The sequence below is a fragment of the Odontesthes bonariensis genome, chromosome 4 (genome assembly GCF_027942865.1).
Source record: "Odontesthes bonariensis isolate fOdoBon6 chromosome 4, fOdoBon6.hap1, whole genome shotgun sequence".
NCBI lineage: Eukaryota > Metazoa > Chordata > Actinopteri > Atheriniformes > Atherinopsidae > Odontesthes > Odontesthes bonariensis.
Window position 1 is genome coordinate 22,185,535 of NC_134509.1, and position 70,438 is coordinate 22,255,972.

The 70,438-nt window shown below is 41.4% G+C and overlaps 5 protein-coding genes across 6 annotated transcripts; 4 read left to right on the forward strand and 1 right to left on the reverse strand.

Moving 5' to 3' along the window:
* The first annotated feature begins 2,649 nt into the window (after positions 1 to 2,649).
* Positions 2,650 to 11,833, forward strand: LOC142379337 (uncharacterized). Its single transcript, XM_075464479.1, has 4 exons — positions 2,650 to 2,730; positions 6,989 to 7,430; positions 8,555 to 10,252; positions 11,105 to 11,833. The coding sequence occupies exons 1-4, from the start codon at positions 2,683 to 2,685 to the stop codon at positions 11,455 to 11,457; spliced, it is 2,541 nt and encodes an 846-aa protein (XP_075320594.1). The 5' UTR covers positions 2,650 to 2,682; the 3' UTR covers positions 11,458 to 11,833.
* A 120-nt stretch (positions 11,834 to 11,953) lies between these two features.
* timm10 (translocase of inner mitochondrial membrane 10 homolog (yeast)) lies at positions 11,954 to 15,543 on the forward strand. The gene is made up of 2 exons (XM_075463520.1): positions 11,954 to 12,174; positions 14,462 to 15,543. Exons 1-2 carry the CDS (start codon positions 12,104 to 12,106, stop codon positions 14,655 to 14,657), a joined length of 267 nt encoding a protein of 88 aa, XP_075319635.1. The 5' UTR covers positions 11,954 to 12,103; the 3' UTR covers positions 14,658 to 15,543.
* Positions 15,544 to 15,634: 91 nt separating this feature from the next.
* unc93b1 (unc-93 homolog B1, TLR signaling regulator) lies at positions 15,635 to 32,926 on the forward strand. 2 transcript variants are annotated; one of them, XR_012769624.1, is made up of 14 exons: positions 15,635 to 15,820; positions 18,371 to 18,487; positions 18,679 to 18,820; positions 18,904 to 19,057; positions 19,141 to 19,302; positions 19,730 to 19,859; positions 20,014 to 20,107; positions 21,747 to 21,871; positions 23,707 to 23,889; positions 24,016 to 24,289; positions 24,382 to 24,503; positions 25,508 to 25,630; positions 28,623 to 29,831; positions 30,009 to 32,926. XR_012769624.1 is itself a non-coding variant. In XM_075463521.1 (13 exons), exons 2-13 carry the CDS (start codon positions 18,371 to 18,373, stop codon positions 28,881 to 28,883), a joined length of 1,887 nt encoding a protein of 628 aa, XP_075319636.1. In that variant the 5' UTR covers positions 15,635 to 15,820; the 3' UTR covers positions 28,884 to 32,926. The 2 variants fall into 2 exon arrangements, 1 of the variants encoding a protein (XP_075319636.1); XM_075463521.1 differs by having other exon boundaries at positions 28,623 to 32,926.
* A 2,799-nt stretch (positions 32,927 to 35,725) lies between these two features.
* On the reverse strand, positions 35,726 to 41,104 carry cryba1l2 (crystallin, beta A1, like 2). Its single transcript, XM_075463522.1, has 6 exons — positions 40,988 to 41,104; positions 40,690 to 40,766; positions 40,473 to 40,591; positions 37,846 to 37,987; positions 37,421 to 37,563; positions 35,726 to 36,126 (listed from the first exon to the last, which is right to left on the reverse strand). The coding sequence occupies exons 2-6, from the start codon at positions 40,762 to 40,764 to the stop codon at positions 35,979 to 35,981; spliced, it is 627 nt and encodes a 208-aa protein (XP_075319637.1). The 5' UTR covers positions 40,765 to 40,766; positions 40,988 to 41,104; the 3' UTR covers positions 35,726 to 35,978.
* A 4,994-nt stretch (positions 41,105 to 46,098) lies between these two features.
* On the forward strand, positions 46,099 to 49,626 carry crybb1l2 (crystallin, beta B1, like 2). The gene is made up of 5 exons (XM_075463524.1): positions 46,099 to 46,194; positions 46,528 to 46,646; positions 47,184 to 47,316; positions 47,447 to 47,589; positions 48,922 to 49,626. Exons 1-5 carry the CDS (start codon positions 46,099 to 46,101, stop codon positions 49,091 to 49,093), a joined length of 663 nt encoding a protein of 220 aa, XP_075319639.1. The 3' UTR covers positions 49,094 to 49,626.
* Positions 49,627 to 70,438: the final 20,812 nt, after the last annotated feature.

A 70,438-nucleotide genomic window follows, 5' to 3' on the forward strand; every position in this document is an offset into this window, starting at 1 on the left:
CTTCAAGGGAAGCGCCATGCCTGAAACGTCATTTTGACGTCACGGTCCGCCACCGCCGTGACAGACGCGTCAACTATAACTCCGGCTTAAAAGAGGGATCGGTAGCCCACCAGCAAGAGTGGAGAATCGCAGGCGATCCACCAAATTAGAGAAACCGTATAGATCGCCTTTGCCAATCAGCGCAATGATTTATTTATTTTTTTTTTTTTTAATGCTGGTTCCCGCCGATGCAGCAGACGTAGGGCGTCCTTAACCTAACCGACCAATCATAGCGAACTGTGCGTCGTGACACTTTCTTACACGCCTCCATGTTGTGTTTGTAAAAACTTAGAAAACGCATGGACAGCCATGGCTGAAAGCCAAGCCGACAAGCTGGTGAAGAAGAGGAAATCCACCTCGGTAATTTGGAATTGGTTCGGGTTTTCTTCTACCCTAACCCACTGCTGCTGGTCCACATCAGGAAAGGGAACAGCAGCAGCGGCACCATCCACAGCACATCCATAGCGGCGCACGGGAGAAACTCACGGCCAGCAGCAGCACTCTCGGGTCGGATGAGGAAACCGCTAGCTCGTAAGCTAACTACGGTGCAAGAGAAAAGGGATGCACCGCGACCGTGACAAACATTACACAGTTGAAAAGTATTCCTTTAGGGCGCTCTGGTGATGGCAGTGCGTGACTGTGGCTGCAGTAAATGAACATGCAGCGTTGCTCATCTGTTGCTAAATGGCATCATGAGGTGGAGTCAAGTCGTCATCAGTGGTTCGTTTTTCTATTTCCGGTTGCTTCACTCTCACTGTGTCAGATGTCATCAATTAGATCATTATTTTTCATCTTGAATTGGGTTACAGTTGAATTACAATGTGTTGACCAAATTCTTTCTTTTACTCCTTAGCTCTTCTGTGGTTCAGCATGTCGACTTAACTCTACTGTAATTGGTCTTTTTTTTTTTTTTTTTTTTGGATGGAAGATCTGATCAAAAATCGAAATCGTGATTTTATGCAAAAAATCGTGATACAACATTTTTTCCATATCGCCCACCCCTAGCTTCAAGAGAGGTAGACCCTGAGGAAAAGAGGGGCTGAGTATTTCACTCCACCTCCTAGAAGTCTCTGCTTTACTGGAGGTGTAAATTCTTATGATAATATGTCTCCTTTAAGTGTTGGGCAGCAAATTGGAGCCAGTTTTTAAGGGCAAGAATGCGAAACGATTACTGCAGCTTTCACAGTTACATTTGACTCAGCACTTTAATTTCTTAGCTCAGATTTGTTAAAGCACTTTTTGGTCTGAAAATTACCCGCAGCAAGAAAGACAAAAGTCACACAGATATGAAAAAATAGTCGATTCACAGGGATGAAAATGTCACTTTTTATCAGCTGAGAATGAGGTGGTTGGGTGGAGGTGGAAATATGGAGCAAACAACAAGGGATGTGTAGCTTTCAGAGACCTTTTTAGTGTTTGTTTCTGTTAAAAAACAGCTGTTCTGTTCTATAGCTGACTGCACTGTAGCTCCATGCATCATCGGTATGAAACCGCGTCCTCCTTCTCTAGTCTCACAGTCGTCTTTTGTTCTGCCAACACGTTTAAGTTATGGGATGGAACCAGATCTTTTTAAAATGTGATCACAGCGGTCTCTGATTTCCTGTAACTGCAGCCCGAGTCACAACTGATCCCCAAAACAGGTTTGTTGCAGGAACAACCTTAGGTTCACACATCTGCTGTGGGGCTAACGTGCTCCGGTTGGCTGCATTAACGACCAGAGGTTGTTTTTATGTTATCATAAAAATGGTGATAAGATGGGTCTACGTCAGTGTAGTTCTCCTCTGTTTGATGATAGTAAAACAGCTTTCTGGACTTGGATGTTTTATGCCAGAATGTGCTCTGAGTCAAACATGGGTTTACATACTCTGTCAGTTATTTAGAACACACATATGTATGTGGTTAAATCAAACGTGTAATTCAACAACCTTTTCGTATGTATGTGGTGATTAAGAATTAAATGAACGTAAGATAAGAAGGTTGCATGAAATGCCGGGTCATCTCCACAGCAGACAGCTTGCTTTGTGATTGTGGAGGTTGCATCTCTACTGAAGTGTCACTGAGCCACAGCTGGTTAATATGCATTCATCTGTGTGTGAAATCGCTCCAGGGATGAGAAGAGGGCAGAGGAAGGCAGGCTGTAGACGGGGCCTGCTCTGACCTCCCTGCATTTCCAACTTTGATGAGTCGATTTCTGTCTTGCATAATCTTAAATTATGTACGTATCCTTCCAGAGTCAAAAACCTTTAGTCAGTTTAAAGGTCGGTAAAAAACACGTTTGTCAAACTCTCTGATTCAACCTTCCCTTTGCAGATGATCCTTCATACAGAAAGTGCTAATAGCTGTCTCAGAGTTTATTTTCTCCTGTCAGGGTGAGAACAGCGGCAGAGGAGTGTGATCATCGCCTTCTCTCTGTGTTTGAGAATAATTTAGCACAAACTTGCTTTGTTAAACTTTGTGGAGAGTTGGACCGTGAGCTGACGGAGGAACCGTGTCGGTGTTGGTGCAGATCAGGATCACTTTAGGGCAGGTTATAAGCAAAGAAGGCGTTTCTCAGCTTTTCCAATCTCACTGCTGTGTTTCCTCTCGTCTGTGCAGGTGAAGCTGAGGAGGAGGACTAAAGGAGAAGGGTGGGAGGTTGTGAGCATGCAGGACACAGATGAGGCGTTGTCGGTTCTTACCTCCGTAAAACAGGTGGAGAAGTCTGAGTGTGACCAGTTTGAAACATATTGCATCACTACATCATAAAACCACATCCTCCGACGAATACAGTAAAAAATGATTAGTTTTGGTGATGTATGGCAAATACGGACTCCATTAGGTTCCAGGATCATCAGCAGCACAATCTACAGTAAAGGCTGGGGTACCAACTGAAGCGTCTGCAGTTTGAACACAACAACTCCGTCTTTTAGGGCTCTGAAAGATCACGGCATGACAGATTTGTCTCGTGGCGATCGGAAAACACCGACTGTTACCTTGATGTGTTGAGGAGACGCTGCTGGTTCTGGGGAGAACAGAGTAGAACTGATTAGACGTGCTGATGGTCTGGTGTACTTTTAAAAGTGGCGCTCTTCTCTCGGAGGATGCAAATGTTTTGTCAATTCCTAACTTGGTTGGTGTAGACCGGCTGCTACGAGACTTTTACCAGAGAGCCTCGCCTGCTCCACCTGAGATGAAGAGCCCCACAGCTCTTAAAGGGATAGTTCACCTCTTTTGACATGAAGCTGTATGACATCCCATACTAGCAATATCATTTATGAACATTGACTTACCCCCTGCTGCATCCTGTGAGCCAACTTCCGGCCTCGTTTTGGCGTTGACGAAGGTAGTCCGGCTAGTTGGCTTCGTATCACTCTGGGCTGTGTAAACTGTGCAGACCGAAGTGCAGACCGAGTAGTCCCCTGCTTCCGAGCAGTAAACACAGTAACAGGTGCGGCTATCGGCAGGTGGCAATCACGGAGTGATATGAAGAGAGGCAAAAATAGCGCCAAGTGATTGTGAGGTCTGACTTTATCTGGCTGGATGATTTTGTGATGCAAATGTATTACTCTTTTGAACGCATATTGTTTTGAGAAGCAAAACGCTTTATTTTCGGGACCCTAGCAAACTAGCCGGACTACCTTCGTCAACGCCAAAACGAGGCTGGAACTCGGCTCACAGGACGCAGCAGGGGGTAAGTTAGTGTTCATAAATGATATTGCTAGTATGGGATGTCATACAGCTTCATGTCAAAAGAGGTGAACTATGACTATCCCTTTAAATTACTCTTTTAAAGTTTTATCTCATTTGAAAAACTGACATGAAATAAGAAGGTAATTAGAAAATGAGTTTAAAAATCGAATGCTCTGCTAAAAAGAACTGGTCATAGTCATCTGTGGATTGTGGCGCCCTCAAGGCGTCATGGAGGGTATTCCACAGATGTGGAGCAGCAGCACAGAAAGCCCGGCCCCCCGCGATGCTGAGACAGGTTCTGGGAATGCAGAGACCTGTTTCAGTGAGTCGAGCTGACGAGTTGCTACGATTGTCAGTCGAAAAAGATGCTTGTTCAGAGATTTCCAGTAAGGAAGATGAGCACGAGCAGGTGATTTTTAAAGGGATAATCCAGAGTAAAATGCACTTTAGATCAATTTACGGGATGATTGGGAGTACATACGTTGAGTTGACATTAAAATCATGTCATTGGGATGTGTTTTGAGAATTTCGATTTGACCGTTTTTAGCCAAAAGTCGTTAGCCTGGAGGTGACGGGGGCATATCATGTCACCGCTACAAAACGCTATTTTCATACCTCTTCTACAGCTCCAAACAACATAACACTTACGTGGTAGTGAGTAGAGGGTCCCTAAAGCCAATCCGAAGTGTCCCGAGGTCTTCATGTGGTCGGATATAGAGTCCAGAATGAATTTAATCAAGCCAGTACCTGCTCTTCTCTGCTGCTGAATCAGAGCCTCTTCCATCAACAGGAGGCTACCTCACGCGAGACATCACGTAAAAAACCCTTCCGTCCTCAATAGTACCGTTTCGCTGGTCTAATAATGGTTTTCGTTACTTGGGCATTCAAATTGCACTATCTCTTTCTGATCTGTACCGAGTAAACCTTACCCTTTTGATAGATAAGACAGAAGCTGACTTTGCCCGCTGGTCAATTTTGCCCATTTCACTCGCTGGGCAAATAAGCTTGGTGAAAATGGCGATTCTTCCTAAGTTTCTTTACATGTTTCAGCATCTTCTAATTCTTCTCAATAAATCGTTTTTTTGTTTAATTAGACAAATTGATTTCAAACTTTTTATGGGCTGGGAAGCCTGCCAGAATCAGTAGGTCGGTTTTACAGTCCCCCAAAGAGAAAGGAGGATTTGCCCTCCCAGTTTTTAGGTATTATTACTGGGCCGCAAATGTACAGAAACTGGTATTTTGGATGAATGATGAAGAAGACACTATGCCGGCTTGGGTTCAGTTAGAGAAAAAGTCCTCCCAGTTCTCACTTCGCTCAGTCTTGTGCTCACAACTTCCTTTCCCGCACTTAACTAACTGCCCTGTTGTATCCACTTCTTTCAAAAATATGGAACCAACTTAGGAAACAGCTCGGCCTTTTGCACTAATCTGCCTTGACATCAGTGTTTAAAAACTTTATGTTTGGACCATCATAGGATTCAGTATTCAAAGTTTGGCATGATAATGGAATTAAATCAATTGTAGATCTTTATACTGAAAATGTATTCTCGTCTTTTGAACAGCTATCTGTCAAATACCACCTTCCAAAACACAATTTTTTTCGTTTTTTTCAAATCCGTGACTATGTTAAGATGCTGTTTCCTTACTTTCCGAATCGCCCTCCAGAAACCCTATTAGACTCTCTCCTTTCAATTGATCCCAGTCTTAGAGGATGTATTTCGGTTCTATACAAGCTTATGCTATCAGAAACATCAACATCTGCAAATGCAGTCAAAACAGCTTGGGAAGAGAATCTTAACATTGTGTTGACAGAACAACAATGGACTTCTGCACTGGCTCTGGTGCACTCAACTTCCATCTGTGCCCGGCATAGACTAATTCAATGCAAAGTTGTTTACAGAGCTCACTATACCAATTCACGGCTAGCAAAAATGTATTCCTCTGTAAATGATGCCTGTGGCAGATGTCAACTTTCCCCTGCTAATCATTCACACATGTTCTGGTCATGTCCTAAGCTGAAACCATTCTGGACAGGAATTTTCAATTCCCTATCCGAAGCATATGGGTTTCTGGTTGCCCCTAATTCAGTATCTGCAATTTTTGGTATCCCCCCTGTTTCTAACCTGCCGAAAGCAATGAAACAAGCCATAGCTTTCACCACTCTACTCGCTCGAAGGCTGATCTTACTGAATTGGAAAGTCTCTCACTCCCCTTCACATGTCCGCTGGGTGCGAGAAGTGCTCTACAACCTCAAAACAGAAAAATTGAGGTTTACTTGTAGAGGTTCTACCAAGTTATTTCATGCTACATGGGATCCCTTTTTAAGGTATTTTGATTCCTTAGCTCTGTCTGACATTGAGGATATTTAAATATCTGACAAACCTGTAAGTTTGAATTTTCTATGTATTTGTACTTAGTTGTTTAAACTAATATTCTTAATCATTTACCCCCTCCTTATTTATTTTGTATTTATTTATTTTTTTGTTGGCCTGTGGGTGGGATGGGGGTTAACAGAATTTTTGCGGCTACTGATTGTATTTATTTTTATTCTGACCCAACAATGCCTGTCTTATTATTTTTAAAATGTTCGATAAACAAAGTTTAAAAAAAAACAAAAAAACGGTCAAATCGAAATTCTCAAAACACATCCGAATGACATGATTTTGACGTCAACTCAGCGTATGTACTCCCAATCATCCCGTAAATTGATCCAAAGTGCATTTTACTCCGGATTATCCCTTTAAGGTGGGAAAAGGCCATTCTTTCTAACTGGAATGGCATTCCAGGTGATGCTTATTAAACCAATTAACTTGAATCAACACGCAACACATTTACTTTTTTTCTTCTGATAAACACTTCGTAATTTACTGGTAATTTGTAGAAATGACAAACAAAAAAGCTCAGCTCGGTGACTTCCAAAGCAGCGCCGAGGTTTTCCTGTAAATGATTCTGTTGGCGCCAAAGCATCTGTTAGTAATGCAGTTAAGATGGAGCAATATTTTTTTTTTGTTTGATACCGATTTGAGCGGTGTTCCTGTGGCGGTAGCTTCAGAAACGTGAGCAGCGAAGGTGTATTTTAAAGCATTTCTGAGGAGTTGAGCCTCTAAACTGCATTCACTGAAAGGGCAGATAAGAAACGAAAGTCGAAAAAACTTAAGCAAAATGTGCTAATAATCCAATATCTGTTTCAGTTCACATCCAGTGATGACATGAAGTGTTTTGATTGGAATAAATCTGAAGGTAAACTTGTATATTTGACTTGTTACTCATCTTTCCACAGGGTTGCTCCAACCAGAAAGCTCCTCAGACAGTCTGCAGAGACGCCCCGTTTCCTCCCTCTTCTGTCCACTCAGTTCAGAAACCAGAGACCCAGAACCGTCAACCTGTTGTCTCTACTTCCCCCAAAACGCCAAGCTCGGACCCCGACCAGAGCGACGAGCCGGAGTCGGCGGCGCCCCCTCCGCCTCAGGGCTGTGTGGAGACTGACGAGCAGATCGAGAGGCTGTTGGAGGACATCATGATGGGCCTGAATATTCTGCCCAACATGGATGATAACTGCAAGAAGTCGCAGCTGAACCACGACGGAGCGCCGGCCTTCTGCCACGTCCCAGGCACAGAGGGCGGTGTGGAGCAGAACCACATGCACGCTGGGGTCGGAGCAGCTGGGTGTGTGTTCTACCAGGATCTGGGAACACGGAGCACACACTCGTCAGCAGAAACGGGTACAGGCGTGAGATGGTTTCTGCGACTATTTTTAGAGGGAAGGACCAATTGTTGGGAGTTATGTTTTCACGTTGTCTTTAGCATGCGAATAAGTAGATTAAGATAATTTCACACGAGTTTTCCAGATTTGTTCTTTGTTTTATTCTAAATTTCACACTAATGTGGCCCAGAAGAGTGAGACAACTTCTTGTTTCTCTGTGAGAATGAGCAGAGTTTTGTCTGATCTGCCTTGGGTCTAAACCCAAAGGAATTGACCCTCCTGCAGTCACTTCCTGAACGGTAACGCTCTGCTTTGAGACTCTTATCGGTTCGTATAGATCAGCTTTGTAAGTGATCAGACCTGTATATGTTGGCGGCACCTTGTCGACACGAGTTCATCTCATCTCCAGTCTCATTCTGCTGTTACCCTTATTCAGCTGATGGTTGGAAACTGATCTTTGCATTTCTGCAGCCTGAGGACCAGCTGTTAGCTATGGAAATAATTTCCAGAACTGGGCCGTGTCTTTGCTATTTCAGGTCTAAGAACCACATGGTTCAGGGGCTGGGGGGGGTGTAATGATGAAACTTTGTAATTGAGCCTGTGTAAAAATAAACTGGTTCTTAGAAGGCAGCACGGTTAGTTGATGAGGGGTCTGACTAAAGACTTCAGTGCAACCTGTTGTTTAAGTCGGCAGCTTTCACATCTATATACCAGCTGTGCTCTCCTCCTTTATTATGAACCTTTTTTCAGAGTAATCTGTCACACCTTTAGCTCTGATACCTCCGTGTCAGCCTGTGTCTGTAAAATGAGTGAGCTCCTCACCCCAGCCGAGGTGTCCCGTGTCCTCGAGGCCGGAAATGTACAAGTCCAAAATGAATTTTCTCCTGAATCACGCTCGTATGCTGAGTAAATCCACACCACCCCACCTTTGTAGCTCCCCTTGTTTTTCAGATCAGGTGATCACAGGAAAAATACTTTTCATAGTTCTCGTTTGACTTTATTCTTTAGTCCACTTTAATTACTGTATTTCTGCTCTGTTTGTTTCAGTTATTTATCTAACCCCCCCACACACGTGAACACAGATCACCTCAGCTATCATCATTCCAGATAAACTGATCCATCATTTTCCCACCTGTCATCCAGGTATCCTTTGTTGTTTTGGAGCTCAGAGCCAGCCGAGCTGCCCAGGCCTTCCAGCCGCACAGCCGGATCTTCTGATACCGCAGCACCGCTCTAAGTTTGAATCATCAGTCGGATCAACGGGGCAAAGTGAAGCCATGAGCTTCCAGGATGTGCTTTCATCCAAAAGTGAAAATTCCCTTGGTCTTGTACCCACCCCGAAAGAATCCGCCGTGCCTTTACCTTCTTTACAGCAGCCTTCCTCCCAGGAGGATCCGACCGTTCTGGATTTTTTACCTCTTTTGCGTGGAAGTGAAATGCACTCTGAGCAGACTCTTTCCTCATCTTGCATAGATGACTTGAGGCTTCCTGGGCGTCTCTCTCCATTAGAGCCACGTACCTCTGCAGCACCAGATGAGCCTCTCCCCAACAGCTCAGCCAACCCTGAAGGTGAGCCGCAGAGGCAGCCGCTGCTGCACAGGCGACCGTGGCTCACAGAAACCCCCGGGTCTCTGCAGTTTCCTCTCAGGGCTATCGCAGCGGACAAAAGTGCATCTCCACCACAGGATCCAAACGACAGCGTTCACTCGAGTCACGACTTCGAAAAGGAGAAAGAGACGGAGAAAGAGACGGAACTATCAGCAGAACTTAAATCTGAGCCCAACAAGATGAAGGAAAGTTTAAAGTGCACCCAGCATGACGCCACAGAGGATGCCGAAGCACCTAAACGGAGGAGGAGAAGGTGCAGAGGTCTGGCTTCCAAAAAGTCGGAAGTCAGTGATGGAACCAAGACCTTTAGTTTCGTGAGTTTGTCGAGTAAGAAAATGCTGGTGAAGGAAAGGGAGACGACGAGCACCCCTTCCAACAAGTTCTGCACCCGTTTAAGGAAACTAAAAGAAGCCCCAGCTGTGAGTGAGAAAACCAGAGGGCCCGAGGCTCTCAGTGCCGGGCAGACTCGGATCAGAACCAGGGGCTTTGTGAAGAAATCTCAAGAGAATGCAGGTAACACAATCCCAGAAATGTCTCGGGTTTTAATACCAGTCATTCACAGAGCTGTAGTAGTGGATGAACAAGGACGCTCGCTGCCGAGGCGTAAACGTGGAAGGCCGTGTAAGATGAAGCTGGAGGAGAGCCTTTCAGGTAACCTTCCCATCATCACTGAAAACAAGAGCCACGACGAGGCCGGTGAGCAGCAAGCAGACAAGGACGCTCCACAGGTGGAAAAGGACGAAAAAACCAAGAAAAGGGGCAGAAAACGGAGGATGAACCCAACAGAAGCAGCAGCAGTTCCCCAGAAGAAGAGCACAAGTGACGAATGCTCTGTGAAGGCTGAGGGAGACGATAAGGTGAAAAAGGTCGACGCACCTGAACGCTCGTGGATGGTCACTCTGAAGGAGTTTCAAAAGCTTATAAAGCGGCAGCACTCAAAAACAAAGAAATCAAAAGAAAGCCAGGACGTCTGTCAACCTGTAAGAGAGGAAAAGGCAAAGGGAGGGGACACGCTGGATGGATCAGCCAATGAGGCGGACATGGACATTAAAGATCAGGTGCCTCTGAACGTCTCCGTCGATGAAAATCACAACCAGCTTTCCAACGCCGCAGCTGCTCAGCGTAGCAGAACCCATCACGATGACACAAACGGCTCTACTGGTTTGTTTGGTCACCCGGTGTCGTCCTCTGGTGTCCTGGAGGAAGAGCAACCACTGAAGAACCCCGATGAAGGTACTGCAAATGTTCTCTTTTTCTACCGTAAGGATAGATTTATGGTTCTGACTCGCAGTGAACGCAACAGAAACGGCGCCATGTGCCAATGCTGCCACCTGAAGTCTGCACAAAAGCAGGCAGCTGCGTGTCAGGCTGAAATCTGACTGTGTTGGGCACATCATCACATGTGTTGTGTATGTGTGAACAGCTGCAAACAGACAGCAGCTGTGATCAGCTGTTCACCCAGTGCAGTCATTTAGTTTTTTATTTAGAGAAATGCTTCTGCTCTGTCTGACCGTGGATTCATGTTTTCAGCTGCTCCCACCATCACTGTTCTGATCTGTGTCTGTTGGCTTAAAGGTTGGGTAGGGGATCTTTTTCTTGAACATTTTTTTACATATTGCTTGAAATACTCTTCACACCCCCATTGCAACCAATTAATTAAAAGTTTTGACATTAATATGAAAAGTTTTAGTGGCCTCTAGAACGTACAATCTAGGAAAAACAGTGACAGTGAAAAACAGCTGATCTTTAAATACTTCCAACCTGTAAAGATTTGTCAAGTTTGAACCTTGCCGAATTTTGCAGAAACTGCGCTGACGTTGTCATGCAATTACCAAGTAAGTTATGCCTGGATGCTGTTAATTAGAGATGGATGTAGACGCATCACTTTCTGCTTTGCAAACCTATGTTTTCAAGCCTGGAGTCACTTTTTAGGTCTGTTTGGAGCCAGAAGTGGGAAGAGATTTGGAGAAGGTGAAGCTGGGGAATGATACCGTCTTTAAAGGCCTAAATTGGAGCGTAAACTGAAAAAAAATGTTTTTGTGTCTCTGTTACCCTAAAGTGTTGTTTTTATCATCATTTTTGCAGGAACGTTCTGCAGCTCAGGAGGATCGGATGCAACGCAGTTTGCCAGCAGCGACGAAGACGCACCTCACAGCGACTCCCGCGTGCCTCCACAAAACAAGACGGCAAACTCTTCCCCCGACATCCCGAAGAAACTGGGTCCACCGGCTTCACTGGCTGATGAGATCAGCGTGAGCTCAGACGGCAGTCAAGAAGAAGAAGAGGAAGAGGAGGTGGATGTGCTGCTTTACTCCCCAGAGAAAGGACCCCTGAACACAGGGTGTGAAGATGGACCCAGCAACATGGTCCTAATATCAGATGAAGAAGAAGAGGAGGATGTGAATGAGATTGATGTGACTGGAGATGAAGGAGAGTAATATTTACCTACATGCATATTTTTTACTGTGAGTTCAGCACTTCTGTTGTGCCAAGTCACTGTTTGGCAGTTATTACCTTTGTATGTGCAGAAATCAGCCTAGTTTTTCACGCCAGTTTAGTTCAGTATGTGCGGTTAAAATGGGTGTTTAATTCCCATTAATAACACGAAAGTGGAAAAAGTTCTTGTTTGCATTTTCCACGTTTGTCAATTTTCCACTTTTTACATTTTCTGTGCAGTTGATAATTTCAGACTGATTAGGTTAAAAGCACTTCATGTACGCAATTATTGTGTAAACGTTTTTGTTTATTTACAAAGCACATCGTGTTTTATGTGAAGTACATAAATATGATCGATTAAAACCAGTTTTCATGAAAGTGTCGTTTCTTTTTCTTCTCCAAACGACTGGTTTATAATTACAGAAACTGACCGCTAGAGGGCGCGCTGTCTGTTACACTTGTCTTACTCGTTTGAATTAAACTTTATTGAAGCGGAAGTGTGGGAGGAAATGCTACACACGTGTTTTCTTGCAGATTTTTGAAGGTTACAGGAGAAGCAGCGGTTAGGCTTTTTGTTGACTGTCCGTAGAAGTGGGTCACCGGGACGGTGTGGTTGCAGAGGCCGGGTTTAAGCACGGAAACGCGGACATGGATCCCATGAAGGCGCAGCAGCTGGCGGCGGAGCTGGAGGTGGAGATGATGGCTGACATGTACAACCGGTAAAGCCTCAACAAGCTAAACACGCTAGCGGTCTGATCTGTACATCATAAATTATGTGTCTGTTACCTATCGCTGCCTTTATTTATAATCGTTAACTAAGCCAAAGTGTTTAAAACGCAATTCTACTGTTTTAATATAGCAATCAAAGTAATTTAATTTGGATGTTTAGTGTTAAAGATTTAAATCTGCTCATCTAATGATTAGATCATGGCTTGATTTACTCAGACGATGTCTTTAATATTAACAAAGGGAAAACAGCCTCTATCAGTTGTTAGGTTTCCCTTATTAAATATTTAAATATTTAGTTCTTACCAGGACTTAAAATGACTCGAATAAAACCTCAGATATACAACAACATGACATTTTAGATTGTCATAATGGATGGATGGATGGATAATATATCCATCCATCCATCCATCATCTTCCGCTGGTCCGGGGATCGGGTCGCGGGGGCAGCAGCTTGAGCACAGAGACCCAAACGTCCCTGTCCCCGGTCACTTCCTCCAGCTCTTCTGGGGGGACCCCGAGGCGTTCCCAGGCCAGCCGAGAAACATAGTCTCTCCAACGTGTCCTGGGTCTCCCCCGGGGCCTCCTCCCAGTGGGACGGGCCCTGAACACCTCACCAGGGAGGCGTCCAGGAGGCATCCTAACCAGATGCCCGAGCCACCTCATCTGACTCCTCTCGATGCGGAGGAGCAGCGGTTCTACTCCGAGCCCCTCCCGGATGACCGAACTTCTCACCCTATCTCCAAGGGAGAGCCCAGACACCCTGTGGCGGAAACTCATTTCGGCCGCTTGTATTCGCGATCTCATTCTTTCGGTCACTACCCACAGCTCGTTACCATAGGTGAGGGTAGGAACATAGATTGATCGCCTTCTGGCTCAGCTCCTTCTTCACCACGACGGGCCGGTGCAGAGCCCGCATCACTGCAGACGCCGCACCGATCCGACTGTCAACCTCCTGTTCCATTCGTCCCTCACTCGTGAACAAGACCCCGAGATACTTGAACTCCTCCACTTGGGGAAGGATCTCATTCCCGACCCGGAGAGAGCATTCCACCCTTTTCCGGCATAAGACCATGGTCTCAGATTTGGAGGTGCTGATTCTCATCCCAGCCGCTTCACACTCGGCTGCGAACCGCTCCAGTGAGAGCTGAAGGTCACGGCCCGACGACGCCAACAGAACCACATTGTCCGCAAAAAGCAGAGACCCGATTCTGAGGTCGCCAAAACGGACCCCCTCAACGCCCTGGCTACGCCTAGAAATTCTGTCCATAAAAATTATGAACAGAATCGGTGACAAAGGGCAGCCCTGACGGAGTCCAACCCTCACAGGAAACATGTCCGACTTACTGCCGGCAATGCGGACCAAACTCTGACACCGGTCATACAGAGACCGGACAGCCCATATCAAGGAGTCCGGCACTCCATACTCCCATATAACTAAGCTGAAACCGTGTGGAAAACTGAACAACAGTACTTACAGCAGTGGTTTACCGTGTGATGATCTCAGTGTCTCACATCAGCTTCAGTTCATTGAGCTTTGCAGCATTTATTTTATGGGCAGCTCTTTTAGGGTCCCTTCGCAGCATTTCAGCAACGTTGACATGGACCAACGTTTGAGTGCTTTTTTTTTTTTTTTAGGGAAATATTCAATATTTTAAGATTAGTATGTTGACGCTGTCTTTAGCTGCTTCAGACGTTTTGAAATGGAGATTTTATTGAAAAAAAACTGCAGGTTTCTATGAGGTTTTAAATCGGTGTTTAGGTTGTGTAATGATTATTTTTCTTTTAAATGGCACATTAGTTGTATATGGGATAACTGGAAACCTCTCTACGGGATGGCTGCAGTCCTGGACCAGCTGACATCAAGTCAGATGAGCACAAATGTAATTACCAGCAATCTGAAATTTTTTTAACATGAACTGAACACAACAGTCACACAACAACTGCACTGCTTTCCTTTCATTCCTGTAGGTGTACTGGAATCATCCATCATCCAAAACGTATCGTCCATATTATTTTCTCTTTCTTCTTAATGTGTATTTGTATTGATTTTGAATAATCTTGTATAACAAAACTGCCAAACACCACCTGATAAAAGAATCTGCATTGTGTTAAGAGTACGTTGAGTATAACGGAAAAAGCTCCTTAAAGGTTGTTTGTGTTTATGTCAACACCACGTGCATTTGAACATAACGCACATGTCTGCAGACCTGAGAGCACTGATGGGGCACGATGAAACGACTTGTTTGATGTTTGTCTCCTGGCTTCCTCTCCTCCCAGAATGACCAACGCCTGCCACAGGAAGTGCGTCCCACCACATTACCACGAGGCAGAGCTGACGAAGGGCGAGTCGGTGTGCTTGGACCGCTGCGTGGCCAAATACCTGGACCTTCACGAGAGGCTGGGACGCAAGCTCACAGAGCTCTCCGTCCAGGATGAGGAAGTGATGAGGAATGCAGCTGTTGGGAGCGGATAGAGACGCTGATGAAGGAAGCGGAGCAGCACTGTGGGGAATTCTAAGTTTAAGGGAGGGGGATTAGCTGTCGGGATGAGAGACTTGTGTCTTAATTAGAATAATAAATGAAAAAAAAAAAAAAAAGTTCATGGTGATGAGGGTCCATTGGGATGAACTACCTCCTCTTCTGCATCAGAGGATGAAACAAACGCAGCAAAGGAAGCGGCAGAGCGCTCGGTGGATCTGGAAACTGCAGCCTCTCTGGATCTTTTACTAATTTCACATCCAGCTCGAGGTGTCACCTGCTGGGAACTGACCGCAACCGAGGAAGGCCTAATATCATCTCTGATTTACACTTTGTGCTTGTTTTCCTTTTGTCCAGAACTGTTGTTACTGTTGGTCCCGTGTTGGACTGCATATGTGGTTATAACAAAAAAACCACAAAGAGTGACTTAAACGTAGGCTTTGAGCTTTTATCATCATTTAAACTTAGGTGACTTTATTCAGTGTAAAGGCATGGGGAAGTAAAACTGGCTCTTATCATGAGGTCGTAACACAAGACGACATTCAGGTAGAGACGGTTTATTAATGTCTAACCTGCGGACATCGTAGCATCTACCTTCTGAAACTCATTAGATGGATGGATCGGAGCATGGATTATGTGTGGCAGTGTTGGTTGAGCCAAAATGTTTTTTTTTTTTTTTTTTATTTGAGACGCATGCATAGTTTACCCTTTTTTTTGACAGGTTGGTGCTGTTATCTCACAGACGGATGTCCTGGACTTGTTGCTGTGCTGTGTGTCGGTGGACCATGTTTGTGGTGTTTCTTTTTCATATGCGAGCCACGGCAGTGCTGTACATTGTGTTACTTCCTCTAATAAAACGGCATCATCCTTTATCGTCACGTGCGAGTGTTGTCTTGTCACATTACGCCTGCTTGTTGTGGAAGAGGCGGGGCTTCAGAAAAGCGCGCCTGCGCCTTTAACGCGCTCAGAGAGCCAGAAGTGGGAAGTGAAGAAAAGCCAACTTTCGTTTCCCCCGTGAAACTTTTCTTCATAGCCGCTGCTTGTGTCGGAAAGGGGAACCAGCAACAACAGCCCAGCTGCGACACGGGGGCGGTATGTGTCCGCGTGTCTCTCAGCCGGACAGACCTTTCCTTCTTCATCATCGCGTGCGACTAACACGGTAAGTGGTTTCTCTCGGTGTCGGTAGATAATACAATACGGGCAAGTTGTTGTGTTTGAAGTAACGACTCCACGTCGCTGTTAGACTTAAACAATTAGGGGCGGACATGGGTCATATCTTCTTTTACAGCTGCGTTAAAATGGAGGAAATGTTTGACCCTAACAAATGTAGAGTTGGGGACCACATGAGAGTTTATAGACGTGGAGGAGGTGTAGCTTCTTTCCTTTTGTATTCCTTTTTTATTACATTTTTCTTGTGTATTATCTCAATAAGCACATTTCTGTCACGATGTTGGGGAAAAATGGTCCGAATTCTTAAATACTCATTGTGGAGTTAAAATGGTCCGACACCAAATCCTGCCTGGCCCCTACCTCAAAGTTTAGCATTTTATCAGGTAGGGTTAATCCGCCTTTTTTTTAGGGGTTATGTACCCCTCTAATTGGGGCTAAAAGCCTTACCTTCAAGGAACAGCTGCTGTTTCCTGGGTGTCATGTCATTAGATGTCAAGGATCCTTCAAAGTCCTCCGTTCTGTGTCATTTCAAGGATGCCCTTTCCCGTCCTTAAAGCAATCAGTCAGGGTTCGTGAACGAACTGAAATGGTTCAGTTCATTAAATGAACTGGCTGGAAAGGTCAAGCATAAGCCATCCCTAAGTCCTGGAGAGAAGAAAAGCAGGTCATGGTGGGCTGAAGAGAAGCAGCCATGGACTGTGGATGGTTGAATGAAAGTGAGATTCAGAGATGAATCAATCTGCTTTGGACAAGGAGACAATGCTGGAACTTTAGTTTGGTGCAATGGAACATAGAAAGATGACTGGCTGAAGAAAACAAGTTAATTTCCGCCATCAGTGATGATATGGGGCTGATGACCAGAGGAAATGTACAGGTGGACTCTGACATTTTGGACACTTTCTTCTCGCTCCATCGGTCTGAAGGAGGTTCGGTGATGCTGAGGACATTTTTGATTTAAGCCAGGTTCACGCGACTTTAAGCCAGAGTTTTACGTCACTGACAAACGGCTCAGATCTAAGGCACCGTGGCAGGTTACCACCAATCGTTGTGCGTAGACGCTTCAAAGATGAGATTTGTAAGGTTCACAGTGTATTGGAGAAATCAGCAGTGGTGGAGTTAAAGAGGAACCGCAGCCAATAATGGTGCAAGAGATGAGGTCAGGGGACATGACTGATACAACCCACACGACAGAAAGCAGAAACCATGGTCTGCTTGGAATCGGGGAAACCATTTCCAGCTGATAATATAGTATAGATAGAGTTGAGAAAGAAAAACTGGAGAGAAATTGTCAGTCCTCTACGGAGCAGCTGAGTGAAACAGACTGAACACACCAGGAGCCTCCGGTGTCATAGTGAAACATTAGTGACCAGAAACAGACTGAGCTGCAGAACAGCTGGAACTGCTCGATAAAGATTGGTTAGATGAGTCTGGGTTTAGGGCAAAAAAAATATGTCTGTCGCCCCACCACCAATCAGTCATGTTGTGGGAATCCACCAGAACTTCAGAAGTCCTGAAAGACAAATTTGTGATGTATTAAGGACAGTACGAAGTTTCACTGACACTGAAATTCGTGCCGTCTGATCTTTAAAGCATCGATGCTTTGAGCACTTATTTGTAGGAGTGTTCTTCCATACTTACAAGTCATTTTTTTGACAGTTTTTTGTTAAGATAGTGAGTATTTTTACCATTATATTGTTTCTTCTGTAAATATTCTTATGATAAAGATGAAAGTAATTGGTCCAAAACACAAATAGTTTTACTTTGATGTAATGAAAATCTGAGAAAAACAGCAAATTACATTTTAAAGTTGTGAATATTGAAGAAATCCCCAATGCTATCCACTCTGGATTTGTTATATTTGAGGAGGAAGAAGGTGAAGTTTAAAATAAAACCATCTGTCGCTTGGACCTGTTCTCCACATAATTTAATTCAGCAAACAGGTATTTGAACACAGTCCAAGTTTATCCTTAATGATATAGTCCATCCATATGGACTCAGACGGGGCTTTATAAAGAAAAAAAAAGAAAGTATAACCTTTTTCACGACTTAGGTTTTATATATTGGGACATAAAAGTCTTAAAATGAGGTAAATACACCGTCAAATGTGACTTTATTCAACACATTCGGTTTATTTTCATAGCCTTGTCTGACTCCTGTGCTTGTAATTTATTTCAAACAACTCATCTTTCCTTATCTTTGCTGTTTACATTTAGATTTATTTCCCAGACTATGAATATTTTATTATACCCATAAAAATACAGATGGTTCCCTGTACAAGAAGTGGTAAAATATTTTTGAAAATGCTCTGAGATCATTTAAGAGATTAGCAGCAAGTGGAAAAATTACTTTTAAGAAGTAGATATACCAGTGCAGATTCATTTAGCGCTAAGATTTGGTCCTAACTTCATCATCATGCCTTGTTTTATAGAAGCAAAAGAGTTTTCAGTTGTGTTTCACAGTTTGAGAACAACCACATTTAAAGGATACAGGCAGCTGCAGTTAGTGGTTAATCTCATGTACTGATCCTTCTCGTCACCAGATGGAGGCAATGCAGAGAGAAGAAGGGATCGGTGAGGCCGATGCGCTTCTACCACCTCCTAATGGCGGCTTGAACGAACTGCTAAATGTGGACCAAGAGGACAACATGCAGGGCCAGGTGAGCGCCGCTGCCCACAGAGAAGCTTCACACTTCAGTCTCTGATTCTCTGTTTTGGGTTCAAGGATCCTGCGTTTCCTCTCTGGGGATCAGCAGAGGAACTTCTTATCCTGATGTACAACATACAAAATCTTTGCCTCTATCATGCAGTTGCTTAACTTTTTTTTTTTTCTTTTTTTCTTTCCTCTCAGATGGATGAGTTTTTGGGCCCGCAGACGCAGTACAATGAGGAGGAGGAGGAGAGGAAGTACTACAGAAGAAAGAGGCTGGGAGTCATCAAGAATGTTCTTGCAGCCAGTTTTGGAGCCATGATCGTGTACAGTGTTTACATGGGTGGGTTTGATTGTTAAAAACACTGTTTCGGACTCTTGAATGAGCTATTTTTAGATCTTATTTTGTATGTTTGCGTGCTACAGGCCTCTTGCAGATGCAGCTGATCCTCCATTATGATATGACCTACCGTGAGGTGAAGTACAGCAACCTTGGCCTGGAAGACATTGACCGGAAGATGTTGATGGGCATCAACGTCACACCGATCATCGGGCTCCTGTACACGCCCATACTGATCAGGTAAGTGGCACACATGAATGCAAACATCTTTCTTTTCCTTGAACGCCTGTGCAGCCTCTGTACACATTGTCTGTCACGCTCAGGTTTCTTGGTACGAAGTGGATGATGTTCCTGGCCTCGGGAATCTACGCACTCTTTGTCTCCACCAATTACTGGGAGCGTTACTACACATTGGTTCCATCAGCTGTAGCCATCGGCGTCGCCATCGTGCCGCTCTGGGCCTCCTTGGGAAATTATATCACAAGGTGAGAAGCTGGATGTGGAAGGGAGGGTGTCGCAGCACATGCAGCATACTGAAAATCAGTCATCTGCTCAGTCTCACTTTAGTGTTTCGAACCTGAGCACATTCTTATACTTTAATCCTCATGTAGCCAAAAACTGCTAACACGATCAACCACTATCTGCAGCAGATGCCTCCTCTGACTGGGCACAAAGTTTATTTTCCCTTTTTCTTCCTCTAAATATCTGTTCATAAAGCAGTGCAACGACACTTCGTAGTGTTTCGAGGTATTCTCTGGTTAAAAAAAACTTCAGTTTCTCATTTATAATACAAGGAGAAATGGGTTATTGAAATCCAAAGCTCATTCTTAGGCTCCCTTTACCTCCTATGTTCTATTTTCTTATTGTATCTTCCAACTATGCCTTACTCTCATGTTGAATTCACCAATGCAGGATGGCGCAGCAGTATTATGAGTACGTCCACTACAGGGAAGAGCACGTTCAGGAGCAGAAGAAGCTCCCAAAGGGGGCTTGCCACAGTTACATCATTGTTTTCCAGGCAATCTTCAACGTCATCTTCAATGTAAGTCTAAAATAGTCTTTTCCTCTAAGTATTTTCAGCCATTAATTTCCCCATAACTGCTTGTCTGGTGGATGAAATGTGTTGAACTTGAGCCAAATACAGCTTAAGGAGCACATGAGCATGATTTTTTTGTTTTGTTCTTCTTCCTCATCAGCTGAGTTTTGTCTTTGCTGAGTTCCCCATGCGTCTCGTCCTCAACAAGCACCTGCATGACAACGAGCACATCCTCCACAATGTGAAAAACTGCGGTAAAGACGCCTTATTTTTCTGGACAAATACATATGAGAAACAGAAATGGAAAATATATTCACCTTTCCATCTATAAGGTAGATCTATAAGATTAGTTTAGTATAAAAACTGAAACGGGACAATCTCATTAATCCTTCTACCGTCACCTCTAAAGATCACCGTTAAACATCACATCTCATTTGTCTAATAATCCATACAAAAAAAATCCTCAAAACTCAACGTGACCTAGAATTCATACTTTTGGGTAAAGTTTCTCTACTCATATCAAAGCATATTTAAGGGCTTTTTTATTTCTTTACTAATAGATTTGCCAATAAAGGGTGGATTTTGTGGGAGGGTCTGATTTTGGCACATTTACCAGCTTGTTGATTAGCAGATCTTGCATTAAGCAGTGCAGTTCAGTTTCTTCTGGAAAGGTCCATCTTCTCGTACACGAAACAAAACATAAACTAACCAAGCAGCATCAGTGGTGGGCGGAGGTAACGGTAGAGCAATCCTTACAAAGTGGGATGGTGAGCTGGACCCTGCCTCTGGTGCTCAGACAGCTGAACAAGCGAGTATTTAAAGTTTATGGATGGGGGCGGTCGGTGGCGTAGTGGGTTAAGCAGCCGCCCCATGTACAGAGGCTATAGTCCTCGCTGCAGCGGGCCCCGGTTCAAGTCCCGCATCAAGCAGCCCCCTGCTGCATGTCTCCCCCCTCTCTCTGCACCCTGCCCCCTGTCTCTCTCTAACTGTTCTAACATTAAAGGCATAAAATATTTTAAAAAAAAAAGTTATAAAGTTTATGGATGGATTGGGATCTGTGGACTCCTAGTTAGTTTCTAATTTGAGTTTTAAATTCTGCTTCTCTAATACAGCACCCAGTATTTTATGGTTGAACCTTGGAGAGTTTATTTAGCTTATAATTGCAGATGTTTCACACACTCTGCTGCTGCTCTGAGCCTTGCTGGCCAAACAAACATCTGATTTTAGGGTAAAAGCTTATAAACCCACATCAGTCCAGCTGGAGACAGTTCAAACTAATACTAACAGTTGAACAAATACTAAACTAATATCAACCTGGTGACCAGAAGAATGGCTCTAAATGAAGTCTTACCTCGGTCTATTTCAGCTTGATGTGAAAGATTTTAACTTTGAAAAGCGTCAGTTTGCATTTTGATGTTATCCTGATGCTCCTTAGCTGCCAAAAATCAGCGAATACAACGCTGTAACTTAAACCTTTAACAGCAAACCAGTTTCATAGGAAGTAAATGTGCTGCTGTTCCTTTTTCTGAGCACTGAATCTTTGCAGGAGCAAGGTCGCATATTGAATGTGAACAAAAAGAGGAAGCAGAACTATGGCCAGGCTGCACCACCACATGACTGCAGTCGACCTCAAAACCACAAACGCACACCTTCATTTAAATCGCTGCTCTGTGACAGCCACTCACAGACACTTTGAATACATATCTGTTTATCCCACAGACACTTTGAATACATATCTGTTTATCCCACAGACACTTTGAATACATATCTGTTTATCCCACTTACAGATGATTCAGGTCTGACTTAAAGAACACTGAGTAGGACTGAAACAGGCTGATGGCTTCCCAGCTACTCATTTGGACCAACTGGCCCTTCCTTTTCTGTGACACACAGGTGCAGCAATCACTGGAGTGATCCCCGGCTTCAACACCACTGTGCTGATCAACCTGCCCCGCTCCATGATGCTCATCCAGGTGGAGAGCGTCCTCATGGGCTTCGCTTTTCTCTCCATGATCATCGTAAGATCTCTGCAACATATGCACAGAAATCTCTTGAAGTTAACATGTTTAGATATTTTTTTGTTTGTTTTTTTTCACATGACCTGGATCAATCTGGTTTATTTTTGTTATTCTATTCTTTTATGACAAAAGTTTATGTTTAAGATTTCAAGATTCATACGGTTCTAAGTCCGGAAACTTCTATTCAATTTTCAATTCAGTTTTATTTATATAGCGCCAAATACAACAAATGTCATCTCAAGGCACTTAAATAATAAAGTCCAATTCAAGCCAATTGGAATTCAATTCATTGTAATCATAATTATTTTCAAAATAATCCAATTCATTCATATAGAGCTAAATCAAAAACAATTTCCTAGCTAAGGAAACCAACAGAGTGCACCGAAACTTGTCTTCAGTCCAACCTCCCGTCCTGAGCGTGCCTGAGGCGACTGTGGAAAGGAACGACTCCCTTTTAACAGGAAGAAACCTCTGGCAGAACCAGACTCAGGAAGGGTGGCCATCCGCCTCGACCGGCTGGGGTTTGAGAGGACAGAAAAGAGGGGGAAAAACCACTGTAACACCATTCAAAGGATATCTGTTGGAACGAGTTAATGACCACAATAATGTCACATGCACATAATATCATTTGTGAAATTAAACAGGGGAAAAAGAGAGTAAATTGACGAAAGGTGTGAGAGATGAGGCCCTCCAGCAGTCTAAGCCTATAGCTCAACTATGGGATGTTTCAGGATCACCTGAGCGTGGAAAGGGTGGGGTGGTCGGTGGCGTAGTGGGTTAAGCAGGCGCCCCATGTACAGAGGCTACAGTCCTCGCTGCAACTTTCCCCCCGGTTCGAATCGCGCATCGGACGGCACTTTGCTGCATGTCTTTCCCCCTCTCTCTGCCCCCTGCTTCCTGTCTCTCTTCACTGTCCTGTCCATGAAAGGCATAAAAGCCCCCCAAAAAAATAAAAAATAAAAAAAGTGGAAAGGGTGTCTGCTTTCCAATCAGTACCAATCAAACCTCATAAAAAGCATAATCTTTCTTCTAATCAGTCTTAGATTAGCACAACATGCTGCATGGCTAATGTATTTGCAAACAGCTGTCTAAGTAATGCTTTCCTAACATTAACAGTCTGTTCTTTGCTTTTTAATGCTTGTATGACCAACCGGATATCTGTTTAAAAAATATGGAATCCCCCATCATCCACTTGTTTTATCTTCTTAGGAAAAGACAAAAAATCTCTCAAGTAGATTAAAAAATGATGGAATCACCTTGTAATTTGTATTTCTAAAAAAATCCTGCACAAACTTTAATATGCAAAGGAGTCAGCAGCTAAAAGGGGGATACTAAATGGGGGATAAGTAAAGTATTTTTCTATTCTAAAAGAAAGCGCTTGCAGAGCTTAGGTAGCTTTCCCTCCCACCTGACTGACAGGAAACGTGGCCTCAACAAGACACCTGTCAGGTGAAGCAATGTGTAAAGGATTAGAAAACTCAATTTCAGCTCCGAGTGCGTCTGAAATGTGTGCAAACAAAAATGGAAGGTGGTAAAAGGAAAGCATACAGGTGGACCAATGAGATGATGAGACTTAATGAAAATATCAAAGCTGTGAGCTTTATAACTAGAACAATAAACACATTCATGCTAAAAACCCTCCATACTACAGCTTTTTCACTCCATCTTGGACACATCTCAAGTGATTCTAAGATAAAGACACTTTTGTTATATGTTGCTATTGTTTTCCAAATGTTGGTTATTTTGTCGGCCTCATTATTTGCGTTACAGACGCGTATCTGCAGCGCTTAGGATTCAGTCAGGATAAACTATTTTCTGTGTGCTGTTAATCCCAGTTCCTTGTGCTGTGTGGCCCCGCCTACCGCCCAACAGAGGAGATTGACCTTCGCAGCATCGGCTGGGGAAACATCTTCCAGCTGCCTTTCAAACACCTGAGGGACTACCGCCTACGGCTGCTCTGCCCCTTTTTCGTCTACAGTGGACTGGAAGTGCTGTTTGTCATCAGTGGATTTTCCCTGGTACTGCACTGTTACACCTACCTTTAACAGATCACAATGTGCGGATCATGGTTTTTGGCCAGTTTGAAATGAGAAAGGAAAGCACAGAAAACTGATTATTTTAATCCATCTCTCTGTTTTCCACAGTCTTATGGTGTCTGCATTCTGGGCCTGAAAAAACTGTGGCTCCTGATCGCCGTCTACGGCCTCTCCTGCTCCATATTTTCCTCCCTCTCTCTTTGCCTCTTGCGCTTCCCTCGCTGGGTGTGTCTGATGGGTGGTGCTGCGGTGCATTTTGTGCTGCTGATCACTCTCATGGTGCTGTCTGTAGAACCTAATAAGCCTCAGTACCTGGGCCCCCTGCTGGTGATCTCTGCGCTGTGGGGACTTGGCACTGCCCTGAACAAGACGGGCTGCAGCAGTAAGTATCATCTGTGGTTGTTGTGTCTGGGTTATAACATGTTCACACATCCCTTGTGGTAGCTTGAACTTGTCTTTGTGTGTGTGTGCCAGTTCTTGTTGGTTTGCTGTACGCCGAGGAAAAAGAACGCCTGGACTTTGTATACGCCATCTATCACTGGTGGCAGGCCATCGCCATCTTTATAGTTTACCTCTGGTCCCACCTGCCAATGAGGGTAAGAGTCATCATTTAGTTTGCTTGAGCCACCCCTCAGTTATAAATATATATGTGCCAGGAAAACAGGAAGAGGGTGCAGAGATCTGCAGAAATGTGTGAACATAGATATAAATACAGTAAATAAGAAAAAAAACAGTTTGTTGAACCAGTTTGAAAATGAATATCTGCTCTGAGCTCCTTTATTCTCCAACACAGCCTGAACCCTCTCAGACGAGCTTTCTGTCCTTTCTTTAAGGAGTCTTCAGGAATAGTTCTCCAGGCTTCTTGAAGGACATCCCAAAGCTCTTCTTTGGATGTCGGCTGCCTTTTGTTCCGTTCTCTGTCAGGATGATCCCACACTGCTTCAGTAATGTTGAGCCCCGGGCTCTGGGGAGGATTCATCCCTCCATCAGACCTGCTGCCACTGATTTTCAGTCCACTTCTTGTGTCATTTGGCACAGCTCAGCCTTTTCTCCCTGTTTCCCTTCCTTAAGAACGGCTTCCTGACAGCCACCCTTCCACGTTGACCATTTCTGATGAGGCTTGGGCCATCAACCATGTTATTTTTGGTATTTTTCATAGCTGTAACCTCAGAAATGGGAACTGGGCCTATTTGTGACGGACTGTTAGTTAGAAAGTGCCTGAAAATACTATTTAAAATTGGTTCTTTGCTTTGTCTGTCTTATTTGTAGATACAACACTGGTTTTCCTTTAAATTAGATTCCTTTTTATACTTTAATTATTCACAGGTCAGTGTTAAGCGGCTCATCACATTCCTCTGAAAAGGGTGAGGTACAAGGACGGGACTGAAAATGAGTGAAAAAGCAGCAAATACACAAAGAAAAAACTATGAAAGACCTTCGGTAAACCTGGAGAACTATTGCTCAAAACCACTTTAAAAGATTTTAAGAAGGTTTAGCTCTTAAAAAGTAAATGTAAAGACGTGAAGGATGGCTCAAGGCTTTTCCAAAGTCCTGTAAATCTGGAGATGTCCCTGGATTATTTTTTGTCCTTCACATTTAGGCCAAACTCTCCATCCTGCTCGCCACCTTGTTGCTTGCCTGCTACTGTTATTGGATGATGGAGCGTCGCATTGCCGGGAAAGTGCCGCACAGACTGCCTCGCATACCGCGCCCACGGCACAAGGTAACCAATCACAAGTTTCTAAACACAAGCCATCCATCAGAATTATAAATAAATAGACGTGCTTCTGGGGCATTTTAAACAAACCAGACTGACACATCTGTGGGAAACCTTTTAAATCACGTGGTTATATTTACAGTTAGTTGTGAAGGGACAAAATTCTCTTTTTTTTTTTTTTTTTTTTCCATGAAGAGAAACAGAAAGAGTTTGTGATTTCCATCTATGTAGCAGCAGGTAATGGACTTTGTTTGCTGGAGCATTTTGAGGCTTACTGACATGCAAACTCATATTTCAGTCATGTGGGACACGGAGTAAGACCCTTGGTGCAGCTAATGATGAATTTCATTGGACAGACACAGATCATTGTAACTTAGAAACAGAAATATGTAAAAAAAAAAAAAAAAAAAGTCACATGCATTCAGTTTGTGCTGAATTGTGGTCAGGTATACTAACTATAAGAGATATAAGATGCTTCTTATTCATCTATGAAATGAAGAAGTAGTACAGCAGCTAAAAGGGAACACTTACAAATGAAAAACACAACAAACAAGCGTTACTGCTATGTAACCTGGCAGAGCTCAGCACAGAGTTCATGTTCTCACTGCTGCGTGGAAGTTTCTTTTCCTCAATACTCGCATATCTGAGAGAGAAAGTGCTCCGTTGCATCTTGAAAACGTGTAACAATGGACTGAATGTTTCTCATAGTACCAAAAATATATATTTCGTCCTGTACAGGAGGCGTTGAATGTGTCTTTTATTGGGATTTCTGGCAATGAACAGATGAGTAACAGAGGGAACGCAATTGAAGAGCTGTGACGGTTATGGAGAGGTGCCAGGTCTTATCTTAGCTGCATTACTTAAGCCTGGTTTATAGTCGGTAACGCAAGACGCAACGCAAGACGCAAGCCGCAACGCAAGCCCTTGCGCGGTTGCAAGCCCCCCCTTGCGTGTTTGCGTGTCACCTCAATTTTCTAAACTTGACGCAAGCACAAGCCACTGGCTGTGTTCGAAACCGCCTACTACTTGAAAACGGCATACTCATCGATCTGACAGTATGCAGAGCGTTTACACACAGTGCACTTCACTCCTGCCCGAGCCCAAATCAGCCAGCCTGAAAAGCTGATTTCCCTTAAGCTATAAACTCTGTAAATATATAACTATAGCAACATTTGAAACATTTTCAGGCGAGAAAGTAGTCGTTTAGACCCCCAAGGTGTTGAAAATCTGACAAAATACCGGCTATTTACAAGAAGAAGAAGCATGAATCCACTCGAAGAGGTCCTGGCGGTGAATTTGCTTTCATCATAGTAGGCTTGTCATTGAAAAAACCCGCTACTCCACCTACTGTCCTGGCGGTGAATCGCCACGCAGCACACGCAAGCGCCGACAAAGCAAAATGAAGTATAAACGTCTCGAGCCATTAACATACGCGCAAGGGCAGTTAAAAGAAGTATAACTCAGCCTTTAGGTTAAAGGGTATCTTTTACATCACAAGTTGGATCTGTATTGAGATTAAGTTCTTAAATTAAACAAATCCCATCAGAAACCAGATATCTATGACTCAAATGGTCCAAGATGCTCTGTGCATGCTCCAAAGTTCTATCTTTCTGCATTTATTTCATAAAAACAATAAAGTTTAAGTCTGTTTTAATTAGGGGTGGGTATTGGCAAAGAAGTCACGATTCGATTCGAATCACGATTCACATGCCACGATGCGATACTATCACGATGCATCACGATACTTGAATTATTGCGATGCATTGCAATATTTTCACTGAACGTACTTAAAAAAAAAAATACAGCCATTACCAGTGGCTGACTGGCTGTGTATGATCTGGATAGTGTCTTCAATTGATACATAACTCAAAGCAAATCAATTCATAACTGTATTTATTGAAACAACTGTTGGAGGTATTGCCATTAAAACAAATATTACTGGACACAAATATTACTATTTCTGGACACACTCATCACAAAAAGTGCATAGGATTTATAAAACTTAAAATAACAAAATAGGGACGATCAGTACAGACAAAAAAAAAGTGCATAGGCTTTATAAAACTATAAAAAAAAATATATATATATATATATTGCAAACATCCCTTGCAGCGAAATGCATCAATTGCATGTGTCCTATCATTAAAGGCATAAATAATCGATACTTGGCGTCAAGAATCGATGCAGTAGATCGCGAAAATTAGAATCGCGATGCATCGTCATGACGATTATTTTGCACACCCCTAATTTTAATACAATTAATTTCCCAATAAAGCTGTTCTCATTCACACTTCTTTTGTCAGACAGTATTTGTTTGATAATTTGATTCCCCTCCAGTGTTTATATACCGGGACAAGGAAAGTGGGTCCGGTTGGATGTCCAAGTCGAGCTGAAACTGAACCTCAACTGAAATGTTCATGTTACCTCGCTGCGTGTCTTTACTGACCGACTTTATTGGTTATTAACTAACCGGGATGTATGGAAAACGCTATTAACGCTACAGTGGAAGATCCTACAATCAGCAGATTAGTTGATGGCAGGTAAGAGTGTCAGGATGGGTATAAAATACACCTCCACCAAATTCTTATTCTTTCCAAGCAAAAGCAGGTCGAGGCTCATCACTTTTTGCCAAATTCCCTCAGAGGAAAAAAGAAATCTCTTTCAACACCTGTGGAGCATAATGTTGGGAAAAGCTTTAGGGAGTGTGGGGAAACCTCAGCGTGTACCTCAGCTGATTTCTAGCTTTTCAGAGAACGTCTTCTTATTCTTATTCGAAGCTTCACAGAAAAATCAAGCTATTTTCAAATAAAAGAGCACTTTATTCCCGACTCTCTTATATCATGTTGTAAAGATTAACCTTTATAAATATGGTGCTGAATGAAATTTGAACTCCTGCAAACAGAGCATGCATCAGTTGCTCCCTCAGTTGATCTGAACTGATTGAAAGTCTGAACATCTCAGTGGTGATTTAAAAGCCAGAACAATTTTCTTTTCTTAGGTTAAAGGCTACCGCTACCTGGAAGAGGACAACTCGGATGAGTCTGATTCAGAACGGAGCGAGGAGGATGATAAAGACGCCGAGAGGAATGAGGAGGACGATGAGCATGTTGTGGAGGAGATGGGAGCAGAGGACGGGGAGGAAAGGGGCCAAGACGCTGGGGCCGCGGAAGCCGACTCACCCAGAGTCTGGAGGAGAGGAGCCAAGGGTCAGCAGCACGGATGGGAGGACGCTGATGTGAAGCAGGGGGAGGAATATTAAGAAGAGTAAGGGTGGAGGAAACTAAAGGGAAATCGAGTGAGACAGACAGTACAGTAGAGGAGAGGTGAACATGTACTTGATGCTGTTTTAGTGATGACTCCGTCCTTAAATACCTCACTATACAAAACAAACAGGGCCTGGACTGGGATTAGGATGCTAAAATTGGCAGTTTGATTATTATTAGTCCCAAAGCACGAGTTCAGCTACGGCAAACACATCGACATGCAAAAGATCAGAATAATTAAACAAATTACTTATATCTTTTACGGATTAAAGGTGACAAGAAAAACGAAAAGGTCCCGAGCAAAAGTTAAATTTAAAGTTAAAAAAGGTTTGATTCTATCACAGCTTTTAGATACTTTTTACAGGACTTGTTCGGGTCTTGTTTGGTGGGTTTTTACTCCCAAACATGCTTAAAACTCTGAAATTATTGAGCCACCTTGTTTGGGCTGCCCCTTTCCAGCCCGACCACAGATTTTTGGTGGATCTTCATGCCTGAGGACCTTCGTCCATCGTGGATTACGAGGTGTGTTTAGGATTATTGTTCTGTTGTTAAAGCCATTCTCTTTTCATCTGCAGCTTGTTTGAACGATTCTGGGACGTTTTGCCGGTATTCTCGTAAGGAAGCAGGAACATTTATTTTAAAGATTACTTGAAGATCAGCAGAGCACCACCCGACTCTGCTGAATCCTCCTGAGAGTCTTTTTGTTGTAAATACAGAGGCTGTGATTTTCTTTACTAGCAACCCAACAAGCGCTTATGTTGGAGAGTTTTCCTTTCCTTTGCTATTTCAATGTACATTTATTAGGAATACAACGATAAAAGATTGAAGAACAAACGATTAGAATAAAGTTTGAAGTATGATAGGAAAGCCTGGAGTTTAGATGCTGGTGGTGGTCATCAGATGAGGCTATACCTTGGGCTGATCTAGGACCGAGATGTCCACATGTGGTCCTCGAGGGCCGCTGTCCTGCAGGTTTTAGACGTTTCCCTGCTCCAACACACCTGATTCAGATCAATGCATCATCAGCAGGCTTTTGCAGAACTTCACAATCTTTTGAAGAGATCCATTTCATCTGAATCGGGTGTGTTGAAGCAGGGAAACGTCTAAAACCTGCAGGACAGCGGCCCTCGAGGACCGGATTTGGACATGCCTGATCTCAGAGGTCATGACAGCAGAAATGATATTTAAAATGGAAAGCTGAGAGAAGAAGGAAGCAGGTCGACTATTGATCTAAAGTGGTGACAGCGTGGGAAAAAGGGGGAGTGGCAAGGGAGTAGAGGAAACCAGAGGTAAAAAAGTGACTGAAATGCATTGAACTCTGAGGAAAAGTATCAGAGAGTTTGTTGTGTTGGTCAGCCTTTAATTTGTAACTTTAACAAAAAAAAGAATCTTTTAACTTTATGGCTTTCAAAGATGTTCTACTCTGATCAATGCTCAGTGTAATCAAAGCTCAGAAAACGGTGTAAAGCTTTTTTTCTTTTTATGTGTCCCGAATCTGCTGATAATTGGTTATTTTAGTTGCTTTTGTGCTTCATCAGGCACAGCACTTATCTGCAAAGAAAGAACTGAAAAGGACAGAAGAAAAAATGGATTTTCTGTTTTTTAATCAAAATGTGAAGTTTGCTTTCACAGACTAATTATCAGAGAGAACGTCACAATCCTGCGGGACGTGAACAGTGTTTTTATTATGTCTTTATTTACCTTCGGTCCTTGGACTCACATTTATCGGAGAAAAGAAAAGTGAAGTCTTATTATTACAGAGGTTATATGTGAACATTAAAATAAGTTCCACATGTGACAGGTACAACGGTAAACAGTAGCTTCAGCGGTATCATGGTTAACTGGTGCATTGTTATGAATTACACAGCCGGTCTGGTTAAGTTTAACAGGGAAGTGGGTGCACATGACCCATGCACATGAAACACGAGATACAGATGTAGTCTTGTATCTTCTTTGTGGTAATGGTGTTAAAGCACACCAGAAAAGTTTGTGAACCTTAAAACTAAATGCTTCTTACTCATTTTGAGGAACACTGACATTTTTAATTCACTTTATCGGGCCCTAAAAGCTTTGTTCGAGCAACTGGGGGATGAGACGCCACCGTTTCCAGCCCTGCACCACACCACACCACACACTTCACTTTTAATGTTTCTTATTTGGCTATTGATGGTGTCCTTTTTGGCCTCTTCGGCATTACAACATTATTTGTACGTCTCACAAATTTGTTTCATGTCAGTGGTGTTGCATCCGGGGGAGCCAAAGAGCAAAAAATTAGCCAAAAGGGGAAGCCATCGTCCATAACCGAAGGAGTTGTGGTAAAACTATGCTAAAATGTTCTTCTATTACAAGTTGATAGTAAGAGTAGGTACGTAACCTGTTACAGCAGAAGTAGAAGATGTAACATTATTTGCTTATTTAGATACTGGAGGCTGGACAAGGAACAAAGAAATAAAATTAGAAATTGATTCTCACAGGAACAGCTCTTAACATAATTTTTTTTCCATCATCCACAAAGTTAAACAACCTCATGTTTGTACATCAAACAAAAGCATCGATTCTTTTAATGATCCCAAAAATAAATGTGGCAAACAAGAACCAACCAGAGGAGAGGAGAGAAGGGATCAGACAGTCTCAGAAGCCAACATGACCAGGGAGCATACTGAGCAGTTGCTCATTTTCTTCTGTGTGCTCATGCCAGAGAAGCTCCATCACAAAAATAGTTTTCTACACGCAGAACATTTTCTCTACGCTTGTATGTGCTGATGAAGTACTGCATGCCAGACTGATTAAACAGAATCATTATGGGGTCATGAATGTGTGAACAGACTTTTATGGTAAAGTCGGCTTCACGGTGAAGTTTGGCTCACAAATTAGCAGTTAGTGTGGCTGAAAGCTCACCTCTGAGTGCAAAGCAAAAGCTAAATGCTCAACTTAGGCTTGAAAGGCCTTAAAAGTATTTAAAGGTGTGACAACCGTACAGTTATTGTTCCGAATAGACTACCAGTAGACCGTTTCACGTGTTGAAGGTGGTAAATTACAGGTGTGAATAATAGCATTAATTAGCTGTTTCGGTTTCAGGGTCCAATTATTTTACATGTGGGTTGTGCCATGCTGGACAATGAAATGAATCAGAGTCATTGTTAATTTGATTCATAAAGCCTGCACCTTTCCTACTGTGACAGGTTGAAATATCTGCTGTGAAACGGAGATTGTTAGACCCTCTATTTGCATATTTAGTGACGCTCGTTCCCAGCAGGTTTTTTGGCATGTCAGCAGGGAGGCACAGGTGCCCTAATGATGGCTGCATCCCACTCCAGGTGAGCTGATGCTTCTGTGGGTGCTGCTGCATTGTCATGGTTTACCGGGACCGCTAATAAAGCTTTTCTGTCTGTAGTTACATTGAGTGTAATTGAAAATAACTTCCATTTTCTGGGGGTTTTTCAGACCCACAAGCTGTCATGCTTTCTTTGTAATGGTTCCATTTTGGAAAATGTTTGTAGGTTTCTGTACATTAAAGTTTAAGGAAGTTATCCTTTAGTTCACAAGTTATCACAGCATTGATTTCTATTTAAATCAGCCGAAAGAAGTAAGGCTACAATCCTGTACTGGATATTTAAAGGGACACTATGTAATTTCTTCCCCCATCTAGTGGTGCAATTTTATTTTGCAAAGTTGAATGAATTTGCTCTCTAGCGCCTCACGTTTTCAAATGTGCGCTGCAAGTTCTTGAACTACGGCAAGCGGAATGTGTCAAGATTCAAGAAGCTATAGCTTCAGACTCAAGGTCCATACAAACAAAAAGAAATCAAGACACACAGTACAAAGGATTATATAACACACATACAACAACACTATGAATACAGATGACAGATAACATGTCAGATAACATAACATCTCCTTTGGTGTGCAAGCAATGTAATTAGTCATATTCCGGGAGTTACCGGAAGTGACGTCGACGCAGCCTTAGCATTAGCCTGCGTTAGCAATAGGAGCATTAGCAGCGGTAAATAAACTCCCGGTAAACTTACAAACTTTCTAATGCCTCGTTTTGTGAGTTAAGAGCCTATGTGTACTACGACAGAAGTTTGATAACAATCAATGCATTATTAGTGGGATCATTTACGAGATAAAATCTATTTAGCATTTTTTTATTTTTATACTTTATTAGTAAATCAACAAAATAACAGTTTACAAATGTGAGCATAACGCCAAAAAGAAGATATCCAGGGGGAGCATAGGAATAATAATAAAAAGAAGAAGATGATGCACTTACAAAAAGAAAGCTAATGAACACAAAGACATATGTGCCAAGGAATAAAATCTATTTAGCATTAGCGGCTGTAATAAGCCATTTGGCGGAAATGACGGCACAATGACGTCATTTCTGCTTGTAGGCCTGGTGGGGAAATCGCGATTCGAAGTGCTTTATGTCCCTCTCGGCACTTCGTCATTTTTCATAGACCGGAAGGACATGGCAGCCTCCATAGAGCTTACCTGCTCTATGTAGATACAGACTAGTTATTCTTCACTCAGGAGGATAAGTGAGATTTTTGACAGAGATCATTTTACACCAATATGGACTAACTTATGAATGAATATGTTGATTTGAGCTAATAAATGACTTAATTTATTACATAGTGTCCCTTTAACATGTAATTAAACGTTTTGTGGGTTTTATGGTACTGGGCTACTAGGTGTTGCAATAAAACTCAGTTTTTTCTCAATGTAATATCAGCAACTGCTTCTCTTTTAGATACAGCTGTAATTAAAGATTGTGTTGACATTAGCTGCTTTTTACTGTTTTTTATTGTTTAGTCGTATCACATATTGAGTTAGTGGTGAAAGCCAGACACCTATCACCATGGAAACGTCCTAGTACGATCAATGCAAAGAATAGCAAGACAAAAATAGTAGTTCTTTGGAGTCATTGTGATGGAACTTTAATACACCTACACATAATTAAACCTCATCGAAAACAGATATGAACTACTCTGAAGGTAAAAGTTCGAGCTGCTAAAGAACAAAAGTTTATTGAAGAAACAATCTTAAAATGATCCTTTTAGTGAGAACGGGGGTCCATATATTGAATGTAAACTGGCACCTTCACAACAACATGACGCTTTGTTTTAGATTCCTCCAAATAAGAAATATTATCAGTACCTCACCTGAGACGACCCCCCTCTAACGGTTCTCAACAGTCTTGTTCATCACAACCTGAACAAACAACAACTGGGAAATTTCCTTTCTGTGTTTCTTTATGTTCGGTAAACCCATTTTACGCCATTTGGTGCCAAAATCAGGAATTCCGGGGCAGATGAGCTAGATGCTGAAATCCATCTTTTAGCATCATTCCTTCTGGTCCATATTTGACCATAAATCAAAGGTTTACAGAAAAATCGTAAAGCCAGACACGTTTCATGGATTCATTTGGGACATCTGAACTCTTGCTCAAGTAATCTCGCTCAGCTCATTGGTAGCAGAACGCTTCATATTTGAACACTACTGCGTCTTCATCCCAAAACATTCGTCTGCTTGTAGGATCAGTGAGCTCCGACCTTCTGCTCTCCTTTGTCACATCACAGATGCTTGACAGATATGAAAGGATGTGGTCTTATCTCAGTGATTCTGTTTTGTTACATCTGGCCTGATTTTTTTATTTTTTATTTTTTATTTTTTTACTGTGAAACTTCATTAAAAGTTGCTTTAATCTGTTTTAAAGATGGCAGAAAAATGGCTAAAAAAAATTGTGACGGGGCTAATAAAAGGCTGGAAGAGTGAGTGTACAAAAAAGAGACAGCTGGGGGAACATGTTGCAGCTAATCAGGCTAATTAGCAACAGATCAGCTGATCGGGTTTTAAAAGAGCAACTTGTGAAGCAGTTTCAGACTTTAATGTCCTATGTTCTGTTGTGAATCGGATGGTTGGTTTATGGGATTTAAAGATTCAAATTCTGCTTTTATTTAACATATTGTACACACTGTACCAACTTTTATTAAAAAAAAAAAAAAAGCCTTCTGAATGGCAGACTTGGGGACTCTTTTGGTTAATTGGACGCGATTTGGACTAAACCAACAGATGTTTTGTGTTATTAAGTAATATAAAATAAAAAGGTATTAGAACGGAAAAAATTCAGATCCTGCAACTGACCACAACCTGGGAACAGATGCCACACAGCCAGGCGAAGGTTGAAATGTGTTATATGGATTAGTTTCACAGCATTATAGTTTCTTAATAATTGTTACTGAGTTTCTTTTGAGTAAAACTTTTGCCTCCTTAGTCAAAGTGCAGCTGTTACAAACACTAATCTGTCAGAGTGAAATGCATTTATTGTATGAAACCGCAGCTTTAAATATAAAAAGACTGCTTGTTCTGTTCGTCATGAGAAAATAAGATGGATAAGTTGTGTTTAAAAATGGGAATAATAGCGTTTGCTGTCTGCTTTGAGATGCTTCTACCCTGTCAGGATCGTCATGTGATGTCATAACTGTCAAGAAGGGAAGGGACTGAAATAATCCAGGTTTTCATTCATTCATATTACAGGTCCGGGCTGAACAACTAAAAAAAAAACATTTAATTTAATTTTCTAATGGTTTAAGCGGTCCTGTTTTATCAGTTTAGTCTGTTTCTGAGTGAAGATGTGTTTATCCTTCCATAGTAGCACTAAGATTGTACCTTTTGACTCACCTGGTGCTAAACGTATACAAACCTTTTCTAATGGTTTCACACACAGATTGGAATGAGATCATCCGTATTTTTTTGCTACCGAGGTTAAAAATGAACTCTTCTGCAAACATCAAACACTGTCCTGCACATTCCCACAGGAACCACAGAAATGACATTTCAAATTCTCAGTCTGAACTTTATTTCACTTGTACCAAAAAAAAAAAAATACTCTTCATTACAAAGAGGAGCGTTGATATGTGCTGGGATTTAGAGGTAGCTGCTACATCACTGATGGTTGGTGCTGTAGTTACAGTCTGAAGCCCTGAGCTCAGAAACAAACTGCCGTTTGTGCCCTTTCAGTCTTCAACACCAAGGTGTTGGTCTGAGTCCGGGCTGCGCCGCTGCCAACAGTCCTGATCGGTGTCCGCTCAGTGCCTGATGCGTCTGATGGACTGGATCTTTGGAGTCTGGCAGTGGGAGCCCCAGTTCCTCCAGTGCTGGTAGTCTCCACTGTGTTTTTCACACTCCATGATGTACTGCTGGCCTCTGTAGCCTGGGTACTCGTAGCACACAAAGCTGGTGAAAGACAGGCACAAAGAGAGATTAAGAACAGTTACTATTAGAAAGATCATGATCATGGCTAAAATACAAACAGATGTACAATTGGGGGCATTTTTTTTCAGTAAAAACTTGTCAACAGGCTCTGAAACAGCTAAACTTTTCTGCATTTCAGTACAGCTATACTCTGCTGTATCCTAAATGACCCTTAATTAGGGCTTGCTGTGCAGCAAGGTTTTCAAATTCAGTGGAAACGTGTGAAACAACAAACAGCCGTGCTGCTCATTATGACAAAAAATGAAAGCAGTTAAACATCTGCAGTGAAAAAAAGGCAAAAACCTTTCTAGGTTGATGCACTGACATCTGCACAGTGTTTGTGTGCTCCTGGGTTAGCACATCGGAGAGCATATGTTTGCTAGTTAAGAGCAGAGCTGACTGAAATCTCATTAGTTAGATGCTATCAAAAATATCTAATTAATCCTGTGGGGAACACAAACTTCTGAGCCAAATTTAAAGTCAATATTTACATCATTGTTGGGATATTTGGCACTAAAATAGAAGACTGCTCCACACTGTTGGGCGCGTAAAATCATCTCTATAAGAACCAAATATGCTCACATGGGTTTAAAGGGTCAGACTACCTTTCTTTACCCTCCTTTTACTTGATCTTTTTAACTACAATTTTGTTTTAATATTTTATATCTTTAATTAAATTTACTGGTACTTCATTTTCAGAAGTGAGCCTTTATCAAAATAGGACATTTCTAGGTTGTTTTGTTCCAGCTGCAGTTTCAGTTCATTTCAGAAATGATCAGAAATGTCATTTAAAGACACTTGCTGCCTCTCCCCATTCAGGCTTTTAGCAGTTTTTGCTCACTGCTTTTCTGGCTTGAGCACTGATCAGTTTTTTTTTTTTTTTTTTATCTATTTCCCATTAAAACTAAGATTTCTTTAGTGTTTTCTTCATGGGTTTAAAGATTTTAAGACTAATTTCCTGTTATGGTTACAAGATGTTCTGTTTCTGTGTCACTCTCTGGAGAATTTCTTCTCAGATGTATCTGTTTGGGACAATCTGAGTGCAAATTGTCTCATCTTGGAGCGTGCTCATAATGGATTATAGCTCCGTTAATCTGAATGGTCTCATTAGAAGTTGCTGATGTTAATAAAAGGATCTTTTCAGGGTCATTAACTTTGCTGATTTGATTCTTCAGTGCTCTTTTCACACTGCCTCTTTTTGAATCTGTTTAAAACTCTGTGAAAACTTATCTGTGATAAAGAGCTACCACCCAGCGCAGGTGAAGCACTGACTTACGCTCCGCTCTGCACGTGCATGGAGCCCACCTCAGGCCTGAACCAGCCCATGGCCTGCAGGGAGGGGTAGTCGTCGCACACCTCAGAGAAGCGGCCCATAAAGTTCTCCCTCTCGAAAATCATCATGCGGCTGCTTTGGTGAGACTGCGGAGAGGGTGGAGCAAGAAACTGGTGTTATATTTAGTGCTGGGGCTGTCAGCCAGGAGCATGGAGCAAGCAGACACTCACCACTGAGTTGTCTCGCTTCTATTTTTGAGCTGTCTCAGTCACTCACTGCGTGACTCAGTCTTCTGCTCACCCCCATGTTCTGTCACTTTATCACTCACCATCATCTCATTTCCACTTGCCCTTTTTTCGCTCCTTCACCTCCTCTTCCTTTGCTTAATCTTACCCTCCCCATCCCTGTTTTTCTCTGCAGCTACTCACAGCACAGTAGATGGGGCGAAATGACATGAAGCGCTCAGTGTGGTAGGACAGCGAGCCGCTGTAGGCTTCCCAGTTGGGATACTCTCCCTTCTCCAGGATGAACTGCTGGCCCTGGAAACTGTGGTGCTCAAAACCCACCCAGCTGGAGATGTGGACAGTAAAAATGGTGAGAAAAGTAGTCAGATTGATTATAAAAAAATACAAATGCCATTGGACAGACACATAAACGATGGCTTGATTTAGATTTCCCATCCCCGCAACTCAAAGATCGTACATTCATAATTCTACCACTTCCCATTTCCCTCCTCTCTGTTCGGAAAAAGGTGAGACAGGTAGAAACAAAGAGGTTAAGTTCAGTGTCCAACTCTGAAAATCTGCCCTTGAGGCTTTAAATCTTGATCCCCACGACAATCTGGTTTCCATTATATGAATAACTAGAACTCAGAACAAATATTTTCTTCTTTATTCTAAATCAAGTTTCACTGAAAACTGCTTAGCTGGGATGAAGGAGACAAATCTGTTTTCACACCCTGATTAAGTCCTGGGCTGTGTATTTATAAGCCATTCATAGTTAAAGGTCTGACTTTAAGCGCATCAAGATAGAGGGGGACACAAATTTGATCTTTAAAGGTTTTCCGATCCTGTGAGGAATCGCCAGCACTTGGTCACATTACGTATCCTAAAGAAGAGACGATACACTTTCCTTTTCCTGGTTTTTGCCTTAAGTCAAAGTTCAGCTTTTTCTTTCCAAATAATTCACTTTTGCAGAATGCTCAGACGCTGCAACTTCACGGAAACTGACTACTCTAAAATCACTTGATTTTCCATCATTTTCTTTAAAGACAAAGCTAAAGTGCAGAGTTCATGATCACCGGTGATGGACCTCTTCTTCCTGCACTGTATCATTTTACCATTTCAATACTTTTTAAACCTATAGATCATGTCAAAATAAACAAAGAAAGTTGGAATTAATTTGCCACTGTAAGTCAAAATGGAACCAACAACATCCATACAGTTCAACGGGTTCAACTTTTTACAAGTTCAAGCCCAGAGCTGGAAGAACTATTATATTGACTATGATTATTGTTTCTAAAAAAAAATACTGTGGGCATCTAATTGGTTAACGTGCTTTCAGATATATCAGCTGATAACTAAATATTTCCATAGAGAGTTGAGAGAGACCAAAAAAAGATTAAAAGTTAGAGTAACTAAGTGGTTTCATAGTAGAACCTGAAACAGGTAAATGATGCACACCTACATGGCGCCTCTTAACCTTATTTAGGTTATTTGAACACTTTACAATGTGGTTCTTAGTCACACATTCAAATGATCATGTGTCTGCTTTCTACATGTGCAGTGCTTTATCTCTACAATCGCACACTGATGAGCATAATGGGGGCCATGGTGGGGGGTTCAGTGTCCTTCAAACAAACACAGGAGCTGAGGATCAAACCTTCCACCTGAGGCGGCTGTGGCTCAGCTGGTAGAGCCCCAGAAAATAACAAAATATATTTTTATTCATGCAGAAGAACATGGTTGATCATTTTTAAGCACTTCAGCTGAAGGTGTTTTTTTTTTTTATCTCTAATCCTTTCTTTTGACTTTGACTCATGGAACAAGACCTGATAATAAGTTCGAAGAAGCAGATTTTCAACACGATTAGATTAGATTCAGTGCTAATCAAATCCACCATGAACCAATTAGTTTTGATACATAAACCCACAACGAGTGAAAGCAAATTTAAGTATACTGGGTCTTCCCAAAATGTTACACAAGACTTTGTTGGACAGTCACCAGGTGACCAGACACACGAACTCTGAATCTGTTATAATTCTTTGAAAACTTTGAAAACGTCGGCTCTAAATTCACATTTATATTCTACAAGTAAACCCCCCCCCCCCACAAAAAAAAAAGATAAATACAATAGAATAATCATAAAGGACTCCAACAAATCTAAATGTTTTGTAAGAAAAACCTTAATAACTATCAAACAAATAAAAAACATGCGTATTTCCACCTGGATTGTGGTGGATTATATCGAAGTAAATAAACAGAAACAGAAATACTCCAATAAAATACTTCCAAATTCTTCTTAACTACAAAGGACTTTTCAGCACTGATAACATCCCAGGATACATCTTCAAATGACAGAATATTTGATGTTTAAGTAAAGACCTAATATCAAAGTTATAGCAGCAGCACAGGAGTGTGGTGTGATAGTATGAACAGGTTTATTATTAGAGCCGCCATAAAGAGTTTCTAAATGTTCTGTGTGCTTTTTACCAGAAGGATCTTATGACCCCACCCCCACATAATGAGAAAAGCAAAGGGAACACCACTTTATCAAAAGAATAGAAAGCATGCGGCTCACCACAGTCGGCTTTGAGTAAAGTCCAGAGAGTAAAAAAATATATATATCATGAAATCTCATTATATTTACTGAGGATAAAAAGTCTGTGTTAAGAAAAGACTTTCCCTCATCCCTGCTCACTGCTGCTTAAGTTCGGTGGACCCGACATGCAGGCTGTGGCGGCCTCGCGCTTACATAAACAGAAACACACACTCAAACACACAGCGTCAGTCAGCTGTCCACAGAGACTCGCAGGCGTACAGGTTGCGTGACTCACACTCCACTCTCCACTCGGATGGAACGGATGTTGTCCATGCCACAGTCGTGGATGTTGCAGCACTCGGAGGTGAACTCCATATACCTGCCCTGGAAATACTCGTGCTCGAACACAGTCACCTGCACACAGGGGAACACAGCGGGGAGGAGGAGTGAGGCTGCGCATGTCTGCAGGCTCAATCTGTGGGTGCGTTAGGCGCGAAAGAGTGGGAACTCACCTTAAAGAAACGGGCTGTGCCCATGTTCGGGAAGAACATGGGTGAGGTCATGTTGGTTTTTGTGACTCTGTTCATCTCTTTAAGACAGAGAACAAGGGTCAGAATGAGAGCAGGTAACAGGTGTGGGGAAATCTCAACATGATGACATTTATTCCACAGCAAGAGTAGAACAATCAGAACAGCTCCGTTACTCAATCAAAGCCAGCAAGAATGAAATATGAAACAGCAAAAGGCAAATTATTTACTTAACCCCGCACGTGAGAAAGTTATGAACCAGCTGTTTTCCGGGTCGTCTTACCTGGATGCTCTCCTCGCGCTCCTCACGCACCAAATCCTCTCCACGTAAACTTTTGTCTGAACCTGGAGCTTCTGTTTTATACCGACGTCCACGCGGCACGCTCGTGCATGTGCGTGTACGCGCGTTGCCCCTAATGATGTGAAAGAGGCGAGTTTTTCTACTATGTAAAGACAGCCAGAATACTGACCAGTACTTCCGGTGAAACCCTTCAAAATAAGAGTCGTACACAGGTTAACTTTGCAAAAGGCAGTCCAATAATACAAAGAGAAAGCTCGAAGCTGATCAAAACCTTTTATCAACAGCTTCATGTGGGTAGCTTTAGAAATATGAATTTGGAATACAAAATATTTCCCTACCTTTCTACTTTGATTTAGACTATCTTCAACACTTCTTTAACAAATAAGTTTTTTTTTGTGACACCTATGACTAATGAGCTCTGGTTTCTGGATTTTAAATATGAACATTTGCATCTTTTCACTTATTCACAGCACTGTGCAAGTAATTTATTAATAATTTGCTCAGATGGGGACAGATTTAAAAATACATATTTTATATTGGTCTAGAGCAACAGTTCTCAAGGCTTTCTGAGGGTCTTCTTTTGGGGCTCTTCAGTCTATTTCTTTTATGTGAAATGAAGATGCGTCAGACCTAAATAACTATCTTCTGCAGATTGACAGTATCTGAAAGTGGTGTCCTTAAGAAAGAGGAGAAAATCCAGCAAAGACCTGACACAGGACCGTTCTTAAGGAAGGCAAACGGGGAGAAAAGGCTGAGCTGTGCCAAATGACACAAGAAGTGGGCTGAAAATCAGTGGCAACAGGTCTGATGGAGGGATGAATCCTCCCCAGAGCCCGGACCTCAACATTATTGAAGCAGTGTGGGATCATGTTGGCAGAGAACGGAACAAAAGGCAGCCAACATCCAAAGAAGAGCTTTGGGATGTCCTTCAAGAAGCCTGGAGAACTATTCCTAAAGACTCCTTAAAGAAATGACAGAAAGCTCGTCTGAGAGGGTTCAGGCTGTGTTGGAGAATAAAGGAGAAATCTTCAAACTCTGTATTTGCCTCATTTACTGTATTTATGTTTATGTTTGCACATATTTGATAATTTGCTGCATCTGTTTCCCATTATTGTGGCAGTTAATGAAGAAATAAAGGTTGGTTCATGTACTCTTTGTGATCATGTTATATGCGAACTTTAAGTTGGAACATATTAGACCCGTTTTCACCAAACAAATGAGCTGACACGGACTTATTTCAGTTCTTCCAAGGTCGCACATTTTTATGATTTTATTTTGTGGATGATGAAATGAATGCTCCGGAGCTCCACCGGGGAACTGCGGGCACCTTGATGCAGGTGTGACCCCGAACGCTCCGCCGTTCCTGTTCATGCGTAATATTGGTTCGTGCGCGCGCACCTTAGAGCCTGTCACTCAGCGCTCCCGCGCTCTCCACCTCTCTGTCTCTCTGTCTTTGTTTCCCTATTCGGCCTGTCGACTCAGCAGATCATATAGAGCTCAGGCACAGAGGTGCGGTGATGAATGTGGGGGCTGTTTTTGGTCTATTCGTATAGGTCAGCAGTGCCATCGTATAGGGCAACAATGGCCAGGGCTATAGGCAGAGAATGAGGAGGATTTGGAGAGCAATCCGGGGAGATTGTTTTAATGTTGGATTCCAGAAGTGGAGGAAATTAAGGCAGACAAATTAAATTAATAATGATAGCTATTGATGAACATACTTTTTCAAATGCTCTTGTGTTTTGAAGAAAAAAAAACAAGAAATGTCTGTAAAACTGAACCAAAAGTCCCTTCTTTTAGAAAATAGATCACAGTGTTTGATGCTTCTGCTTTACATGAACATGTACACTCCAACAGACAAAAAGGTCATGGCTAGTGGTGTTTTTTTTTGATCGCACCTGACAAAAGATGTCATTGTGTACGCTGCACAGATTGAAGCATATGCGTAGTTTCCCATTTTGAGCTATTGAAATAAGACTGAAAAGACATGATTAAGTTCTGAAAGGACCAATTTACACTGTTGTGTTTAATCGTTCAGTCTTCAGTTTGATGAAATGGTGGACAAACAGACAGATGGATGAACTGATGGAATGAACACTGGGTGGAAAATTAAGCCTTGGAAAATGCAGGTGTTAAAACTTCAAATGAAAGGAAGAGAGTATAGCATTAATCAAACCATTTTTCTATCCAAAGGTCTGTATCACATGTGGAGATGTACTCTAGATACTCATCCTTTTTGAAAAGTGCACCGTATCAACTCAAAGAAAATGTGAAAATTGGCTTTTGTTGGCTCCATGTCTTTATTTGCAACCAGTACAGCTGCAGTTTTATTATTCTAGCCATACATGTGTGGTCTAACTTAACATTTTCTATAAGAGGCTGCCTGTGCAAAAGTCAGCAGGACTACAGTTAAACCTGCTTGTGATCTGGTTTCAAGTCATGCCTGGTGTGGACAGGATAATTGTGGGGTTATCTATGAAAATAAGAGTTTTATTGCTAACATTTAGTCATTCAGCAGAGGCTTTTATCCAAGCCTCAGTACAGCAAGAAACCCTGGCATAAGCATTAAGAGCTTAATGTTTTTCAATCTATCTAAATGACAAAGTATAAGTTGAAAATGTATAAAAGTCCCAACTAAGTGCAGGTGAGGTGTTAGATTTAACTGTTGATTGCTGATTTATGAATGTAAAACTCACTCCATGGGGCTGAACAGCATCTAGAAAGGCTTATTGCGTCACATCGTCTCTAGAAATGTAAGCGTTTTAAATCTTTAAGACAGATATATCTGTCAAGCTCTACTGAATTGTGTTCAGTGTTTTAGTTTACATAATAGATATCTTGCCATTTTCTTGTCATTCATGTGTCTCTCTGCAGTGATTGAGGGTGTCCATCGGCCACTCAAAGTACGCTTTGTAGGTCATTCTTTTCCTCCATCACTACAGAAATCCCACTGATGCTCACTCGAGCCTTTGAGAAGATTCAATTTGCAGAATGAACAAGGCCGACTGTTGAATCTGTTGTACGTCAGCGGGGTGTCATCTGGTGCACAGCTGCGTTCTCTGTTTCCATCCCGACTTCCTCTGAAGTCTTGATGTCACAGGTCACATGACCCCACCAATGCAGCCACGTTTGGAGCTCCATACGACCAGTTTGTTCCCTTGTGTACACTTTGAAATAAGCAGCTCGCACACTTTCCTTGTGCTGCAAACCCCCACTGCAATATTGTACTCACCCACGCAAGGAAAAAGGCAGAGGGCTTTAATTTAATAGCTTTCTCCTGTTGGGATGATGTGAAAGATTCAGATAATTGTCCTTGAGCACTCTTGACCCATTTGCCCAAAGGTGCCATAAAGTTATTGCACCTCACAGGTTATTGCTTTTTCTGTTATTGTTTGTCCCAGCACCTCTTTATTACATCAGTGAAGGGAACACGAGTGAATAATTTTGTGATATGCTCTTAAAGAGGAAGCCTGGCTGCCATTATTATTATACTATTATGTGGGTTAAGGATGAGTATGTAACTCTATTCAGCTCTCTATGAGTCTTACTTTACCAAGCTATATGAATTTTTTATGAATTTATTCAGTCTTTCTTTAACTCTTCTAAGGCCAAAGACTAATTAATTTTCAATTTTGTCGTATTACTTGGTTATTCTTCTCTTCTTTCAACCATATAGTGTCTCTCTCTGCCCGTCTCCCTCTCTTTGATGATGGGGTATTTCTATTCTGTGGGGGCTGTGAGCTCAGCGAGTTTGTTTCTGTGTCCATAATCCCCTCTCTCTGGGCGCCAGCATATAAAAGCTATGAGGGGCCCAGTGTACTCACACACAGACCACCAGTCCCAGCCCTGAATCTACTCCTTTACGCACACACTGCCACAGGTAAGGGAGGGGATAAACATACAGAAAAGAGAGGAATCTGATACTAATCTGATACCAGACAATGAGGTTAATCTATGAAGTCAATTATATTTAAAGTCAAACATTGCTGGTCAAAACGAACAGTTCATTCTGAGTGTTGAATATGTTAAAACTGTTTACATTATGACTTTTTCTGAGGGATCACAAAATTAGGAAGGGGGAAAAGATGAGATTCAGGCTTTCAAAGTTTCAACTTTATGTGCATTCACATATTCAAAAGGTGCTTTAACCTTTTTTATTATGCACTTTATTTGGTCTTTTTTATGTTTTTTGATCGACTATGCATGGAAATAATGAAGTGTGGAAAAGTTTGTTATTTTCAATTCATGTTATTTTTCAGTACTGAATTACTGAATTACTGTTTTTCTTTTTCTTTTTGGTGGTTAATGTCCAGTGATTGAAACCTTTGTCACCATTTGCCTGAAAGTGGAACTAAGGGGAAGACAAATGTTTTAAAATTGTGCTATAAAAAGCTAAAGGGACAGTTCTTGTCTGAAAAACAAACAAACAAAAAAGAAACCCATCTTAAATAATCTGGCGTGAAAACGTTTGCCCTCATTTCAGCTACTGTTAATCTGAATTTTTAGTAACTCTAAACTCAGATTCTGGCATTAACCCAACTTTTCTTTGTCAAAGTAGCATTTCAGTTTCCTGAACTGACATAGTCATGCCCTGATGATGTCATTCTCTTACCTCTTGCTCCTACATTCCCAACCAACACAAAACTGGATGGCAGGTTAACCATTGGGCTGGATTGAGATAGCATCCCTCCTTACACTAACAAACACCATAAACATTCTGGTCAAGCTAATGAAGTTTAATGATTTGCATGTAAATTTTAAGCACAGCAAACTGTGGAAGACAAAATATCTGGTACTATAGGAATTAGTGGAACAGTGGCTGCCAGAGGGAGAAATGTAAGTATCAGTTGAAAAGGTCAACAGTTATTTGCATGTAAGCTCTTTTCAGAGCAGATGCAATTATTTCTGTTTGTCTTCCTTTCGTGTTTTGAATCCATCATCGTTTTCAGGACAGGCTGAGACCTGCATGGCTTAATGGGATTTTTTTTTCAAAAGGTTTTTCAAAGGAAGAGAAACAAAACATTTAACCTCCTGCTCACCGTAGTTAAACTTGTAGAAAGTCTTAATGTGCTGCATTTCTTCTTTTCATTCCAGTCATGTCTGCTGGAGGAGAGAAACCAAAGTCTGCTTCCCAGACCGATGGGAAGGCTGCTCAGGGCAAGATGTCTGAGATGGGCATGATGTCCTACAAGGTACAGCACAACAAACACACCCTACGTATGTAGCATGGTGTCAAACACTTACAAATATATCACGCAGTTGGTGTCACAAACAGTTTACCTTCTGAGCTCATGGCGAGTGCCACAGCATGTTGGTCTTTTAAGCTCTGCGAGGGGGTGGTCGATAACCACAACTGACAAAAAAATACAGTGTGACGCTTCTCGTATGTGTTGAAATGTGTGGAAGTACCTGTCATAACAACACAGGCTCATTGTTACAACCCCACCTCTCTATGAGACCAGCCTTTTTTTCATCTCCTTGCTCACTTCTCATCTCATTGTCTTTTCTTTACCCCGACCCTTTAGATGTGTGTGTTCGATCAGGAGAACTTCCAGGGCCGCTGTATGGAGATCACCGGCGAGTGCATGAACGTGTGTGATATAGGAATGGACAGGGTGCGCTCTCTGCGTGTCGACTGTGGGCCGTAAGTAGCCATATCACGTACTGCCACACGCACACACCCACATGATTAAGTACTGTAACCAGCACCCACACCACTCTGAGCGAAGAGCAGGTGATTACACAGATGTGCCTCGCCATTATGTGGCATTTCGCACTTGGCATTTTAGGCAGTTAGGTGACGCTTTTATCCCGAGCGATCTGCAGAGAGCAGAGCAACCGAGTGAACTTTAGTTTCTCAATTATCAACAAGGAAGCACATAGCAGCGACGAGTATCTCTGTGGTTCAAGAATAAGTCAAACAAACCAAGCAAGGAAATCCGGAGGAAGTTTTTCCAGAGGCAACAGCAAATAACAAAAGGAGAAAGAATAATTAAAAATCCCTCCTGAGGCCAAAGTTTTTGTCCATCAAACTGAAGACTTTTAGCCTTCAAAATGGGCCAACAAGCCAAATCATTAGATCTTGTGCTGGTTTGAAAAAACGAGTGTTCCTTGTAGTGAGCTCCTCATTCAGTGCTCATCTTTCTTCCTTCTCTTCCTTGTGACCTTTTCCATTCATCAGCTTTGTGGGCTTCGAGCAGATGAACTTCTGTGGTGAAATGTTCATCCTGGAGAAGGGTGAGTACCCCCGCTGGGACTCTTGGAGCAACTGCCAGAAGAACGACTACCTGCTGTCTTTCAGGCCCATCCGCATGGTAAGTCCACTGACTTATCCTCAGAGGATTTACATTACATTTAGCTCAGTCCCGGTCATTTTGTTCTCCTTTTCTCATTTTCTCTCTTCCCTCGTTTTCTTTCCTGATTTGTGTGTCCACCATCTTGCAGGACCCTGAGAAGCACAAGATCTGCCTGCATGAAATTGGAGAGTTCAAAGGTCGCAAGATGGAGATCATGGACGATGATGTTCCCAGCCTGTATTCCTACGGTTTCACTGATAGGGTGGGCAGCATCATGGTCAGCTGTGGAACGTGAGTATTGTGGCACTGTCTTATCTTTTTGAAATTCTTGAGATTTGGTGGTAAAAGTGAGGCTGTAGGCAGAGACCGGTTATCTTAGCCTGGCATAGAGACTGGAAACACAGGGTAAAACTAGCTGACGCGGTCAAAAGTTTGCTAATCAACACGTTTATACCGGCTTTTAATAGTTTGGGATCCCAGATGGGAGTATTAACTTACCAAGACACTTCCTAAAAACACACTTCTAGACACTTTTTTCTACTTTGTAAGTTTAACAAATAAGGTTTTGTGTTAGTGACATTTTTAAGGTGCAAAATGGTGAAATTTGGTTGAGTAACAGACCAAGTTTCTGGACTCTGTGTTTGGCAAAGCTAAATGATTTCCTACTGGAGCATCATTTTCAAGAATCAAGAATCTTTACTGTCACTATGCAGGCAAAGTGAAATTTTGTTCAGGAGCTCTTGGCTTGGGATACACAAAAAGATACGAGGCACACAGTATATAGATATCTAAATGGTACAAAAAAGAATAAAAATAGTAAAGTTACAGTGCAATCCAATTGTTTTATGACTGTATTGCACATATTGCAGCATAAGTAAGTCAAAGTCAAATAAAAGTGCAGTGCAGTGCGAGTGTCCGTGTGTGTACAGACAGAGTGCTATTGAGCTTATCTAATTCACTGCAAGAAAGCAAACGAGTACATTTATCAAAACTGTACCTTTAAACACGGTTTTGTTTTTTTATGACTGATTATGAAGCTGTGATTCGGCTATCTGAAATCATACATATTTCAGCAGTACTGTCTGAAAACATTCCATCCTGCTTTTGCAACAGCTGCGTCAAAAAAGTGTCGGGTGTCAGACAGTTTCTGCATCTGTGACGTCATTCTCGAACAGGCAGAAACAGCGGTATAGTCACCGGCTCTCTGAGTTGTCCGGAACAGAATTCAGGAATAGAGGTTTTTCATCAGCAGCTCGCTGAGGGTGTCATGAACGTCAGCAGCTCAGTGTCTCTGTCTGTGCTCTCAGAGGTGTGGCAGACAGCAAACACTTTATTCAGTGTTCTCTGCTGTCTGACACAAACAGCTGGAAGGCAAACCGTCCTGTGTTTTAAAGCCAAACCAACAGATCGATGTATATCTGTTGGATGTTTATCCTCCCTGCTTTCTCTGCGTCTGTTTTTCAAGCATCTTTATTCCACATTTCTCACTTGTCTGTTACACATCTTTTAACCACACGTTTCTCCTTTTCTTGAATAAATGATCTGCTGAATGATTCCTTCTGCAACCTTGTAATGCCTTTTTACAATTACTATACCCTCTCCTCTTTCTCTCTCCATCTCCAGCTGGGTGGGTTACCAGTTCCCCGGCTACCGTGGCACCCAGTACCTGCTAGAGAAGGGCGAATACAGGCATTTCAATGAGTTTGGTGCTCGCAACCCCCAAATGCAGTCTATTAGGCGCATCCGCGACATGCAGTGGCACCAACACGGCTGCTACACCATGTCCGCTAAGTGAAACCCAGTGAGGGCGAGGAAGAGAGGGACTGGAGGAGAGGCTGAAGCAGAGGGCAGGTACGCAGATGGAGACGGAGGAGGGAGAGCAAAGAAGGAGAAGAGGAGAGAGAGGATGTAGTAGTTTCTCCTCTGACCAAAGATTTCTTTGCAGTTTGAGTGCAAGATGGAGGGAATAAAGTAGGTTGTTATTTTTAGTTGTAATCTAGTGATCAATGGAGAGTTCTACAAAGTTGAAGAGGAGATCAGTACCAGAACCACGGAGACTCTATTTGATTATAAACACCCTCTCCATTTTTGTTCTTCCTCCTTCACCGTCTGTGTCAGCTCTCAGCTGCCCACTTTCCTCTCCTCCCCTCCCTCCCTTTCTCCCCCTCACATGCTCTATTCCACATCTCACCAACGTCAGCCCTCACGCAGCTCATTAGAGCCTTACTGAGGGGGGGCACTAGTTTGGATTTGTGTTTGTTTGTGTGATGGAGGAACTGAGGCGGAAGAAAGCCACAACAAATCAAATGATGGTAAATTGTCTGTGCTCAGATCCTGATCCACATCAATTCTGAACCAATAAAGCATCTCACATCTTGCTTCACTTGACATGTCTTATTTAACAGATGTGGTTGTGACATACATATTAACCAACAGAGTGGAAAGACATCTGTGAACAGACATCTTTGAATAGGAAAATCTATTCTTACTCTTCACTTATAAAAATGCCTTGTGAACCACATTATTTAGTAAGGTTTTAAATCTTATTTGCTGCTGTAGAGTACATATATTTGGGGCCTAATCTTACTAAACTGGGTTTGTTGCCTAAATCTTACAAAGTTTTGCTACCAAACCAATTATGTAGATTTGGCAACTCAACTCAATCCATTTTGGTGTCTTAACTTGGCCAAGTAGATTTGTTTCCTACATCTAGCAAAATCATGTTTGTGCTTGAACCTGACAAAGTTTTGAATGCCTTACCCAACCATGTAGGTCACATATTCTTTTTAAACCTGACCAAGAAGTTTGGGTGCCTATAATCTATCCAAGTTGCATAAACTTAAAGAAATTGTTGTATCTAAACCTGGGCTGATAGGTTAGGTATAACTACCAAAAATGTTTTTGTTGCCTAAACCTAACAAGGTTATTTTTGCTGCATTTACATAACCCTAAAAATTTGGGTTTGTCCTGTTGATTTTAGCGCCTGAACTGGACCAGGTAGTTTCGATCCATAAACCTAAACAAATGGTTTTGTTACAGTAACCTAACAAAGTAGTCTTCGTGCTAAATCCAACTAAGTAATTTTGTCGCCAATACCCAACCAAAGGGCGACTTAAAATGAAAAATGCAACATAAAACTGAAAGAGTTTAGTTTCTCAACCTTCTCACCCCTGTAAAGGACAAATGTGGCCTTTTTCATTTTTATTCATCTTCACCCTGCAAGACGCAGACGTCACTAGCCTGATGAGAAATGACCTAACCCTAACCCTGTCAGGTTGGGGTGTGGGTGGTAGGACACAGATGCAGACTCAGAGGATGTAGAAAGCAAACTGGGATTTATTCACAAGAAACAAACGTTAAACAAAAGGCCGGATGACAAAAAACCTAAACTGTGGAATAAATACTTTATACAAAACAAAACACTTGACAATGCATGGATAAATACTTAACTTTAGCGATACAACGTGGCGTGGCATGAGGGATATGTGAAAGATGGGTAGGATCTGGCAAACTGAAAGGGGAAACCTGGAAACTAAATAGAGGACTGGGAGTGATTAGTGACAGGGTGCAGCTGGTGACAATGGCTAACAGGTGACATGAGTGACAACTAATGAACTGAGTGAGAGAAAAACAATGGCAAAACCTAACTAAACATGAACTCAAAAACCAAGACCTAAAACATGATAAAACATAAAACTAAAAACATGGGGAAAGTCCCGTGGGCGTGACAAACCCTAACCCGTAAATGACCAAAAATGACAAAAATGGCTCCTAACTAGCATCAGCATGTGATAGTTTGCAGATGAAAATATATTGAAAAAGCCTCTTCCTGTTGCATCTATAAGTAGGACGATCATAACTTAAGGTGGCTTTAGTTGATAACAGATCTCCAACTCAATGCTGCCAAAGTTTGTATAAAGAAATCAAATTAAATTTATTTTCTATATAAAAACACAAAAACACCTGACTTTGCAGTATAACCTCAACACCACAAGCTTGAACACATGTTTCAGGTTATTGTTTTGTTTTTATGTTATTTTTGACTGATTTTATTTTTGATTAGTTAGCTGCTAAACATAACGGGAGATTCACTGGTTAAAGAGCCGATTATAAACCGTGAAACAGCTACAAGATAAGTCAATGAGTCTGAACTAAGTGTGAACTAATGGGTTTCTACTTTTTAAAAGTGATAATTGCCTCAAATAACATACTTTTCAGAGACTGTATAGAAGGGAAGTATGTAGCCACTGCTTCTGAAAAGGTAGGATGAAATACAACCAACACCATGGTGATGCCAACGCTAGCCAGAGCAGCCTTTTAGTTTTTTATTATTTTTTTTAATCAGACATTGGTGTTACATGTTCTGTAGGATCATTTGGTTTCTATGCTTTGTTATTGTTAGTTGCTGCTGTCCATGAGTGACCAAATTAATACTGAAAGGTAACTATGGCAATGATATGACTTAAAATTCCCATGATATGCCAGTTGAATGCTGTTTGCTTTAGCATATGTGTTAATTTCCAGTAAAAACAGAAGATGGTGAACACTGCTCCCTCCAGATGTGCCCAGTCTCCCCTGATTGGTCAGCTCAAGCAGCCTGATCAGAAACATCATTTAGTATCAGTTAAAAATGGAAGAAGAAGAAGGAGAAAACATTTCATGGGATGCTAAATGAACTGTCCAAGAAAACAAGATGAAATAAAATGTTTCCATGATATTTATTTTAAAGGAATATTTAGCTGGTATAAAATGTGAAAAACAAAGAGAATATTGATCCCCAGTGTGGTCTACAGACATCAGAATCCAGATAGATGCAAAAACTTTTTAGCATTCACATTTTCTCTTGTTTCTAAAATGTGATAAATTATTCAGTGCCTTTTTTTCCCGTATCAAATATGAAAAAATACTAAACTACATCATACAAAATGGAATTAATAGCGCTCTTGGTGTGCTATGTCGCTTATTGGGGGTCATGTTGGCATCATTACTGCATCACTGATTATTAGACCGTTACAGGAATGTTACAGGACAGGCCTTTTAAATTGCTTGAGTGATTCAGCCATGCAAACATAATAATACAGGTTTCAGTAAACTGCAATGCAGTGTCATTCATTTTTAGCTGATAAATGATGGAAAAGTACATAGATACGATACACTATGTCCCAACCATCCATTTTAGCGGGGGATTGGGCTGGAGCCTATCCCAGCTGACATTGGGCAAGAGGCAGGGTACACCCTGGACAGGTTGCCAGTCCATCACAGGGCCACATCGAGACAAACAAGACACACAACCATGCGCACTTACACTCACTCCTAAGGACAATTTAGAGTCACCAATTAACCTAACATGAATGTGTTTGGACGGTGGGGGGAAGCCGGAGTACCCGGAGAGAACCCACGCTTACTCCAATCTGCTGAACAGACTTTTTATTAATTGACCCTGGCAACAAAAGGACAGTGTAAGAAACAAACACGTTATGGTGCACAATGAAATCCACATTCCCATAGCTGCCAGAAGGACTGTAATGTCTGCTTCTGAAAGGGATTTGTTACCAACAGCAATAAAAATATTAAGACAATACTGTCGATAGTTCTTGAATGACACAAGATTCAAGAAGTTCTAACAACTAAAATAACAACATAATCTGATGCAATCCAAAATAAGCCTCCTGTAACACTAGCTTTGAAGTCCTCAGTGTTCAGCTATATTTGATTGTGTGTCAGACAGATGTTTAGCCAGAGTCTGATCAGCACTGTGCCTGGTGAGGCTGATTTGAATGTACAAACAAATACATTTGAAGAAGTTCACGTCCCTGTTGTATGACTTATGGCTCTATTTTTGACGTGCCAGTGTCAGTTGCAGTGCTTTTTTTGTCTGCCATCTCTGACAAGCAAGTCCTTCAACTGAAATGATATTTTGAATAGTTTATTCATACCCCTCAATACGGCTCACCACAGTGTTTTGTAAAGTATCGTCCCTACAAGCAGCAGAAGGGAAATACATCAGATCAGATAGCGTTCTTGATCCTCTTGTTTAAAAAAGCCACAAAGCCTTCAATAGGAGGAAGGAAGGATGGTTGAATGGAGCAGCTAAGTGCTGTATGGCTTTGTGCGATGTGAGATCGAAACCAACGTACCTTCCATCAACAATAACTACAACGTCACTTTACTAAAACACTTTCTCAATTCCTGGTTTTTCTGCAGTAAATTTACTTGGTTAGGGTTAGAAAACAATAAGGCTGAAGACTAAAAAAACATTCTTTCTACAACACAACTGTCACTTGTGAATGCCATTTTGCTGGTTGCCTTGGTTACACATGATTGTATCACTCTATTAAGGTAAGAAAAGTTTATACAGTGATGTTAATTTGTATGTCCAACAAGGCCCAGATAGTGTGAAAACACCACTCCTTTGGTATCTGCACACTTCTTTCCTAAAGGATCAAAAAAGATTGTTATCTCAGTCTAAAGTTTGCATGACGTAAAGCTGAAAATGAAGACTAACACCTCATCATACAAAGTAGTGTAAGATGTTACACTCTTCTAAGATTTAGAGACTTTTATGATAACATTTTTTAGAGGATTTCCTGAGAATCCTTGTGGGCTCTTTAAGGAGTGGACAGTAACTACAAGAATGATGATTGATATGAGACTTTATGGTCAGTTAAATCAATCTTTAATCAATTCAGACTACTTACTGTAATCTCATTGCTCATTAATATAGTTTGCACAGTGGTTTCTTTTATAAGTCATCGTTTGAACAGTGCCAAATCTAAACTTTTGAAGATAAAAGACACTCACAGAACCTACACATGTAATTCCCTTGATGCACTGACAGGCCTGTGCTGCCATGCTTAAAAAAAGGGCATGGACAGTCTTTAATGGGTGTCCATTTTTATCAAGTTTATGAGCCCATTAGATGGATTATATAGATTCATACTTTGATTAGTTTTCCTTTTTTAATTCTTCAAATTTTGAGCATGGCACTGTTTTGTTAGAGACACAAAAACACAGACATACATCCATATATATATTAAAACTAAGCCTTGAAAAAAGTTATTCTATATATAAATTAGAATAGATGTGCAAGTTGGATTATAAAGGAGTGCCAGTCTATTTGGTCTTATTCGAAAAATGGATAATACGGTAATACAGTAGACTAAAAGAGGTTTTATTTATCTATGTTTTTGGTCAGAGGAGCTCTGAAGCAGCTGCCTGATGGGATCAGCTGAAAGAGGAGGTAAAGGGCCTCAGAAAGGTCCACGGGGATGGAGTCTGCCTTCCTTTTTTCTTTGGAGCTGTGTCTGCGGCAGTGATTCTAGTTTTATGTCTGATCATCCTTTTGAGTTTTTGGCATCCAAGATTTAGCTTTCCTAGCTAAATGAGCACTTAAGGTTAAGATTTGTGTAAAAGAAGATCAGTTCTAATGATAAAACATAAAGCTATATGACGATAATGCGTATGTGTGGTGTTGGGTAAATGTGACTCATGAAGAAACGTTGTGCAGGAAGAACCACTCAGTCACAGAGCTCACAGTTCTGTTGGCAGCGCCTTCCTTGCCAAGCTGAAGCTTGATTATATCTGTTCAGGGTTCAGTTAATAATTAATAAAGTTTGCATTTTAAATGAGCGCAGTGTCTGCTCAGTATTTGAAGACTTTATCAGTGGTCCAGTTTTCATCCCAGCTGCAACAACAAAGCTTTCTGAGTTTGAAGTAGCTGCTATTCACTCCGACTGTTTTCTGCATCACAACACACTGTAAAGATGGACATTTTTTTCCTATGAACAACAATATAATTCTAAGAACTCAATTCTAAGAGTATTATCAGATTGACGCTTTCCTGGTCAGCTGAATGGCAATTTGTTGATATGTTGTAACCGTAGTCAGTGCATTGAGGCCAAAGACAGACACCACTGTTGGATGACCTTCGAGCCCTCAGACAGCATTATATGAGAAACTGTCATGCCACCATGATCAATACAGCAACATGGAAGAACCATTTTCACTCAACACAGTCCACCTCTGCATCCAGAAATGTAACCTGAAACTGTATCACACAAGGAGGAAGCCAGATATCAATTATCTGGACACCAGCTCATCTCAGATGGACAGAAAGACAGTGGACACGTGTTCTGTGGGCAGATGAGTCCACATTTCAGCTGCTTCTGGGAAAAACTGACGTCTGCTTCTACAAAGATGAGAAAGAGCATCCAGGCTGTTCTCAGAGAAAGGTTTAAAGTCAGCGTCTGTGATGGTGTGGGGCTGCATCAGGGTCCATGGCAGGGATGGCTTCATCTGTGTGAAGGTGCCACTGATGCAGAGGTGGATGTTGGAGTTCTGGAGAGACAGATGCTGCCATCAAGGTGACGTCTTTTCCCGGGAGGTCCGTGGTTATTTCAGCAGGACGATGCCAGACCTCATTCTGCACAAATACCAGCAGCGTGGCTTCATACACACAGAGTGTGTGTGCTCGACTGGCCTGCCTGCAGTCCACATCTGTCCACATCTGTCTCCTGTTGGAAATGTACGGAGCATCATGAAGAGGAGGATCAGACAACAACAACCACGGACTGTTGAGCAGCTGAAATCTTGGATTCAGCAGGAGTGGACCCAGATTCCTCTGAAAAACTGCAACAATCAGCATCCTCAGTTCCCACAGCGTTACAAAGTGTCATTAAGTTGATGGATCTAAATTATCATAATAAATCAAACTAACCATTAAGTGTTTTTTTTCTTACCTCTCCTATAAACCATCACCCATCAGTTTAATCAGCTCTCGTCCTATATCAAATTGTAATTAAGCTATCGCCACCTCGACAGCTGCTTGGTTGATCAGGGGACTGAAACACAGCTTTTATCACACCAGTGCTTTAGTACTTGGCAGTATTGGCAATTTTATTTGAGTAAAGGATTGATTCATTATCTACTTACAGTGGATGGCGTTGCACACTCATAACCAGGTTGGTTTGTTAATAGGTAGACCAACAATGATGCAAAAAAGACAAGAGAAAGAGGTCTTCCCGTCGAGAGAATGTGAACATTTTACTACCGTTAGATTCGGTTCTTTAATTGGAAGCTCAAGAACGGACCGGAGTAATTCAAGTGAAAATGAAGTGTTTATTTGTAGTCACACGTCAAGGCATATCAGCGCTGGGCTCAGTGGAACAGAGCTCCCGCAGGAAGCCCGTCCGACTGAACCTCGACTTCCGGTTATCATTTGCATTTATAGCCTCATAGGTTGGACTCACACTCGACCGAGTATGATTGGACATGACTAGGTTCAACATGCTTCGTCATATTCTCTGGATCAGCCCAAAACAATGTGTGTGTGTGAATCTGCCCTTAATTTCCCAGGCTTTCCCAATTGTTTTGTCTTCCTATTCCTGGATCACTTTAGGTCATTATTGAAAAGTACTGAGACTATTTCATTCATAATGTCTAAGAACAAAGCCAATTTTTACACTACTTAAGGAGGTACTATGACCTCATTGCATTCAGAATTTTTTTGTTTTACACTGTAACTTCAACTATAAAGACTATGAGATGTTGCACTATTTCAGCACTCTCCTCATCCTTTTTTCATCAGACCTGCTTCAAATGCTTTGCTTATTGGTAAAGGCAAGTCTTATCAGAAAAACACTCCCCTGCAGTCCTGCTTCAGGAATAAACTCGGGTTTCCTCCCAACAAACCTGCAAGAAAAAGCCACATTTCACGTTTCACCTGTCACACTTGCACCCGGTTTAGTTTCATTCTATAAATACATTCACATAAGACACCTACAAGGTGCTATGAGACTTCCTCACTGTGCAGTTAAATATAGATTGGAGGAGTACTGACGTCAGACTGACACACACACACACACACACACACACACACACACACACACACACACACACACACACACATATCGAGGTTCATATGTGAGTAGATTAGAGCGGACACCATATACACATATGCAGCTTCACTTATTTCCATCCCTGCTTCGTCACTCTGTGAATTGGGACCGTCTCAGCTGCAGGGCATTATGGGAGAGTTTCTCAGAGCTTAATGATTCCTCGAGGTAAAATACTGCTAAATAACTAGTGGCAAGAGAATGAATGGGAGAGTGGGAGAGACACAAAAACAATTACACACATATTCATTCAATCTCCTCTTTGTCACGTTCAAGTTCACACTGTCACACCATGTGAGGATTTGGCACCTGCCTGATTGGCGGCTCAGACAGGTGGTAACAGCAATCAGGAGGGAATGAAGATGATTATGTGTGTACTAACCAGTCTTCATCAACTTATATTCTCCATTGCTTTTCTTCTCTCAGAAGGGTGCAGGCAGCCGTGTGGCTTGCCGTGTTTAGACTAACAGCAACACAATAATTTTCTTTTTTCTGCGGAGAAGACGCATCAGCTCATTTACTCTGGATGCCTGCAGGGATGGAGGTTTAATTTGATGTAATGTCAGGGGGATATCTTCAATCTCTGTCTGATACAGTGAAATCACCACAGTTACAGTTACAGTTACATCTATTGAACTACAGAGCAGCCTTTTGGAAAACCAAATTTGACCCCTTATGAATTGATCATAAAAACTGATTGAAGTTAGAAGCTCTGCCCCTTAGAAAACTATCCATCCTGATGTCAGATGGAGCCTTTGAACAGGGCTGGATAATGTTGGGAGTTTATGCATTCAGCTTGTGTTCCAGAAAAAAAATATCTGGTGCAGCAGAGGAGAAGTTTTTCTACAAATAACCTCTGGTTGTTGGGGTGGAGTCTTTGCAGATCGCTTCTCACAGATGCCATCAGATTAATATCTGGGAATTCTTTTCATGTTATTTGAACCCTTCCTAAGAAGTTTATGTGACATCCACTGCTGTCCTGTTGGGGGGAGGCTGCCACTGTAGGCGTCCGCTGTTGTTATAAGGGGCGGTGTGACTGTTCCTTCAGGTTTTCTACATGCTATTTTACATGTAAATTGTTTTAATGTTGTGGTTGAAAAGGGAAAAAGAACTGGGGGCAGAAACTGGGGTGACATATGGAACAAGGGTTAATGTTAAAACATGCTGCAATAATTATGGGGACTGTGAGAATTTTCCATTATTAAAGATTAAATCCAAGAAATGTGACAACTGAAGGAGATACATATTTGATCAAAGCTGTACTTGACCTGAATTCCAGTTATTCCAGTTTTTTATTATTTTCTCCATCTCTCAGAGTGTAATTTTATGTATTTTACAGCTGAAATAAGGTCCCATGACCATGCTGCAGTTCTTTATCACCTCTGCATACATACTTGAAATAAAAAATATTTGAAAGTTGTTGAACTCTTTTATTAAAACCAGAACGTTGCTCCTGAGAGATGATACATACACTCTGATCAACTCTGACTTATGAAATTAGAGATACATAAGCAACTAATAAAGACAATAAGAAATGAACAAAAATAAAGCAGGAAAGCCACTTGTGTTTATTTTTTCTGTATATCAGTCTCTCCATCATTTGTTGATCAGTTACCTTTAGCACACTCTATAAAGATCCACAAGAAAAGCACAAAGTGCATAATCATAATGTGAATTCCTCAGGAGAGCTTTCGTCTATTAGCTCCTCTGAGGCGTTGGAAGCTGCACTAACCCTTCGTCTGGTGAAAGAAAATCCACAGTGAAACACCTGCAGAGTTGGGCAAAAATCTTCTAAAGCAAAATAACAAATCTTTCGAATCAACAGTTGACAATGATGCATTTTTTGTCATTTTAAATAATTATTGGAATTTTGGGAGGAAAAAATTGACTTTCTTTTTAGCGACAGATTGTTTGATATTTGATAGTTTTTAATATCACAAGTGTTGAGCTATATTGGAGTCCAGCCTGGTTCTGGAACCTCTTTGTGAAGCTTAACATGAAATTATTCAAATTTCTATTTGCTCAAAGACAACAGGACTGTGATTTCTCTCATGTCCAGTGTTTAACAAGCACTGGAGTTTGTTGGCACAAATGCAACAAAATACTAATAACAATGAAACTTCTGATCTGATACATTTCGTTCACTCTTTGATTTTCCACTGCTTTCCCACACCTTCCACAGTAATTATGATGTCACTGCTCTGGTCCAATAGTCTTCCTGCTTCCTTTCCCACCCAGTCAATCCGTCTATTTCCCAACCTTTTTTGGTCTCACCTCTGTTGTCATTCTCCTCCCAGACAAACCTCCTCCTTATCTCCATCTTCTTCACTTGCCCAAGTTGGAGCCTCAACAGAAGCCCACCTCCAGCATCTGGACTCCTGGGGCCTCATGTACAAAGACTTGTGTGGATTTCCTACTGAAACATGGCTTACGCTCAAACCCAAATGACCTCCAACGTCGGATGTACGAATCTGTGCGCACGCATCAATCCAAGCACATTTCGTTTGTACATCCCAATCAACGTGGAATTGAGCGCACATGTCGGAGCACCCGACTCCTCCCTGTCCACGCCCCTACTTAAATACGCAAATCATATTTAAATGAGCCCTGCACCTGCGATTCCCCTTGCTGCACGATCAGAAAATACAGAAAAAGAATTAATAAGACGGGAAAAAATTTGAACTTTACGGAAAGCGAGATATCGGTGCTACTTTCTGAAGTGGAGGCCCGCAAAAATGTGTTCTTTGGCACGCTGTCCTCCGGCATAAGCAGCAAATGCAAGAGGAGTGGGTGGGAGAGCGTGTGCGAGACTGTCAATGCTGTGGGGTCAGAGAAGCCACACAAGCAGAGGTGAAGAAGAACTGGCTGCCCACCGCCGCAGTGTGGCCAAAACAGACGGGTGGGGGGGTGACCGACTGTTTGAACAGAGAGTTGGTGCAACTATGGGTGACACTGCCTTGCCACAATGTTGGTTAATTGCATTTACGCATCACATATGATCTGTACATCGATCGAATGAAAATGTTTCCTGTTAACATACAAATTCATCATGTGATTGCGCTTTTATAGCAATGTGTGTGCATTCGATAGCTCCGATTACAAATTAAGATTACAGTGTCTGCGTGCAGGAGAAAGTATCACTCTTGAGAGGAATATCTCGCTTTGACTCACTTTATTGGAGGACGGCAGCAACAGGTGAGTTACGTTCACAGCCGAACGCTCTAACTCCAGCGCAGACAGACTTCAGTCCACACCAGAGCAGGCGAGCGATCAAAACACAGGGCTGAACTAACACCGGAACTTTTTGACCACAACACAGGAAGTCTGTCACTAACCCGCAGTTCGGGCTGAGGTCAAACATTATTAACATTAACAGCACTAAAATATTTACTGTATTTTCTTTTGCCCTTCACCTCCGGCTGAAGGTGTGTGTCAGTGAGCGAAGTCAATCATAATGATACTGGGACCCCTCTAGCTGTCAGTTCACCAATCTTTTGAGCAGTGAGAGTGGGAATTGAACCGCCAACCTTCAGGTTATTGGACTCTAACCACTGAGCCATGGCCGTCTTATAAAAGACTTTAGAAAAATTGACAACACAGCAGAGCGTTGAAACTCCCAGATTACTTCTCCTTCTGTATTATGAGTTTTGTTTTGTCATATATTACCTCTCCTCTATGAAAAGTGAATGGGAAAACTGACATAATGAACCTCTTTAATTGGTGTATTGTAGTTTCCATCCATCTGAATAGAAATGCTTTTCTTCATGTTGAGCAAAAGAAACGAGACATTATGGACATTTCTTCATTCTTTAGCCAATTATTTCATTTGATTTTTTCTTTATCAAAAATCATATCTAAATTATTATTTGTTATCATTTATCTTTTAACTTAATTCTAATATGGTTTCATCAGTTTATATTTTCCTTTATTTCCTTGTTGTTATTTTTTCATGTTATGTCACCTTTGATCTTCCATACAGAAGAATGAAATCATTATTTTTGCTTCCCACTAAGTCGCCGTCACCATTTGTGTGAAAGCTCAATGAGTTAGAGTGGAATACAACCACAAAGCAAATGATTCTCTGCTTTTTTAATTGCTGTCAAAGTAATCGATTCTTGGCTGCAATCAAATGTGTCATCAGTTCTAATTTCATTGTATTAGAAAATACTGTCCTACGTGCAGTCTTATTAATCACTACACTTGGCTTTTGCTTCAATGCTTTCATTGTTGCATGCAGAAACTCAGATGTATAAGTTCGGGAACAGCTTGAACACATATTGAGTAGGTGGTTGCTGACAATTTCAGCGTTATTGTCCAGTAATGAGTAACGCTAACTCATTATTATAAGTCGTAAGACAAAGATTAAGAAAAAAATTCTAATTCCTGTCTTCTGGATGGTTCTGTGGAGCTGGTTCCAGTCCAGATCTGCTGCAGCCACACATATTAGTAATTTCTAATTATATTTCCACATATTTGCGCTACCATGCAAACACACAAGTGCATAAATGCTTCAACCTGACAGTTGGTGTGCGTCATGTGGTGTTGATTCTCATTCAGTGCATCTATGAAAAGTCTCAGGCTGACTGCTGAGTGACGTAAGATTGATATGTAACTCCTCTTCTTTCTGCTCAGACAAACGAGTGGGTGTGTGGAGCTTTCAGGAAGATAGATGGGGTAAAGAGGCAGAGAGAAGATGCGAGAATAATGCATTGCTGATTATGTTTTCAGTTTTTGAACATGGTTTGTGCCAAAGCAAGGGGTGAAACAATGTTTCTGACAGGTATTTCAGTGAAGTGTGTCAGGTAACAAGTTTTAAGAAATCGTTTAGTTGTGAATTATCTCTAAAATGAGGGATGACGGAGTTTATGCCTCTCTTTCATGTGTCCCACCTCCTCGCCCCCACTGCTTAACTGAAGTTTCTCACTCCTTGTCTCCCTAACAAGACCCCCTGTGTACGCCTATGTTTCTGCTTTCATATCAGTCACTGTCTGGCTCTCAGTGTTTCTGTAGCCCAGACCTCTTGGTCGTCTTTAGTTTACTGTGTCTAAATTACGTGCCCATGTGCGTCACGCATGAGGCAAGCCTCAGGGTTAAAAATAACAGATGAAAGGGGAACAGATGGATGCAAGGAGAGAGGTGAGGGGGTACTGATGAATGGGGAGAGGCAGGACCAGCCTTTGAGGCAGCAGCTTGCAGAAGAAAACTAAAAATTAATCCATAAATACTTCATGCATTGATAGAATTCAATAGTCCATTACCTGAAAATGTTATGGCACAGAGACATTATGAGGACTGCATCTGTTTGCTGAAATGGAGCTTAATAAAAGCATCTGAATCCAGAGTTATGAATGATGAACACTATCCACAATAAACAGAAAAAAACTGAGGTTTGTCTCTTTCTTCTGTGGAAAAACATAATAAAGACGACACTCAAAATTGGAATACTAGTTATTTCTCAGTGATTTGTGAGCCATCGGAGGTCAAATTAGGTCTAAAATTCAGTTCCTTTTTTTGTTTAAGCCCATAAGATTGGGGTTCTGTTCGTGTTTTATGGTGTTTTTGAACACAACCTGAGGAACATTGACTGTCATGCTAACTTCACTCAGAGAGTCGTTTGAAGATGACTCAACTACACAGGAGTTGATTTACATTTCCGTTGGTTATAGCGTCTCACGGTTTCTACAGTGGCTGAGGCCTTTAAGCCCTGGTGTGACTTTTCACTCCTCATTTGTGGCTAAAAAGTAGCTGCATATATAACTGGAAACAGATAACATCACCTTTGGTGCAGCTAAACTGGCACAAGTCAGTTGACACAACAGTTGCCCACTTTGGCCACACTGAAGCAAACTCAGCCTCTTGATTTGGAGCTGTGAACAGTGTGCTTGGAGTTTATTTTCTTGTTACCGCACCGTCACCCAGCTGGATATGAATACCTGTGTTTATATTTGGCAGACTCGGTAAGACAAATGGTTTGTGCTGACAGCTGCTGGAGGAAGCACTGCTTCTGATAAGGTCAAAATTTGCATAAAACTTTTCTGTGTTATTTGTTATTTGTTCCGACACAATAAAGGGCCGCATCAGATGTTGCAATTTAACTTCAGAACTGAGAAACCCACTCGGAGCTATCATGACTTATATGTTTTAAACTATTTTATGGAAACTTCTTAAATTTTTTTTTACATACGCCTATATATAATGTGGAAAGATCTTCCCCAGCAAAGATCACTCATTTCCACGCTCACTGTCATGTCTTTTGTCTTTTTAAGCCCAGATTCTCTACCAGAGGGCTGGGAGTTTGAGGGTTCTCAGCGAGGACGGCGCTCTTCTGGAAAACAGAGATCTATGATGCTGTTTCTAGAATCTAATAGAGCTACTCAGCCTTTTGGGGGATGGTCCGATTATCAATCGCACCACTGTCATCTTCTCTTTCCACATTTGCCGAGCTTCTCATGTTCCTTCTACTTGATGTTGGTGTCACTTGGGATTGCCAGATGTATCATTACTGCCTTCTTCTGCAGGTTGTCAACTACCACAATGTCTGCTTCATTAGTTATCACCAGTTTGTCAGTCTGAGTCCAGAAGTCTCTCAGGAACTTAGCTATTCATGGTTTCTCCCAGTTTGACTTTAGGACTTCCAACTCATTCTTGGTAGATAAGTTATCGTACACTTTTCCAGCCCCTCGTTCAGGCCGTATTGCTTCTTATCCCCAATGTGCTGGACTGTCTCAAAGGCCTCTTTGCTCAGCCTGCACCTAAGATCCTGTCTGGAGTGGTAGCCCCTGGACTCTGTACCTCTTGTGCTCACGGCCTGATCTTGTGCTGCCATGATTACTGCCTCCATGCTGTCTCCACACTGAAAAAAGTGACTTTTTGGTGAAGTAAACTCTATTAGAGTAACTGTCATAATTCTACCTTGTATTTTTAAGATTCAGTAAGAACTAGAGCTTCTTAAGTAAAATTAAACATTTTATTAACGTAATACATGAATTATGGGGGAAGAGTAAGTTTTACTTAGGTTTCCTCATACAGTTTAAATGTTTAATAGTTGTATGTACATAAACCTAGAAATACTACATAAACTTTACTCTGAAAGTGTATCGTTAAAATCTACTAAGTTACTTCATAACAGCAAATACTACAGATATATAAAATTTACTTAAAATTTTGAGTAAAATTATGTTCTTGCCTATGAAAAACAAGTACTTAATTTGTTTAAATAAATATAACTTAAAACTTAGATGTAATTAAGTAAATGTTACTTAATATCTTCAAAACTGTTGTGTTTTATGGTAAGTAAAATGTACTTGATACTGGCAAGTGAGTGTTACTTGATATTGCAGCATTCAATCTTATTTAGATAATCTGAGTGCAAATACTTACAAAGGGTTTTTTAAGTAAATCTTATGAGTTGTTTTTTTCAGTGCATGGTGTTTTAAGCCACTGTGGCACTACTACAAGGCTGAATATACATTTATGATGGATTAAGAATCTTTGACTGAGAGTGTTATTGAATTTCCTATCATAGATCCTGTCAGTTTCATCCACTTGTTAATAATTCTTTCACACTGTCCTTCTGTTAGTAGTACTTCATTCAGTCACACTTCATTATCCGACAGAGGGACTGTTTGGAACCAGTATTGCTTATTTCCCACCTCTCTGTAATTCAAACACTGTTTGCATTTGTTCAATCAAATCAAATCAAATTTATTTGTATAGCACATTTCATGTCCAAACAATGCAAAGTGCTTTACATAAAATAAAAGCATTGCAGCAGGGAGTGTAAGAAGCATTAAAAATACATAAAAGAATATAAAGAGAAACAAATAAAATCATTTAAATGAATTTAAAAACAAGCAACAGTCTAGATCAGTTAAAAGAGATTTCATGCATAGGCACATGAGAACAGAAATGTCTTTAACCTGGATTTAAAAATGTCTACATTTGGTGAAAGTTTAATCTCCACTGGCAGTTTGTTCCACTTGTTGGCAGCATAACAGCTAAATGCTGCTTCTCCATGTTTAGTCTGGACTCTGGACTGGACCAGCTGGCCTGAGTCCTTGGATCTAAGGGCTCTGCTGGGTTTATATTCTCTGAACATATCACAGATGTATTTTGGGCCTAAACCGTTCTGGGATTTGTAAACCATCAGCAGGCTTTTAAAATCTATTCTGTGACTGACTGGACAATGTGCAGTCAGTGCATAATTGATTAGGAAATGATACTGAATAATACAAAATGTTATCATTAAATGTTAAAAAAACAGAAACCAAGGTGAAGGGGACATTTTCACAAGACAAGTGCTAGAAGATATTGTCCAAACGTAGACACGAAACACAAAAAAGGGGAATGATGATCTGATGCACGTCATACTGAAAAACGTGAGAAAAGAATAAAGCCGTGAATTTCAGTTGTTCTGCCACTGGCAGTAACACTGTACAATCATGCCAGGAAAGCTTCATTTAATTGTATCAAGCTGGTCAAAGAGACATGTGGAGGCAAGAGACCGATGGAGAAAATCAAACACTGCTACACATCAGAGGAAAGAACAACAAAAACTCTCTGACACACAATAGACCTGGACTGGGCTGTATCTCCCTGAACAAAATCTTAATCAAACACAGGGTTGGTGATCACTCTCTCCCTATAAACAGAGTAAAAATTGAAACAAGATGAGAGTTTGTATGAAGTCCCTGCATGAAAGGGGAGCGCAGCATTCTCTGCTGTGAAAATTAATTCTCCTGATAGGAATCGCTCCGAGATCAAATTAAGAGCATGCTGACTGAATTTCCCGTCTGAAGCCTGAATAATTTGTGAGACTAAGACCTCAATTAGTATCTGTAAAAAATACAGTGTTAGGGTAGAGATCCAGAGTGTTTTATGTGGTTTGGTCCATTTAAAACAGATGCTTCCCGGACTGTACCAATATTATTAGAATATGCATGTACAGTATAAAGTAAAGAACAGCCCATCCTCCGACAGGGTTATTGATTTGACCCTGCAGCCTCTGTTTGAGCTTCCACTGGTGTAATATGTAACACTGTTGACAATGCACAGTTAAAAACAACTAGACTTCAATGTCCAGCAAATCAGCTGTGATGTTTGCTACTTTAGCTATACAGAAACCACCATTCTTAACTGTTGTGTGTCTTTCTTCTAGCTCATAACTGATAATTTGAGAGACTTAGATCTTTATTTCTCCTTCTGAGACGCTAAACACAGTGAACAAGATCTAGATGATATTTACTGTAAAACGTGAACTCATCTGGATGGTTAATAACTGATTAGGAGTTATTTTAGGCCCCTCTGTCTGGAAACATTACTCTGCGGAGTTCCCAAAACAGCTCACAACCACAGTGAGCATAGAGCCAGCTTCTTAAAGGAAAAGTGTTACGACTGCTGTTGAATGATGTTGCATATATGTGTGTATTATATATGTAATTTGGAGGTAGGTGCAAATGGTGACCAGGTAACAACTGGACTAGGTGGAGTAAGAGTATAATGGCATTGAGGATTTCTTTCATTCAGAAATCTTTTAAATATGTTGAACAGATTATGACATTAGATACAATTACAGTTAAACTGCAGTTAATTGTGAATAACTAGACAGAGTCATGCAGTATTCATCATGTCTTGTCATTTTCTCTCAGGTTCAGGCACCAGATTTACTTTGGACCAGGTTTGAGAGTAAACATAATGACCAAAATCCATCCATTCCCCTTTGTTAATGTGCCATCTCTCTGTGTGTTGCTTAGCAGTGTGGGAGCAGGAGAGGATTCCCTTCTGGCTATCATCCCTGTAAAATGACAACAAACAACAAAATATATCTGGATAGGTTCTAAGGAAAAACAACTGTCATGTTCTATGAGTTTTTGTGACTTTAATTTCCTTTCTTCTTGTTTGCTTTGTACAAATTTGATCACTTGTGCAGTCTGTTGTGTTACTTCCTGGTCACACAGGGTTTCCGTTGCTGATTACCTCAACTGCTACTCATTTTGCAATCACTCCCTCATTTCATAGTCTCCCGGGTTTTCTTTGCTCCTTGCCAGTGTGTTGATGTTGTTTCCCTGTGATACCCCATCAGCCTTTCCGTCTGTTAGTAATTCCATTTGTTTGTCCACCCATCAGTCAGCAAGTCCGTTGTTTCATCTCTTGTTCTGTTTAAGTAACTAATGTCAATGGTTTTTTTGTTGCTTATCCTGCCTCAGCAGCGCCTTTAGTTGTTTTTAATAAAGCCACAGAGACCATCTCTGCCTGTGTCCACCTCCTTCCTCTGGAAGTCCTGCATTTGGTTCCAAAACTCAACCCTGACAACAACATCTATTAGACTTGTAAAAATTGCATTTTCTCCATTGACAAATTGTTCCCTAATTAATTAAACATACCACACCTTCAATGTAAAGGAATAAAAACCTTGATTAATGACTGTTTTACGCTGATCTTTAAGAGACAAAACAAACAGCTTTTTTTCTGACGTATTTTATGTTAATAAAGACACTGATTAGCCTCGACAGATGGGAAGAACTAAGCAGTGTATAGATAAGACTGAAAACAGCCCCTTATGTGGGTTTAATGTTCATGAAGTGTCACCACCAAAAAATATGCAAACACAGAAGTATGACAGAAAGAAGTAGACATGTTTCACATCAGTGTTTCTTACACCTATATTTATAGAATGCTGATTAAAAACACTGACATATTATACATTCCTCTGCAATTCATTCTTTTCTTTGCTATAGAAATGACGTGTTTTAGCAGTTGTAGATCTTATGTGAAGTGAAAAAAGACAGATGCATCAATAGAGAGGAAGATAAAGGGACAGATTATATACTCTACTTCTTAAAGCTTGAATACATAAATGGTTGTGGCAAGGCTGCGTATCTTCTATAGGTCTGTGCTGGAGACGGGTCTGCGTTGCAGCCATCTGTTGGAGCAGCCGCATCAGGATCAGTGATATATGTAAAACAATAATTTCCTTTGGGATTATATAGATGATTAAATTATCAAAATTTTTTCTTGATTTATTTTGTATTTCTAATAGATAATTGCAAGAGGAAGCTGTGAGTGGCACTGAACAGAATAACTCTGAGGAGGACTGGATTGAGTGGGGGAGGAGGAAGAAGGAGAGTGGACGATATTGATCTGAAAACATGTTAACATATATGGCTCAGTGTTTGTTTGCTCTGGAGATGAAAGATGAGGGGCGGAAGTTGCACTGACCTAAGAAAGTAGCGAGCCAGATTTACAGTGCTATCTCATATATGCCTGGACAAGCCTTAAGGTTTGAGTCATCTGCACAGATATGGACTTCTGTTTATTCTATTTATTAATGTATAGTGCTATGTTGACTTGATGCATTTCTCTACTGTACATCTTAGCATGCAGCCTATATTTTAGTTGTTAAACTATCCATAAAACATGATTAATAATATCTGATCATTAATCAAAGTGCATCATTATAAGCAGTGTTGTATAAAGTACTGAAATCTCACACTCAAGTAAAAGTATAGGTACCCCTCCAAAATATGACTTTGGTAAAAGTCCAAGTCACTGACTGAAATGTTACTTGAGTTAAAGTCTTAAAGTATCAGAAACGTCTTGTACTTAAAGGGATAATCCGGAGTAAAATGCACTTTAGATCAATTTACGGGATGTTGGGAATACATACGTTGACATCAAAATCATGTCATTGGGATGTGTTTTGAGAATTTCGATTTGACCGTTTTTAGCCTAAAGTCGTTAGCCTGGAAGTGAATGGGGCAAATCATGTCACCGCTACAAAATGCTATTTTTATACCTCTTCTACAGCTCCAAACAACATAACACTTACGTGGTAGTGAGTAGAGGGTCCCTAAAGCCAAACCGAAGTGTCCCGAGGTCTTCATGTGGTCGGATATAGAGTCCAGAATGAATTTAATCAAGCCAACCTTTCCGGAAATGTGTCTGATGCAGCTGCCGCTACAGACCGTGGTGAAGTTGGTTTGATATTGGTTTGAAAAAAAAGACACCTTATTTCCTTATTGTGAATATCTGTCGAATATCCAATATCAAACCAACTTCACCACGGTCTGTAGCGGCAGCTGCAGCAGACACATTTCCGGAAAGGTTGGCTTGATTAAATTCATTCTGGACTCTCTATCCGACCACATGAAGACCTCGGGACACTTCGGTTTGGTTTTAGGGACCCTCTACTCACTACCACGTAAGAGTTATGTTGTTTGGAGCTGTAGAAGAGGAATAAAAATAGCGTTTTGTAGCGGTGACATGATTTGCCCCATTCACTTCCAGGCTAACGACTTTTGGCTAAAAACGGTCAAATTGAAATTCTCAAAACACATCCCCATGACATGATTTTGATGTCAACTCAACGTATGTACTCCCAACATCCCGTAAATTGATCTAAAGTGCATTTTACTCCGGATTATCCCTTTAAGTATGAGAATTACTGCAAAAATAGATGTACTTAAGTAATGTAATGAAAAGTATAAGTGAAAAGTAAAGGCAAATGCAGTTTGAATGACATTTTTTATATTTTGGTAAACTTTGAAGGTCAAATACACTTAAAATCTACACACAACCAAGTGCAGGCAAAATTTAGACCAGGTTTAGATAGAAAATACAAACTTTGTGAACCTTTAAGTTTTTCTTCTTCAAGTAAGGTCAGTGCTGAAAACGAGGCGTACATTACACCATTAAGAAAAAAATGGAACAAAAGAGGCTGCTACTGTTATTGCCATCATTATAAACAAAATTTAAAGAAAAAAATAGGAGAAAACTGAAGCTTATCTGGCATCTGAAGAGGGAGTCTAGTTTGAAACCCCTTTTGTAAACCTTTCTAAAAAATAAATAAAATAACTCAGTACAGAAAATGCGGCCAACATCACCAAGAAAAAAAGCTGTTACGATTACTGTACTTCACAAGCTATAGGAGGTGCACACACAACCGGTCATTATACAAAAGAAAAAAAGAATTGGGAGGGAACTGCAGCTTATCTGGGATCTGAAGAGGAAGACCTTTTTGTAAAACTACCTTAAAACCTAAAAAAGGGGAGTTTCTGTAAGATAGAATTTCCACGTCTTTGGGCAGGCATAACATGCATGGGGTCAAAACACTGTTGCGTATTTTTCTCTCTCTCTCTCTTTTTTTTGTAACGAGTTACTAAACCGAACAATGAAAATGTATCGGAGTAAAAGTATGCAATTAAGTTCGGAAATATAGTGAAATAAAAGTGAAAGTTGTCAAAAAATTT

Excerpts from the sequence above, each read along its gene's own strand:
- unc93b1 (XM_075463521.1), top strand. The coding sequence starts at position 18,371 with ATGGAGGCAATGCAGAGAGAAGAAGGGATCGGTGAGGCCGATGCGCTT. Across the intron at positions 20,108-21,746 it reads CCACAATGTGAAAAACTGCG|GTGCAGCAATCACTGGAGTG; the intron begins GTAAAGACGCCT and ends TGTGACACACAG. Across the intron at positions 25,631-28,622 it reads TACCGCGCCCACGGCACAAG|GTTAAAGGCTACCGCTACCT; the intron begins GTAACCAATCAC and ends TTCTTTTCTTAG.
- crybb1l2 (XM_075463524.1), top strand. The coding sequence starts at position 46,099 with ATGTCTGCTGGAGGAGAGAAACCAAAGTCTGCTTCCCAGACCGATGGG. Across the intron at positions 46,647-47,183 it reads CTGCGTGTCGACTGTGGGCC|CTTTGTGGGCTTCGAGCAGA; the intron begins GTAAGTAGCCAT and ends TCCATTCATCAG. Across the intron at positions 47,317-47,446 it reads CTTTCAGGCCCATCCGCATG|GACCCTGAGAAGCACAAGAT; the intron begins GTAAGTCCACTG and ends ACCATCTTGCAG.
- LOC142379337 (XM_075464479.1), top strand. The coding sequence starts at position 2,683 with ATGCAGGACACAGATGAGGCGTTGTCGGTTCTTACCTCCGTAAAACAG. Across the intron at positions 7,431-8,554 it reads ACACTCGTCAGCAGAAACGG|GTATCCTTTGTTGTTTTGGA; the intron begins GTACAGGCGTGA and ends CCTGTCATCCAG. Across the intron at positions 10,253-11,104 it reads ACTGAAGAACCCCGATGAAG|GAACGTTCTGCAGCTCAGGA; the intron begins GTACTGCAAATG and ends TCATTTTTGCAG.
- cryba1l2 (XM_075463522.1), bottom strand. The coding sequence starts at position 40,764 with ATGAACAGAGTCACAAAAACCAACATGACCTCACCCATGTTCTTCCCG. Across the intron at positions 37,988-40,472 it reads ATCCGAGTGGAGAGTGGAGT|CTGGGTGGGTTTTGAGCACC; the intron begins GTGAGTCACGCA and ends CCACATCTCCAG. Across the intron at positions 37,564-37,845 it reads TTCGCCCCATCTACTGTGCT|TCTCACCAAAGCAGCCGCAT; the intron begins GTGAGTAGCTGC and ends CCCTCTCCGCAG.
- timm10 (XM_075463520.1), top strand. The coding sequence starts at position 12,104 with ATGGATCCCATGAAGGCGCAGCAGCTGGCGGCGGAGCTGGAGGTGGAG. Across the intron at positions 12,175-14,461 it reads ATGGCTGACATGTACAACCG|AATGACCAACGCCTGCCACA; the intron begins GTAAAGCCTCAA and ends CTCTCCTCCCAG.